This window comes from Vigna unguiculata, chromosome 7 (genome assembly GCF_004118075.2).
Source record: "Vigna unguiculata cultivar IT97K-499-35 chromosome 7, ASM411807v1, whole genome shotgun sequence".
NCBI lineage: Eukaryota > Viridiplantae > Streptophyta > Magnoliopsida > Fabales > Fabaceae > Vigna > Vigna unguiculata.
Genome location: NC_040285.1, coordinates 21,614,827 through 21,665,380, shown reverse-complemented (window position 1 = coordinate 21,665,380; position 50,554 = coordinate 21,614,827). Strand labels below are relative to the sequence as shown.

Below are 50,554 nucleotides of genomic sequence, written 5' to 3'. Positions count from 1 at the left end.
GTTATAAAATAAAACTGATAATAAAGAGAAAAAAAAGAAGAAGGATACATACGAAAGAACGAAGACTAATTTTTCATGTGTATTATTACTAATAGAAAAAGTCCTTTCATAAGTAATGGTCTTATAACCAATTTTAGACATTTTATTAATATTCTACAAGTTCATTTTAAGAATGAACATGTGCTACTAGATCTTCAACTTCAATTCCAGTTGATATACAATACTTATGAAAAACATGAGATGTATATTCACCAGTATTATCAAGGTTGTTTTTCTTAATCGGATAATCTAGAAAGTGAGTTTTTTCACTACAAGAAAATGTTTCATTAACAACCAATTTTAGTGACCAAAAGTTGTTAGTCACTATAGTAACCAATCTAGATACTGAATTTACAAAATAAAAAATTATTGGTTATTAAAATAGTCACTATTATGAATAAAAAATTATATATATACTGAGAGGAGTATTATCTAACCTAATCTACTAACTGAAATTAATTTGAACGAGTTCACATCTTAAACATAGAATAATATATTTTGTAGGATGAATCTTGCATGACTACACAAAAATGCATAACCCATTGCGGAATGTTAACGAGAATTATGTTAAATCTCAAATTATTTTATTAAAATGGATAGATAGATGAAAACTATCATAAAAAATGGATATATCGTGTGGGAGAAACGATTTTAATATGAAGTTATACACAATCTTAATTTTATAAATAATTGGATCGACCGAAATTGGGTTGAGTCGATCCTTGCCAAAATTTGGTTGAGGAGACCCCAATCATATTCAACTAAGTCAGCCACAATAAAAAGCCAAATTTGATCAAGTCGACACCGACCTCATAACTTTTAAAAAATTCAATTTAAATTTATTTTATAAAATATGAATTCTGGATTTTGAACTTGATATAAATATTTGAATATAGATTAAAAAAATAAATTCAAACTAGTTCTGCAACAAAAATGGATTTGAATAAAATGTTTGATCCAATTATTTGGATTTGAAATAGATCTGAATTAAATCCTTAAAAATTCAATCCATGATCACCCATAATTTTTAGCATCTTCATCCATTAGTTTCTCACTTTGTAGTTCCTCACTAACATAAGCATTACTTATGTCACACATTTTATCATCAATTTAAATGACTACATTTTTTTCCCTTTCTTTCAACCCATTATCCATAAACCCATCATCTTCTTCACTATCTTGAAATAAATTTTTTCTTAGTTTTTCATAAAGAAAATCTTTGTGTTTTTTTTACCTCCTCATGATTCACAATAGCATTCACAATAAACACTTTGACTTCATAGTTATGACTTTGAGCAAAATTAGCTAGCTCACTAAACGTCTCATTTAATAGCTTCTTCAATGTAATTTCTTTCGACAACCACTTCACTTTTACATTTTAAGTATTCTTTGAATATACGCATTAACTAGAAGTAACACCACTTGCACAGGTCTATACATTGACGGTGTCTTTCTCCCATATATTTTACAACTTCACATACTAGTATTCCCTCATGCTAAAGTTGTAGTGTGACATTCATTTATGAAAAATCCTAGAAAGAAATTGGAAAGTATAAAATTTCATGACACATTTGTTATTTTAATCTCTTTACAATGATATACATAATACCCACCGGAAGAAGATAAACAATAAAGACAATACAAATAAATACCACAACAAAAAGTGAAAACATTTGATAACTTTACCTTGTTGGTTCACTATCTCCACAATACAAGGTTGTTCATGTGATTTCAAATCTCGAGTCCCGTTATTAGATGTCCTCAAAACTCCAACCCTACCATTGTTATGCAATCTCCCAACACTTCAGTTTTTGTTTTGTTTTTCTCTCCATTTTTATTTAACCAGAAAACTATGTTGCTTAATATTAACATAAATTAACATGTCACAACAATTAAACAAGGTGATAAAAACCACGTCATGCAGTTATAAAAATAAATCAAACAACAAAGTTAATTAAACAATATAATTTTTTTTGTACTCGGTCGATCATAAAAATTTAATAAAACAATTGAAAGTATTTAAATGTATTATGGACTTAAAATTTAATTAGACCTTATATTTATTTAATAATTTAACAATCACTCCTTTGAATATTATGTTAAAAGTATTACTAATTTTTATTTTAATAAACAAATTAATAGCTACTCAGAATGCCTTATGTAATTGATATTCTTGGAAGTTTATATAATATTTTTTTATTCAGTGCAGAATTATTTTAACATCGTTATCAAACAAGCTAAAATCACTATTAAATGAATGTTTTTTATGACCTTATAACTAACTCACCATCGTAATCGATAACATAAGACCATCAATGCAACAATCACCTAAAGACACACTTATGCTATGCTATGATCTCATCGGGTCATTTACTGTTGAAATAGAAAAAGAAAGATATAATTGAGCTGATTTGGGAGGAAAAGTGAGAGGGGATTTCTTAGATTACTTCCTCCAGCAAACTCACTTAATGTGAGGAGATTTGTGATTGATGAATGACGATTTACTTAAATACCTTCGATTTAATATCACTTTAAATTCACATGCAACACGATTTGGCATGACTTTTCATTTTATTTATAGGAGTTTAGGGTTTAGGTTTAGGGTTTAGGGTTTAGAGACGGGTAGGGATCACAATATGACGCGATCAGTACGAATTTCGCTATTTTATACCTATCTTTAAAGAAAAAAATGTATTTTCATTTTGATATCAAAATTTAATGATTATTAAATTTTTTTTTCTCATTTTCGTTCCCAACGAATAACGAGTATACAATGTATATGTGCTTGTATCTATATCTATTTGTTTAATGTTTCAATATCAATTAATTAATTTTTATAAAATAATTAAAATTTTTTATGTAGGAAACATAATATTATCAAATATTTAAAATGATCTATATTTCTTTCTTCAATATCAAATATTTATATAAAAATTATAATTTAAATTGTATATATTTCAAATAAAAGACCAAATAAAATTTCATGAGACCTAAACATTTATTAAAGTTTCTAAGTTAATGAAAAAAAAGTTGATAAAATTTAAAAATATTTTTAAAAATTACAAAAAAAAAATTAAACATATTTTAAATGTCTCTTTACTTTCATTCTTTAAATTCTAATTAATCTCTTTTTTCAAACACTAATAAAAATTATAATACATCACTTGAATGAAATCACACAAAGAACAAATATTAGACAAATAATAATTGAAATTTAGCATAGATATTTCATATTTTGAATTTTGATATATGTTAGATGATGATAAACAAGATTCATGACAATAACATTAAATTATTATATTATAGTAAATAATTTTTTTTTATAATTGTAAGTTATATAATTACACGTATCAAAAAAAAAAATATACCACTACAAATTAAATTTCATTTTTAAAACTTTAAATATAAATTACCAAAACTCTTAAAACCAAATTTCCATTAAAAATTAAAAGCAAAACTTTTTATAACAAACATAAAACGAAAAAGTGCCATGAGGTAAGATTTTAAAGAAAAAAACATATTAATCATGTGTTTGGAATAGGGATTTCAACAATTTCAAGAAATTGAAATACTTAGTAAATGAATTATTTGTAATTAAATTCTTTTCATTTCTTAAATAATTAGTTTGGATGAAGTAATTAAAATATCTTACATTTCAATTTCATTTTTTTGATTAATTTCTATTTTACGGCGAATTTAACTCTAATTTAACTTAGCTCGATCTCAGCTGGTTGATCTGATTGATTCAAATTGATTTGACATCGACACAATTTGAATTAATTTGACCTTAGTCAATTTGGTCCGAGTTGACTCAACTCAACTTTCAACTAAGGTAGACTGGTTTAAACCTTATGTGGAGGCCAACTTAACTCAATCGTTAGTCCTGACCGACCTGGTTCGAACTTCGTCCAGAGCTGACTCAATTAGAACCATCTCATTTAGAATGAGATTTTCTCCATTTTCCTAAATGAGGGTCATTGGTTAGCATGTTGTTATGAAATTAGATAGTAATTCAATAATTAACTCATTGGTTTAACATGAAATTAGATAAAATGTTAGTATTAGTGAGTGGAGAGGGTGGTGGGTGAAGACAAGACAGGTTCCTGATACCATGATTGCTCTTGCTGTGGTGGAGACAGTGAAGCCGATGCATGCATGATTTCAGGAAACTTGTGGTTCAGGATTTTAGGACTCACTCAAATACATAACTCATATATTCAAATAATATAAAAGCAATTACAAGACAACACCAATATTTGGTTGAAGACAAAATAAGTATTTATATCTTCCACAGCTTTTGAATCAATGTATGTGGAAATCAAATCATAATAATGTTAGAACTATAGCTTTTATAAAAAGGTTCTGGTGTGAAAAAAATAATTATCAGCTTTTAATGAATCAATCAAAACACTTGTAATATTTTCAAGGAAAAGTTTAACTCAAGTACTTTTTTAGTCCAAAGACAAGTAAACATAATTAATTGTTAAAAGCATTTAATTAATAAAATCAACTATGATGGTTTGGGTAATACACAAAAACAACATAATTGATTACATTTGCTTTTTTTTTTTTTATCTATTAGACCTTCTTAAATCTCACTAATTATGTACGATAACCTGTAATTTAACGAAATAGATTCTTTTATACTATCAGTTTTCTTATTTTAAATTTTTATTTCAAGTTGAGAACAAAGTTATTTTATATCCAAATAGGAAATATCCAAAAACTTGGAATTATCTTAAAATTGTTGTACATTTTTTTTTCGTTTATCTATTCGAACCCGTTGCATAATTACGTTTAAATTGTAAAAATCTTATTCAAAAGGGAAATTATAAATAATTTTATTCGAACACGAACCCAATGTTCTGCGAAAAATATAAACCTTACATATTGATATTTGGACAGATGCGAAAAATACAATAAAGTAAGAGCACTAAACATTCAGCATAACTAACTTCATTAATGTTACTTGACGAACTTTGAGGTTTTTATTGGTGTCGCAACAAGTAATAACTTTTAAACACATTTTTAAATAAATTTTTATTGGTTAAAACCTATGATACATGAATATAGACAGATTTATTTATTTTAAAAATAATATGATATAATATGTAATATATGTATATTGAAAATTGTAAAATAATTTTTAAAAACATGATAACTATATAGTTATTATGTATTAAATTTTGTCAGCATAAAAATTATAAATTATTGTCATCATAAAAGTACTATTATTGCTTTATAAATTATATATTTATTAATAAATATCCATAAAGTATCCTAAAGTATCATACACAAATATATATCAGACACAGAACACAAATTAAAACGTCAGTGCATTATATGTTAAAACATATATAATAATATAGTAATAGCAATATTTGAATTAACTAATAATATTTTGATAAATAATTAAATAGTGATTTGTGAATTCATGATGGAACTATATTAATGATTAATATATAAACTTTATTTTAAATGTTAAATTTAATTCTCTCTTTTTTATGTTTCAAAAGTGAATGAACATGAAATAAGTTTGTTATTAAAAAGGTAAATTAACGTCTTTCCATCGTCGTTAATGTTCAAAACAAAAAAAAAAAAACTAAAACATGAGTTACATAGTATATTGAAAGGAGAGACCGTGTAAGAGACGATGTATATTAACAGAATCAAATAAACTATCTTTACTTTCAATTAAGATTTTATTATTAGTGTAAAATCCCCTTCTTTCTTCTTTGAAAACCAAGGTAGGTTCTTTAACAAAACAAAAACACAACTTTCACCCTTTTATATAGTTTTCTCTTTAAAAGTTCCCATCTCTTCCCATTGTGAGCTCACCCAAATCTTCTCATTTTCTTGAATATAGGACGTCTTCTCAATCGTCGTAAAGTCTCCTTCGAGTTTGACTAAACAAAATCCTCATTCGAGTAAGTCAAAAATTCCACCTTCTTCAATACTCACTATTTTTGGAGCAGTACATGTGATTCTTCTTGGGTTGCATGTGCTCTTAGCGTTTTTCTTTTTGTTTTCTCTCCTTGTTAATAAATGATTTGGTTCAATCTGATTGTTTCTTATCGTTGTCTCTAGGTTGAGGTAGAACTTTTTGCAGACTCGAAGGTGTTTTGGGGTTCTTAGAGTTGTGAGTGGTCCTTTGAAGATAAGAGAAGCTGATGATTGTGCCTTAGTGTTGATTTTTGATTGAAGTATTGTACTCATGATTGTTCTTGTTATAGATTTGGGGATTTTTGTCAAATTTGTGAATTCAGTTAAATGGTAGTTTAGTACTATGTTTATATGAGAAAAGCTAAGTCTTAAATGTTAATTTACTACTATAAAATGGAAGAATATTTCAAAAGATTGTGTGGTTATTCTTATAATGTAAAAGAGATTGATTTTGGTGGGCTACAAAGTCATGTGGAGAGTGGGATTGGAATTATACTGATTTATCATAATTTTCAAGGTAAAATATGAAATAAGGTTGGGATTTTAGAGTTATAATCATGTTTGAATTGCGAGTTAATGTTGCATAGATAAGGTTGTGTTTTTACTCACATATGGATTGGTAAATGCGAGGATTTATGTGGTTTAGAATGCAATTGGAATGAGGGATCTTGATTGTTGTAATTGCTCAGTTTGATATCAATTAGAAAACATTCTTAAACAAGTTTTAGGAGCGAAAAGTGTAAGATACCAAATTGTGTAGTGGAACAAGCCAAAATCTCACATCCAAGAAGCTTCTGTCATGGTGTTGGGCAACAACAGGTGGCGTGGGTGCCAACTTCATTTTTTCTAAGTCAAATAGCACTTTAGCCTTAGGTCGTTGAGTGCTAGAAACTGTCGCTAGGCGCCACTTGAACAGAAAGACCATGGAAGCCTAGCGTTGAGTGGCATTACTTATCGTTGAGCATTGGCGCAATCCAAAGCCCCCGATGTTGTAGCTCTAAGTGCGATTTCTATCGCTGAGCAATGCCTTTAGGAATGCTTTCTCGTTATGAATGACTTGTTGAAATGTTTGGGTTCTTTCTACTTTCTAATTTTCTAAGGGATCTAGGTTCATGGATGTTTGAGGGTTCATGTTTGTATAAGTTACTAACACCCCATATTATGATGAATTGTGGTTATTTTCAAAGAATGATGATACGTGTGTGATTGTCATTAGTGTTATCGATATTGGATAACAGAAAATATCGGCGACCCGAAAAATCTTTATGAAGTTATCACGGAGACCATAACGAGTTATAGCCAAAATATTGCGGTAAAAAAAATATAATACTACCACATAATTTTAATGTAAAAGAATTGATATTATGTCTAAAAATTCAATTAATAATATCATAATATCATAATATCAAAACACCACAATTTAAAGTTCAATTTAAAGGTCATGGTGACAACAACGACGATTGGCGATTGCAGACGACGGTGGTGACTGATAGCGACGGTGGTTGGCAATGGTAGTGGCTAACACTTGCAGTGGCTGTCAGTGGTTGGCAGGCATTGGCAACAGTTAATGTAGTAATGTAGGGAAAGAATAATGTTGGTGATTGTTTTATGTTAAAGGAAATTTTACTGCTGGTGGTTGATGCAATAACGTAAGGTAAAAGAAGGTCAACGAATAAAAATGGAGGAGTTTAGCACATTAGGTTATATTAAATAAATAGTTTTAGTGGGTCAGGCTCAATTTTTAAAGACTCAGAAAACTAAGGATGCAATTAGGGTTTGTTGGTTATCTCTTCTTTCTCGCACGCCGTCATTGCCATGCCTATTTTATATGCCCATTTCTTCTCTTCTCTTTTGTTCAAGTTCTTGTCTTCTTTTTCCAGCTCGATTTTTTCGTCATGACCATTTCGACATCGCCACCGCCATGCCGAAAGTGGCCACAATGGAAAACCTTATTTGCCTTTGCCTTGTTGTGGCTACAGATTGGGAAATCGCTATCGATTTAAGTTATGGTGTTGCCATGACGAAATTCGATAACACTAATTATCATTAAGTATTCTTTAAATGTGTGTGTGTGTGTATATATATATATATATATATATATATGAAGTTTACATGAGTGCTTACGAAAAGTTAATGGCCTAGAAACTGTATAATTATTCATGTACCTTGTAATTAAAGGTGTGTTTTGAACTAATAAAGTATGATATTTGTGTTGAGAATCATGAATGATTGAGGATCCAAGAATAATGTGATTATATGTTAAGGGTGATGAGTTTAGCTATACAAGAAATGTGATGAAATCATTTGGGTGATTATGTTATAGAGAATGGAAGTGAAAGTTAAGCTTTTGAAAGGGATGTCAATGTGATAAATGTATGCTTTTGTTTCTATAAAATATTGATAGGTAAGGTTATATTCTCTCCAAGGAAGAAGAGTACAATGGAATAAGATTAATGTGATGCAATTGCTAGGGACACTTCTTGAAGTTATCCTTAAACTCTACTTGACTCTCAAATGCATATAGAGAATGGGGTTTTAGTTATGAAAAGTGTAGGAGGTTCCTATAACTGATTTAGGAATTGTGGGTTCCTTCTCTATTAAGTTATAATGAATTAACCTCATAGAATGGTTGTGAACTAGTAAATTAAATTTTGGGCCAGTTTGAGATTATCATATTATGAAACATGAAAAATTGTAATGGGAAGTTATCACGGGTGCCCAACTTCTAGTGTCTGAACAATTGCATCAATCCGGATATTGAGTTTAGAGATGTCTTAATCTTGTTGTATGTGAATGTGTGACTATATGATTATTATATGATGTGATGAATCAATTGAATGCTTAATTTTAGAAATATAAAGTTTGGTATTATTGAGATTAATAACATTAGCTTACCTTTCTTTGATTTGTGCTATGTATTTTCTTTTCTTCTGTAATGATCGCTACTTTTACGTGAACGAAAGATTTTGGAGGTTCTAATAGAGGAAATTAGTAGATGTATAAAATCTATGAAACTGGATATGTTCTTATTATTTTGGGTTGAATATGTAATTAGTATGAAATAGTAGTGTTATAGCCTCAACTTAATATATATATATATATATATATATATATATATGTGGATAACTATAAAATGTAAATTTTAAATGCTCAATTGATAAAAACTATTATATTCTTATTGGTAAATTATCGTGTACATTTTATTCTTTTCCATAGGCTAGGTTAATCTCTTTATCAAGTAAGTATTAGAGAAGGTAGATATGTCTATTTTCTAACGTTGTTATAGCTTGGTAGGGAAAAAGCAAAGTGTTCTAAATACTCAACCAGACTCCCTCACAAATAGGGGAACACTATTTATGTTACTTAATCAAAGCACGTTTTGCACCTTCTTTTTATTTAAAAAAGAAATTTACTCATTAACCTATGCAATAAAATTTAACGTTAATTAACTATCCTGATAAATCTCTCATTTTAATTAAAAAAAATAGTACTGTGAAAGTTATCTAAATACTGTACTAGTTCTTTCTTATAATAAGTTGATACAGTTGTGGATTTAGTTCGCAAAATTTTACTTTTATTCTTTATCTCTCCACCTCAAACTTAATTTCTAATTTCAGTATTTTCTTTCTTCTCAATGCTGTTCACCTTTAACCAAATCATGCGACATTAATTAACTGAGCATTGCAAAGTGGTGTCATTTTGAGCAACAGAAGACACTATTATAAATTAAAGATTAAAATCAACTTAAAATGCTGCGGCTTTATCTTCTTCTTCCACTTGTGGTATTTTTATAATATATTTATATAAATGTATTTTGAAGATTTAACTGAATACAATAACAAATAAATAAAGTAATGTCAAAGATGTTTTGGTAGAAAGAAACACTGGGGAGACAAGGAAGTGACTGGGTTTCATTTGGGACATCTTTCTATAGGTTTCACTTGGAGTGAATAGGTATATATCAGGAAAAGAAGAAATTTTAGGTAAACTATCCTTCATTCTTTAGGAACAAATACTGAAATCTTTAGAGGTATGAGTTTTGATAGTGGTCAATTTTTTGAAGTAAAAAAAAAAATTTAACCCTTTAAAATAACATAAAATTACAATCATTTTTCTCTTGATTTCTCTTGTAATATGATCCTCGAATGCTACTACTTAAAATTATACTCTTCAAATTTTATTTGGTCTAATATGGCTTAAAACCAATAAAAAATATATATGAAATATTCTTAGTTCTATTTTTACTTAGTGTATAAAGATGATAATAGTCCAGTTAGAAATAAACAATATCTATTCATAATTCGATAAGTAATAAAAGAATTTATCTGTTACTCGTTCTGGTATCTGTGTGAGTACCTGTTTAAAAGATACTCACGAGTATTTTAAAACTCGCAACTATCTATGAATACTCACAACTATTAAAAAAATATATTTTATAAATTTTTAAAATTAAATAAAATTTAAAAAAAACGTAAACTAAAATATAAATTAAAATCAATTTAAATTTAAATTAAATTTAATAAAATATACATTTATTTTTAATTTTAATATATATATATATATATATAAATATATAAATAAAGGGAAAATAAAAATGATAAATTTATAGATGATATGATGTGATAAGTGAAAAGAGGGATAAAAAAAATGAGGATATATATATATCATTGCTCTAAAACTATTTTACATAGGTATGCATCCATTCCCCCACAAGTTTTGAACAGGTGGGGTCACATGTTTTCTGCATTGATGATTGTGGCCACCATCCATCCACACCTCCACTAATCATATTAAGTCTCTTTCACACCTCTTTCTCTCTCTCTCTGAAAAAGATAGAAACCTCTTTTCATGTGGCTGTCCCATTTGTCCTCTTCCCATTATATGGCACCCATACTCAAACAATGCTCTTCACTACAGTAATTTAGCTAACCATTTATTATGCATTTTTATATCAAACAAGCTCCATAATTCATTCTTCACACAACCCTTTCATAATTCACACCTAAAACTTTATTATATTTCTTTATCAACAGAGCTTGCAACAAGCTACTACTACCCTATTATTTTCATCTACTTTAGCTTTTGCAACAAAAGCTACTTTTAAAAATTTAAATAAAGTAAAAATATTAGCTTGGTCATTCATTATGTGTTGCCATGGAAAGTTATCATTAATGGAACCCAAAGTGAAAGGAAATGGCTGTATCTTCAATATCATTAATGCAAATTGATTCCCATGTCTCCATACTAGATACAAGAATCTGCTCTGCCGTAACCTGCAAAAAAATTTAGAGTAACAAATATGCCATAAAACAAAGAAACACTTTAGTAGAACACCCTAAAGAAAAGGTTTGGCCTAACTAAATCATGGTTGTGCTATGGGATCTCACTCTTTTGGTTTTGACACACTGGTCCACATTGAAGTCAGAGTGCTCATAACAAGGGAGCAGAAAATGGCATGCCATGAAGGAGAAAAGAATAAAAAGTTATGCACATTTAAGATTCTTTTACTATTTGATTTTAAGTTTCTTGGTGCTTTCACTTCTCTCAGAAAGGAATATATTGCAGAGTTACATAGGACCACATGTCAACTGTACTTATTTTTTTTGGAATGAGAAGCTGTAAAGCCTGTAACTTTGGTTCAGATAAAATTATCAGAGGCAAAGTGATTGAAATTGAATGAAATGAAGGCCACACCCACTTAATCACAAAATGTATGAAATTGTAGATTACCTACCAGACTACTCTACCATACAATAAAAATTGATGGCCTCATAATGAATACCAGATCGATGCAATCTAAGACCATGATTGTTCCAACAGTTGTCACATTGAGTCTGTATCATGATCTAATGCCAAATATTCATATAATACCCACACTATTGGAGTTATTACATTCACCTGTCTCTTAATCCATGTCCTTTTCCTGTTCTCCAGTTAAAAATTACGCATGGTTAAGATGTAACATTCTTTCCGGTTGTTAGTTTTATTTTTTTCGAGTGTCATTTGTTAATTGAAAAGACACTGGGATAGCAAATTCTGATAATTTGGTTCCTGAGATGACACAACAACACAGGCTCATTTGTTCTTCTTTTATGACTTAGACAATGCACTCAACTTCAATAGTCATAGTTTAGGTATGCAAGAAGAAAAAAAAAAAAACAGTTGCAGGACTTACAAAACAAAAACACTTTAAAGCAATGGAATTGGTCATTTGCATCAGGTAAAATATCCATTACTTTAGTCAATGACATAACACGTACGTATGTGAACTAATGATATCCAACATAGCACGGTTCTCATAGTATCATGTTATCCAAGTCATCATTTTAATTTCCACTTTTGTGGTCTTTACACATAATAGGGGTTAATTTATGCTAAATTTATGTGTGTAGCTTTGGCTAGCCATAATTACAACTCCCAAAAGCAGTGCAACACATCCGGATTCCTGCAATTTCTTAAGTCAAAAACCGTGTAAAATAAAAGAAAACTCCACTTGCTCAATACCTTTCACCGAAAAGTGCAAGCACACCTACGTTTTCCTTGACTTTAGATTATATTCATTATAAACAGTCATAAAGTACGTTTCAAAATCACCTTCATCCCTTAGCACTGTATGAGTTCATCTCATCTGACTTGAGTTCTCCAGAAGAATCTCCCAAGAGAATGGTGCACACAGTTTTGTAGTGGCTTTGTTTTAGTTAACTGGCATGGAATAGAATGCTAGCATATCACAGTCACTTCACTCATAGTGACAATTCTTAGTGGGGTACAGTGGGATCATAATTGCCAGGTTTTTGTTGAAATGGGAGTTGTCACTATTGGAGAATTAAAGCCTAGCATCTCTGGGAAGAGGACCTTTCGTCCCAGTTCGAGCATAAGGCATGCCACTGAATGGTAAAATATTCTCCATCTTCTTTTCTTTATTATTTTGGGTATAATTTAGTTTTGTTTCTCAATAATATTTGCTGCTAAATTAGCCTACAAGAAAAGGAAAATTTTTGAAAGTAGTATTAGACCCATAATTATTATGGGTGATTTTTCCTTTGCTGAGGCAAAGATAATGAATGTGATGAGGATTTGAATGGGCAGAATGGCAGACATTCACTTCCAGAAATTGATCTAACGACCCACCCGAAACATAAAAACAAATCCTTTTCTTTTCCATCGTATAGTCGTTTTCAAATATCTATAATTAGATCTTGATCACATAATTGGAATCAAGAGCTCCACGTTAGAAAAATATAAAACCATTCATGTGGGTTAGCTATCAGTTTAAGCTTTTGGGATTAATGATTCATGACATGGTATTGCACTGTCCACACTTGAAGCGCAAATGGCTCCTGATGTTCACGACACTCCAAGGTTTATTTTATTTCTCAGCGCTTTCATTTTGGTGGGTCTAACTGTCCTTTTCCTATAGGATTGTGAAAGTTCAGTTTCTGCATAGGAGCATCATCTGGGAAGCTTTCATTTTGTCGTGTCGTATTGCTCGTGTGTGTGCGCGTCTCTTTTGTATTCATTCAAAATCCAGTTTCTCACAACTTCTGATCTGACACGGTCCTTACTCACCACAACCTGTGCATTTTTATGGTAGAAACACCCTTAGCATCGATGGTATAATTTAGGCACTGTGATAGGTAGAAAAAGGTGTTACGTGTAACCTTGACTTTGATGTATAGTCCTGTATTAAGCAAACAACAGTATGGTGCTCCGTGGTGAATGTCCAATCTTGATCTGTCTACAATGAAAATGCCAATTCATGTTTGTCTGTCAATTATTCTTCTGCTTTTGTTATCTTTAGCTCCTATGGATATGTTTGGATCGGAAGAGTTTTGAATGAGTACGGAACTGCTGTAATAATAAGGCCTCACCGACTATGGGAAAGTAATATGACATGAACATAGTTCCCATTTAAGAGCTAACTTTTGAAATTATTTTTAGGTGTATGGAGTCACCCGTTATTAGATTATTTACACATGTCTAATATTGTAACTTTCAAGTTTGGACACCATAATAGGCTTAGACATTAACAGGACATTGCATGTGTGGCTTAAATGGTTTTCCTTTCTTACATGTGGTGGTCACTGGTCAATGATTTGGAATGATGGGTTCCACAACATAAACAATCGTGCAATATTGAATTGGACTTAAAGGTCGTGTAATCGTATTGTCTGAGGTACTGCTAAAGTAGTCCCACTCATTCTGTATTTATTGAGTTGGGGGCCATTCACACCTACTTACTTGATCTTGGAAGATTACATTGTCTTCGGGTGTGTGGTGTACAATTCAATTCCATCTTCTACATTTGATTGCATATACATGCTGCACCAAAACACTCTTTCTAGTTCTCTCATAATTTCATTTTGGTAGTAATATGCTTAGCAGCAGCAGTTGTTGCTTTACATTCAAATTTCCATGTCTACGCCATGCAATAATTCAGCCAGGTTTGTAAATTACAGGCCCATATCTGATGTCTCCAGTGATCTCACCATTGAAGTAGGAACTTCAACCTTTGCACTTCACAAGGTAAACAAACTATAGGTTGCCTTTCTCACAGGTTATTTGATATTCTGCTTAGTGATCTTTCACTCTCACGGGTATTTATTTGTACATAAATGACATTTTCCTGTGCAGAATATATCAACCATGTGTATGAATATAAATGCTTTTCTTTTTCTGCACCAGTAACCCCTCTGAACAGAATTTCAAGTTCAACCATAGTACAGTAGAGTAGACATTAATAGCAAGAAAGGGAGGGGGATTATTATACAGCAAATTCTAAGCTGTTTGATTTTTTTTTTTTTTTCTACAGTTTCCTCTTGTTTCTAGGAGTGGAAGGATTCGGAAAATGCTATTAGAAGCAAAAGATTCAAAAGTTTCACGGATAAGTCTCCCAAACGTGCCAGGTGGTGCAGAGGCGTTTGAGCTGGCTGCCAAATTCTGCTATGGAATCAATGTTGAGTTCACCCTCTCCAATGTTGCCATGCTAAAATGTGTTGCTCATTTTCTAGAAATGACAGAAGAGTTCTCAGAGAAAAACCTGGAGACACGAGCCGAAGCATACCTAAAGGAAACGGTGCTACCAAATATATCAAACACAATATCTGTTCTTCACCGTTGTGAAACTCTTGTCCCCACTTCAGAAGAGATTAGTCTTGTCAGCAGACTAATCAATGCAATTGCAAATAATGCATGTAAAGAACAGCTCACCACTGGTTTACAAAAGCTGGACCACAATTTCCCTTCTAAAACCATCACAAACATGGAACCCGAAACACCCTCAGAATGGTGGGGGAAATCTCTCAATGTTCTTAGTCTTGATTTCTTCCAAAGAGTTTTATCCGCAGTGAAGTCAAAGGGACTAAAACAAGACATGATCAGCAAAATTTTGATAAACTATGCACATAATTCTCTTCAAGGGATTGTTAGGGACCACCATGCAGTGAAAGGATGTTTTCCCGACTTAGAATTGCAGAAGAAACAAAGAGTCATTGTTGAAGCCATTTCTGGCTTACTACCAACCCAATCAAGGAAAAGCCCGGTTCCGATGGCATTTCTCTCAAGCTTGTTGAAAGCTGCAATTGCTGCATCAGCATCCACATCTTGCAGATCGGACTTGGAGAGAAGAATTGGTCTACAACTTGACCAGGCAATTCTCGAAGACATCCTAATCCCAACAAATTCACATCAAAATACCCATGGCACCATTTATGACACGGATTCAATTTTGAGAATCTTTTCCAATTTTCTTAACTTGGATGAGGAGGACGAAGAGGATAATAATAATAATCACTTGAGAGATGAAAGTGAAATGGTTTATGACTATGACAGCCCCGGATCTCCAAAACAAAGCTCAATTCTGAAGGTATCCAAATTGATGGACAACTATCTCGCTGAAGTCGCACTAGACCCAAACTTGTTGCCATCAAAGTTCATTTCCCTTGCTGAACTACTTCCAGATCACGCACGTATTGTGAGTGATGGACTCTATAGAGCTGTTGATATCTTCCTTAAGGTGAAAATTTGCTTCTCCCTTAAACTACCGTTCCATTGCAAATTATACTTTTACATTTTACATTACTGTTCAATTACAAACTGTTACAAATAATGTAAAACTGTTTTAAACTCACAGAACTGAACTGTTGTTGTTATGATATAGGTTCATCCAAACATAAAGGATTCAGAGAGATACCGGCTGTGCAAAACCATTGATTGTCAGAAACTGTCTCAAGAAGCGTGCAGCCATGCAGCGCAAAATGAAAGGCTACCGGTGCAGATGGCAGTGCAGGTTCTATACTTTGAGCAAATAAGACTTCGCAATGCCATGAACGGAGGGCACAGCCAATTTTTCTTTGGAGGAATGAACGGTCAATTCCCTCAACGTTCAGGAAGTGGTGCCGGAAGCGGAGCCATTTCCCCAAGAGACAACTATGCATCAGTGAGAAGGGAGAACCGAGAGCTGAAGCTAGAAGTTGCAAGAATGAGAATGAGGCTCACTGACTTGGAGAAAGACCACGTTAACATGAAGCAGGAGCTAGTGAGGTCTCACCCTGCCAACAAGCTATTCAAATCACTCACCAAAAAACTAAGCAAGCTCAATGCTCTATTTCGGATCAACAGTATCAAGCCAAATGGCTCTGAGAGTCGCTTCCCTTTCCCCAAGAGAAGGCGTCACTCAGTTTCGTGACTAAAAATATGTACATATATTCATGTATAGTACGCAAGAAGATGCATGGCTTGATTGTCACTACTTATTTTCTAGTGGATAGTATTTTTTCTCCTTGGTTTGAGGGTGGGATGATGCTGAATTAAACTACTATCCTCTGGTTGGAAATTTTTTACGATACTGATAAGTGTAATATCCATAGAGTAAGCATCTGGGGAGCAGAGAATAGTTCAAAGACATCAGACTTTTGGGTTGTGTTCTCAAACACCATATCCTGAACTGCTGCAATTTCCTTTCTCTTTCGTCATTCAGAATGTTTCTGCTGCAAGCAAACACGCTTAAGAGTTAACCAGACACTACTTCTTTAGTAACACACCAATGAATAATACGTTTCGAGTATTAAAAACAATTCAGTAGAGTAATCGTTTTTGTGGCAAACCTTGGAAGGGAGCAACGGAGGTAATTCGGATTCAATAATTAATGAAAGAAGTACATTAGTTTTTTTTATATATCTTAGTTCAACTTTTTAGTTTTTAGTCAATGCGAATATTTAACCGGTACAAACAAAAAATTGGTGTGTTGTACAAACAATAAAAGATTAATGTGTACTATAACAGTCAAAATATCTTACACACAGGGAATTTGAGCTTTGATTCTTAGACGAAGTACGTTAGTGTTGGTACATCACACCAATCACCACCATAACCAACCGTCTGAACACTCCAGCCGAGCGCTATCAAGTAATCCGTCACAATGTTGACATGAGGATGCAAACACATGTGCCCGCCCAACCGAAGACATTATCGGCACCCAACATAATTATCGACAAGTCAACAAGACAGCAGCATTAAGGACATAATTCATGAATTATCCCCATAAGCAAGATTATGGTTTCATTGACCCACAATTAGGTCTATAAAAAGTAAAAGTACATCAAGGACACTATAAATTAAGATGTAGGTATAAGGTGGTTGGTGTTTTTATTATCTGCACTTATTAGATCATATAAAACTCAACATTGCCTTGGAGTATCTTTTGCAAATGTTAGAATATCTTTTGCAAGTGTCTTGACAGTCTGATAATTCTACGGAAATCAAACGATAATAGACGAGTGACAAGAAACAAGAAGTAAGGAGGATTTAGGAAACTCAATTCGATTTGTTTTTTGGAGAATCAAAAATTTTGTAACCTAGTTCGATCCACCATGGTTGATGGATTGATTTCCTTAAGTATATTTTACTCTTTCAACTTATTTTATGTATTAGCAAAATAAATTGACTCGACTAACTTATTTATAGTAATACGATGATGTTCATTTATTTCATCAAATATTATAATAAAAATAATAAGTAAAAATTAAAGTGTTACCATAACATAATACAAACAAATCAATCAAACATCCAAAATGTTTAATTATTATTGAACAACGTTTTAATTTTTAAGAAGATAAAATTGTCAACCTAGACATTAGAAGCACTAAACAAATATAATAAAAAAAAGAAAATAAAAACAATAACAAAATATAAAGGTTATTGTTAGTAAGTTAGTCAACTCGCCTCAAACTTATTTAACCCTTATATTAAGTGAGTCAAGTTTAATTTAATTCACATTTAAAAAAATCAAAGTTCTGTTTTAATCTAACTTAACTCAAGTTAAACTTGTGATGAATTGACTTAGCTCACAAATTTGAACTTATATTATTTTCCTATTTGATGGAAAGCGAGGGGAAGGAGATGAAACCTCCTCATTTTTAGGAGAAATTAAAAGTGTAGAACTCTTTGATTTTATTATAAATATGTTACTCATTCCCATTTCTAAGTTGTTTATTTAGAGATAGAGATGTCAAAATAAGTTGAAACTCATAAGGTAGTCTAACCTATTAAAAATTCAAGTCAGATTAGGTTGAAAATGTTTAATTTTTCAAATGTAGATTAAATTAAACCTGACTTAACTTGTAGATTAAACGGGTTCTAATCGATTGAAAATATGTTGACCCATAACTCACCAACAACAACTCTTTATTATTTTTTACTATTTTTTCATAATTTTTGTAATAATTATTTAATACTTCTAGTTATGTTGTTCGACAATTTGATATTTTTAAAGGACTAAAATGTTGTTAAAAAAAGTGTTTGAATAATTAAGATATTTAATATATTTGTTTGCCAAATTACCGGGTTAACTTGACACTTTAATTTTTAGTTACTATTTTTGTAATAATATTTGGTGAAATAAGATAATACTATAATTGTATTACTATAAAAAGAATAAATTGAGTCAATGTACTTTGATTTCACTAAAATAAATATGTAAAAGAAATTGGACAAAAAAAATATCTTTAAGTCAAATATCTAACTACCAACTTATGATAAATTAAATCAAGTTACAAAATTTCTGATTTATTAAAAAATAACTGAGTTGAATTGACTTACTTTTAACTCAACACATGATAAGCCAACTCCAATAACTCAGATTGACTCTATTTTTTTATCTTATAATCAAATAGTATTTGTATTTATTTATTTTTTACTAAATCTGCCACCTATTATGATCTCTACTCATCTTCACAAATACACGTCACAACAAACATAATACCTACTTATAAATGAAGGCGTGCATGCGCAAAGTGTGAAACCTTTTTAAGAGTGTAGAGCAAGTGAGCAACATGATTTTGAAAATTCTTATTATAAACTCCACCGACACATTATTTTAACTTTATATACACTGGATTCAGCTGTAGGAAGATATTATAATGCAACAAGTTGTTTTAATTACATCACGTTTTTTATTCCTTGGTTTCAATTATCAAAAGCCTTTGAAGGGTGACCTAATTCTTTCGCTTTCATTCTTGATAAAAATGAAACAATTTTTGTACATGATGGTGGGACAGACATACCAAACCCCTTATTGAATTGAAGCAAACGTGGATTTAAAGGATTCCGTTTCGTAAATTCTAAACATTAAAATATTTTATCCTCCCAATCAAAATATTCATCGAATTAGAAAATGTAAGATAACAAAGCCTATCAATCGATTTTTAGATTGATGGAATCGTATGAAGATAACATAACTCCTAACATTTTTCACGAAAAAGATTTTTAACTTTTATATGATTTAGATATTTTTGTATAGTTAAAACATTTAATTATACAAAGTATAAAATACCCATATATGTGAGGATTGTTTTATGTTATTTTTAGTTGTTATTATGTGAAATTTATTGATATCACCGTTTTTAAAATGATCGTTACAAGACAAATGTTAAATTATTGATAAATTTTTACTTACATTTGTTTTTGATACACAGAATTTATTAACAGATTTTATCAACAACTAAAATTTATCAGTAGAAAAAAAAATTATTAACAGACTTTATCAATGAATTCTATAATTTTAATTACCAGTATAAATATTTATCAACAATAAATATGTTAGTAAATTAAATTCTGTTGTTAATTATACAAAGTATAAAAATACCCGACATGTGAGGCTTGCTTTATGTCATTTTCAGTTGTTACTATGTGAAATTTATTGATATCAGTGTTTTTAAAGCGATTGTTACAAGAAAAAAAAAATGCTAAATTATTAATCAATTTTTATGACAAAAATATTTGTTGATAAACGGAATTTGCCCATGGATTTTATTAACAGATAAAATTAATCAGTGGGATAAAATTTATCAACACACTTTATCAATGAATTTTATAATTTTAATTACTGGTGTAAATATTATGAATAATGGATCCATTGCAAATTAGAACTTGTATTGTTACAAAAATATTCATTGGTAATTTATAAAATTTATTATCAATAAATATTTTTGTTAATAAATTTTGTTAGTAAAATAGACATAAAAGTTTTTGCTTTGAACTTTAATCATATCATGATAAAAAAATTAATAATTGATTTTTTTTAAATTCGTTAATAATGAATTTTTCTAAAATCTATTTGTAAATATGATGATAACTGATTATTTTGAAAATTCGTCGGAGAATCTGTTAATAAAATGGATGTTAATTTTTTCGTCATCTTTGACAAAATATTTGTTGTAAATTAATTGGAGATGAGTGAGAAGAAGTGAAAGAGAAAATGAGGAGGATAAGAAGGAGAATGAGGAGGAGAATGGAAAGGAGACAATGGTGATCACAAAAGCGATGGTGACAATAATGACGACAACAATGAAGGAGGAGACCACAAAATATGGTTGCAGCAATGACAACAAGCGGGGTAACAACAATGTCAATGATAACAAAAGAGGAGAGGAAGAAGAAGATGAAGAAAAAAAAAAGAAAAAAAAAAGAAGACCAATCACAATATTTATTGATAATAATTACCAATAATCAAAATTTATCAATAACATCAATAATATTTACGTATATTACCGGTAATTAATAGATTTTGTTAGTAATTATTGATGGAGTTTCATTGTTAATAATTACCAATGAGTTTTTTATGAATATTTTTCTAATAAATTTTTGATTGTTAATAAATCATTGTAATTTTGATTTATCAACATATTTTAATTATTACCAATAGATTTTATTTATTAATAAATTATTTTTTTGTTGGATGAAATTTCTAAGTCGCATAAAAAAATAAAAATTGAAGTTGAATATAAAAAAATAAAGGATTAAAATATAATTTAGTCAAAGTCTTATTATATAGCATAATTTCCTATGGGGAATTGGACATAAGCCATCAAAACAAACTTACCATAGATCTTGAAGAAGCCATGACATCCAAACAAATAGTTCATTTCTTAATCTCATATCTGTTTTAAATTAATTTCATTTTAAGAATGAAATTTTAAAAAATAATTTAAATTAAATTGATATTTGATTATCATTACATTAATGTTTGCTGAAGTTCACGAAGAAAATTATTAAAATAATAGAATTATAAAATAACTTTTATTCTTGTAACACGACATGTTGACCTTTTTTATTGACAAAATTAAAATTAAATAAGTAAAAATAAATGTTACTTTTATGTGAATGAAAAAAAAAATATGGAGTGTTAAAATTACCGATGGAGTTATATTTTGATCGAAAGAAATATATTTTATCAATTTTGTGCAATCGGAGTTTAATTTTACAATAATTTATCAAAAGATATGTAAATGTATATCAAAATATTCAAAACCAATATCAAATGACTCCATGGCCCAATGGATAAGGCGCTGGTCTACGGAACCAGAGATTCTGGGTTCGATCCCCAGTGGAGTCGTTTTTAAAAACACCATTGATTTTTGTAGATTCAATTTATAGGATTGATCTAGGGTTGGGAGCATACCACAGAGATGGCGTGGTAATGAAGAGAAAGTTGAAGTTCATCCACTACCTCCTGTGTTTAAAGATTCATTCTTGCCACTTGGGTATCTTTAGTCTGAATTTTATTTTTATATGCTTCCCTCTCCCAATCTCCAATGGCATGTGTTTGGTTATGTTATCAAGTGCTGGACCATGTGTAGAACTAATTGCAGCATGCATTCTAATATATTTGTAAGTCATACACTCATTTTAAGCCAATCAATCTATTTCAACCGTCGCACCAATTTTTGACATTCTTATTCATTCAATGTAGTATTATTTCTATATTGTGAAGTACTCAACCTATGTAATACCACTCATTAGCTTTTAATCTTTACCTCATATATGTGTGTTTTATGTATGGCTTTGATTTAATAAGGTGGTTCTTCTTGTTGGGTAAACTTAAATGTGGGTAGTTGGAATATGTTATATTAATTGTCTATGAGATTGCAAAAGGTTGAGAATGAGTCTAGCATTGATTAAGCATGCAATAGAGTTCATTAATTGTGAGTTAGGTAGTGGTTATATTTAATAAATGTAGTTGAAGGGTCATGTCCAAAGGCCTATAAAAAGACCATGTAGTGTTTCATTTCAAAATACAACAAATCTGAATATAGAGAGTATTTATCCAGAGAGACTTGTTTGTCAACAAATTGGCATCAGAGCTTGAGAGCCTAAGTGGTTGAGTGAGTTAGAGAGTTTAATCGAGATGATCAACTTAGCTAACAGAATGCCCTTGTCGAAGTTATCAAAAGGCGTCAGCTATGATAACTGGAGCCTGCAGATGAAGGCTCTCATTGGTTCCCAAGAAGTATGGGAGGTGGTTGAAAATGGGCACCAAGAACCAGAGGACGTTGGAGAAATGACGATAGCCCAACTTGCTACATTAAAAGCAACACGGACAAAGGACAAAACGGCTCTGTACGTGTTGTACCGAGCTGTTGATGAGTATGGCTTTGAGAAGATAGCAAATGTTATGTCTTCAAAAGAAGCATGGGATATTCTGGAGAAGACATACAAAGGGGATAACCGTGTGAAGCAAGTTCGACATCAAACTCTCAGAGGCGAGCTTGAAAGGATTAGGATGAAGGAAGCTGAAGGGGTTGCCGAGTATGTCTCCCGAGTTGAGACCGTAGTGAATCGACTTGATAGAAATGGAGAGACGCTGCTCGCTTGTCGAGTGGTGGAGAAAATCTTGAAGTCGTTAACCGACGACTTCGAGAATATAGTTTGCGCAATAGAGGAATCCAAAGACTTGACAACACTCTCGATGGAAGAGCTTGTTGGGCCGCTTGAAGCGCATGAGCAACGAAGAAGGAAGAAGAAAAAGGAGTCCCTTGATCAAGCACTCAAAGCAAAGGCAATCATTAGGGAGACTCAGGTTCCTTATACTCATAACACTAGAGGTCGAGGTGGTAAAGGCAGAGGAGGATATGAAAGAGGTCAAGAACAAGTCGACCAACAAAACTGGCCGAGGACAAGGTGGAGGTCGTGGTGGTAGAGGTCGAGGAGGTCAGTCAAACAACTCAGGAGTTGAGTGCTTCAAATGTGGTAAGTACGGTCATTTTGCCAAACACTACTACTAAGGAGTTAAATGTTACAATTGTGGGAAGGTTGGACAATTCGCGAATGATTGTCGATCTGAAAGCAAGAAGGAAACGAACGTCCTTTCTGAGGATGCTGAGGAAGAAGAAGTATTAATGATGTCTAAGAGATCAGGTGTCGAGCTAAGTCCAAGCTATTCTGACAACTCAGTTTGGTACCTTGATACATGAGCAAGCAACCACATGTGTGGGGACGAGAATCTTTTTAAGAAGCTCACCAAAGTTGAGGTTGGACATGTTTCATTTGGAGATGCATCAAAGGTGGCATTAAAAGGCTGGGGTACAATCTGGTACCTATAGAAGAACAACTGAGTTGGAGAAATCAGAGATGTGTATTATGTACCCGATCTCAAGAGCAACATATTGAGCATGGGCCAGTTGATGGAGAAAGGCTACTCGGTTCTGATGAAAGACCGAGTACTATACTTAAAAGACAAGTCGGATCGATTGATTGTCCAAGTAGAGATGAAGAAGAACAGGATGTACAAGCTGGACTTGAAAATAGTCCAAGTGAGGTGCTTAAAACTCGACATGAAGGATGAAGATATGATGTGGCACTTCCGGTTTGGCCACTTACATTTTGGTGGGCTGGCTGAGTTGGTGAAAAGGAGATGGTGCGAGGACTCTCGAATGTGGAGTTTGAAAAGAAATTTTGTGAAGAGTGCGTGCTCGGGAAGCATCCAAGGACCTTATTTCTGAGGACTGTCGAGTACCGAGCAAATGAATTCACACAGACATTTGTGGACCAATTATCCCTGAATCTTTCAGTAGGAAAAGGTATTTCATTTCTTTCATAGATGATTTTTCAAGAAAAACATGGGTATATTTTTTGAAGGAGAAATTCGAGGTGTTCTAAGTATTTAAAAGGTTCAAAGCAATGGTTGAAAAGGAGACCGACATGCCTATCAAATCTGTTAGGTCTGACCGAGGAGGCGAGTTCATCTCATCCGAGCTTATGAAGTATTGTGAGGAGCAAGGAATAAGGAGATTTCTAATAATACCATACTCACTCCAACATAATGGAGTAGCTAAGAGGAAAAATCAAACCATTCTTGACATGGTTCGAACTATGTTGAAAAGCAAGAACGTGCCTAAGGAGTTATTGGCGGAAGCAATGCAATGTGTCATCCATGTGCAAAATAGATGTCCACATGCTATGCTGAATGAGAAGACACCACAAGAAGTCTGGAGTGGAAGAAAGTCAAGTGTGTCTCACCTTAAAGTGTTTGGTAGCATTGTTTATGGGCATGTTCCAGCTCAACAAAGGACCAAACTTGAAGATCAGAGCAAGAAATATGTGTTTATTAGGTACGATGAAAATACCAAGGCGTATAGGTTGTTCAACCCAATAACAAAGAAGGTGATTATGAGCCGAGATGTTCAAGTTGATGAAGAGAGCGAGTGGAAGTGGAACAACTCGGAGAAGGAGTCTAGAAGCTTGGAAATAGATACACCACCGACTGTGAGAGATAATGAGACTTCTGATGAAGAAGATGAACCTCTACAGCGTAGAGCGCGAAGCTTGTAAGACATATACAACTCGACTGACAAAGTACAAGTTATATGTTTCTTGACAGATTCAGAAGACTTGAGCTTTAAAGAGGCTGTGTATGAGGAGAAGTGGCAAAAGATGATGAATGAGGAGATCGAAGCAATCAAACGCAACAACACGTGGGACCTAACCGATCTGCCCAAAGGAGCTCAGCCTATTGGTGTAAAGTGGGTGTACATGAAGAAAACAAATGCTGATGGTGAAGTCGATCGATATAAAGCTCGACTCACAATGAAAGGGTACAAGTAGAAGGAAGGAATATACTATGACGAAGTATTCGCTCCAGTGACGAGGATGGAAACAATCAGGTTACTGATTTCCTTAGCAGCTCAACACAAATGAACAATGTTGCAGATGGATGTGAAGTCAGCATTTCTGAATGGAGTCTTGGAGGAGGAAGTATATGTTGAACATCCACTTGGATACATGCGAAGAGGCGAAGAAAAGACAGTGCTGAGATTGAAGAAGGCATTTTATGACCTGAAGCAAGCTCCACGAGCATGGAATGAAAGAACCAACACTTACTTCGAGAAGAATGGGTATGAGCAGTGCCCTTATGAACATGCTCTTTACATAAAGAAGAAAGGAGAATATGTGATATTCATTGCCCTCTATGTCGATGACCTTATCTTCATGGGAAATAATGCCGAGCTAATTGAAGCATTTAAAGAAGTGATGAATAAGGAGTTCGAGATTATCTTCTTATGTCTTATGAAGTATTTCCTTGGTTTAGAAGTCGTTCAAGGGAAGGACGACATCTTTGTGTCGTAGGAAAGGTATGCTGAGGAGGTCTCGAAGAAGTTTAAGATGATGAGTTGTAACCTAGTTTCCACCCTCATGGAACTAGGCACAAAACTTTCTAAATATGCAGATGGAGACCGAGTTGATGCAAGCAAATACCGAAGTCTGATTGGAAGTCTCAAGTATCTTACAAATACCAGACAAGATTTAATGCTGAGTGTTGGAATAGCAAGTCGGTATATGGAGGAACCGAGGTATACTCATTGGAAGGCCCTAAAGAGAATTGTAAGGTATGTGAAAGGAACAGTGTCACTTGGCCTGATGTATATTAGGACGAATGACTACCGACTAGTCGGCTACTCATATAGTGATTGGTGTGGAGATGTTGATGACCGGAAAAACACGTCTGGATATGTATTCTTCATGGGGAGCATGACATTCACTTAGCTTTCAAAGAAACAACCCATTGTAACACTGTCAACATGTGAAGTAGAGTATGTTGCAGCATCTTGGAGTGTCTGCCACGCAGTTTGACTTAGAAACCTTCTAAGTAAACTGCAATTAAAGCAAGAAAAGGGAATTGTGATCCGAGTTGATAACAAGTCGGTCATTGAATTGGCAAAGAACCTGGTCAATCATGAGAGAAGCAAGCACATTGATGTTTGATTTCACTTCATCCGAGAACAAATGAAAGAAGGAAATGTAGAGTTGGAGCACGTCGAAAATCGAGCAGAAGCTGTAGATATGTTTACAAAGTCGTTGCCATCCTCTCTGTTCGAGAACAATAAGATGATACTCGGAATGAAGGATAAGAAGAACATTTAAGTTTATGGGGGGATTTTGTTGGGTAAACTTAAATGTGGGTAGATGAAAGTTGCTATATTAATTGTCTAGGAGATTGTAAAAGGTTGAGAGTGGATCTAGAATTAATTAAGCATGCAATAAAATTCATTAATTGTGAGTTAGGTAGTGGTTATATTTAATGAATATAATTGAAGGGTCATGTCCAAAGGCCTATAAAAAGACTATGTAGTGTTTCATTGCAAAATACAACAAATCTGAATATAAAGAGTATTTATCCAGAAAGACTTCTTTGTGAACACTTCTTAGCACTCTGGAAAAATTGTCGTTGAAAGGTAACTAAAGGTGGTAGGTTAAGTTCCTATCCAAAAACTAGGTAACATTGCTGAATACGTGTGTGTGTGTATTTGTGCATATGTATAGTGTATATGCTGAAGCTCAATTATTGTTGGCCCTTCCAACAAAACTGAAAGGTACTCTAGCATATGCGTTTGTTTTAGTGCAGATCAAAAGTAACTGGTGGTAGTGCGAGGTCAGTTCTTGGCATCACAGTGGGGACTAGGGATTCCTCGACATCTGGTTCTGCTGTGAACATCATGTTTGTATACTATTAAGATCTCCCACTTATACACCCAGGAATATGTATGAGAAAGCTATACTATGCTATCCTCCTCTTTGACAGATATATCAGTGTTTTGGTGTCCTGCAACCTCTTTGACAGATAGATCAGGAAACTTTTCTGTAGAACATGTTGATTCTCTTCGTTGCCAGACTAATTGGGTGTACAAATTATTTCATGCATTGCTCATAAATAACAGTCTTGCACAATGGCAGGGATTTACAGTCTAAGAATTAAATCTTCAGGGAGTAAACGTACACAAATCATTAACATACATATTTCAAATTCAAATTCCCTGCCCAGTTTTTCTTACCCTAATTATTTTTTCTTTCTTAGATTATGATTTGAAGAAAAATAAGTTGTTTCTCATAAACGAAAATACATCATTAATCTTGTACTTGAATTGAGATACCTAGTAGAACTCAAATAGAAACACTTTTATGATATATATCTATATGTGTGTATCATCTTTTTATATTAGTCTGAACTATATCCAACTTAATGTTATTTAGAAAATTACGCCATCATTTTTATAACCTTTTTTGTTTCTATCCAAACAGCAGCTTTTATGAAAATCACAATATATTTCCTTTTATAAATGAGCCTTTGATTTGATAACATGTGCATGCCTTGGCCCATTGTCATGTGAGGCATATACTCCACTTACATTACACAAAAATTGAGAATGAAGTTGTGCAGCAGAACAAGAAGCGAAGAAAAAAGAGCAGAAACATTATTAGGTTTAAGAAGAAAGAGTAGAGGGTCCCTTGTTTGATCCTCTGAGGTTATGGGCTCCAAATAAATATAGCTCCAGCGCTTAAAAGCAACTGGGCAAGCTGGTTTTGGACGTTGAGCCTTATGAGTTCATCAGCACCACCTATAAATCGTTGTCCAATGAACACTGCTGGTACAGTTGGGCGACAACCCAGCTGAATCAGTGCCCTTTCTATTTGCTCCCCATTTGCCATTTTGTCAACCTCTATATCTGTACGGTTGGCACCGAAGCTGCGTATCAGAGCCTTCACAGAATGGCAAATGCTGCAAGTGCTCTTGCTGAAGATCACCACCGGCTTCTCAGCATAAAAAGATGCCAGCAACTCCATTGCTGCAAAATCTTCAAGAATTTTTGTTTTTCTCTGTTGAAATTGAGCTCCAGAGAAGGTCTATTTATATTAGTTTCACCTGGTTTATTCTGGTAGCTGTGCATGTAGAATAACATCTAAAAAAAGGTTCTGAAAGTTTTGTGGTTAGTGGATTCCTAATATTCCTTCTTTGAGTTTGCCAAAATGAATGAGGAGTAACATATGGTCACCTCATTGTATCCAACCCATGATCGTGGCTATGTTAAGCTTATAGCTCTATGCATATTGTTAAAAACAAATGCAGGGATTTGAGAATGTAGCAACATCTATACCATGTTTTGCCTTTGTCTTTTACTAAAGAGAGTATGAAATACTGTAGGGAGAAGATACCGATTAAAGATAATGTATGTATGATATCGTAGGCATATTTTTGTTTTGTTAATCTAGCCCAAACATGTCACTAAAATATCCAAAAGGATCGCATAGAAAATGGGAACAGAAAACGCTACTCTGGCGTGTCCACAAATTTTTCCAATTTTCTCACGTTTTAGAGCATATGAATTTTACCCAACAGTGGCAAACTTAGCAGAAGCCTGTGGCATATTCCTACCAATCACTCCTCCAATGAGTAGTGGTGGTATATTATTGAGTTATTTAACCAAATCAATATTATTTACTTACCAAGTTATTTTAGGTAACTTTATAAGGTGAATAAAGATATCAAATTATGAAGCTCAAACTGCAATTAATTTTGGTAAAATACTTCACACTAAAATAGACGCATGTTTTGTCTTCTCCTGCACTCATTTTGATTGTCTTTGAAAATATTTAATTATTAATTTAGTTCTTATTAGTGTTTAAGTTTTATTTTCCGATCGTATTTTAAATCCTATAAATTGTATTTTAATCTTTGTATACTATTTTAGATACTTTTTTGTCTCTATACTCTAGAATCATATATAACGACTAAAAGAAATTTGCAATAATGTAGAGATTAAAAGAAATGAATTTTAAACTTAAAAGACTAAAAACTAAAATTTGTTCACTTCTAAAGATAAAACAATTCTTTTACATTTTTAAAGAAAACAAAATTCAATCTTTGATTTTTTTTTTTCTCTTTTGAAAAATGATCGAATTTTCCTTCACTTGTCTCCGTACTATTAGAATATTTGTAATCTTATAAACTAATATTCATTTATCAAAATAATCTTTGGTATTTTATAACCGCATGAAAAAAATATTTATAATATTCTTTTAATATTTATTAAAAAAATATATATTGTAGATAAAATTAAACTTGTAGTTTTATTATTTGCATTTTTTTATACTAAAAGTAAAATTATTATTTAATTACTACGATACATCTTAATATATATATATATATATATATATATATATATATATATATATATATATATATATATATATATATATATATATATATATATAAAAGGAGATCTCATTTCACCATAATTGTTAGTCACATGACCAATTTAGATAATAATTTATAAAATAAATAATTATTAGTTACAAAATAATCAGTATTATAAATAAAAAATCATAATTGGTCATTAATTAATTAATTAAAGACTAATTTAAAAATTAATATTGTAAAAAAAGCGATGACTAGTGACCACTGACTAGTTTTATTTGGTAACTAAAACTTTGGTAGCTAAATTTTAAAAATTAATTTAAAAATTAATTATAATTTTTAATTTATAATAGTGACTATTTTAATAACAACTTTTTATCATTAAAATTGGTTGTTAAGGAGGGATTTTCTTGTATCTAAAGCTAAATGTTCTCAATTAAATATTTTTCATAACTAATGAAGTAAATATTTTAATTATTTATGAAGCAAAATTTATGATTGTTATGTTAGCTTAAACTATATTTACTAATATTTTTCAATATTTTATTTGTATAGATAATTAATAATATTTTTTTCTAATATATTTTGTGAATTTTTAATTTTGTTTTTGTAGAAATGCTTAGCAATTATCGTATTCAACGAGCCATTTTTTTTTATTTGGGTTACAAGTAGCTTAATGTGAACTCATATATAATATAACCCGTTGAAGTTTGATCATATAGTTTAAATATACATTGATTTTTATTAGCATAATTGGGCATCGAAAAAATAATGTTAAAACTATAACAATTTTAGTTGACATGACTAACCATAAAGAAAATGATGTTAAAGTTACAAGGATTTTAATTTGCAAAGTTGGTCAATAAGAAAATAATGTTAAGACCATGGACGTGAACGAGGCGGGTAGAGTACTAATAGTAGCTCACGTACCTTATCTGTTGGATAAATACTTGTATCGTACTCGTATCCATATTCATTGAATATCCGTTATGCAGGTATCCGCATAAATTTCTAATTATCCACGGGTATCCGCAGGTATTTACAAAAAAACTAAAAATAAATATTTAACAACATATTTTAATCGTAAATTCAAATAAAATACAATACATAACATTCATAAATTTTAAACAAAGCCCAAATAACGCATTTAAATAGTGTTGAATGACAGTTTACAAAGAAATGATTTTTTTTAAAACTAATTGATAAAAAAATAACTCATTCAAAATCAATATGTTAATATTTTAATCATATTTTTTTTAATTTAAATTAGAGTATAGCAGATACGGATATCCACGGGTACGGATATTATGATACTCATACCTTCCCCGTTAACATGCAAGTATTAAAAATATCCGTACTCGTTACCCGCGGGTATCCATTTCTTACCCGTTGTGAATTTTATCCGCGAATACTCACAAGTACAAATTTTTTTGACATCCCTAGTTAAAACTAACAGTTTTATTTAGTACAACTGACCAATTACAAAACAATGTTAAAACTATAATAAAATAAGGGTTGAATATGTTTTTGTCCCTCAACTCTTAGTCAAAATTGGAATTAGTCTCTTTTTGAAACTTTGATTCAATTTAGTCTCCAACTTTAGAAATCTAGTCTTTTCAACCAAATTTTGTTAGATTTATTTAACGTTTCAAATATATTTCATGATAGCATTTAAGTTGTTTATACCGTTTGACACATTTTTGTTTCAATGTTAACTAATAAATTATCATGAAACGCATATGAAACATCAAATAAACTTAACAAAAATTTGGTTAAAAGGATTGAATCCGCTCAATTATAAAGTTATAATAGTTTTATAACTAACACAATTGATTCATGAGAAAGTAATATTAAAATCAGAACAATATACTCTAAAGCTCAAGTGAAGAATTCCCAATTACTTTTAAGTAGAATATCAAAGTCTTTTTGATAAAATATAAATAGATAAATAACCTCTTCATGATTTTTTTTCAATAAACATTCTTTGTTTCAAGACTTAATTCTTATATCGACTCTTCGGCATTTGATTTTTCTATGAAAATTTCCAGTACTACTGTTTTATTATTGTTCAAAATTTTAATATGGCAAATGTGAATATAATATTTTCCACTTTAAAAATAGCATGAGAGAATTAACATTCACGTAGATGGAATAGTAAGAAAATAAGGTCACGTTCACAATGTCAATAACTGTGTTGTCATATTTCAGTATATTTGTGAATGGGAATGCAGAAAACTAGAGGTGATTCCTTTGGTATTTGATCGCACTTGGAAAATGAAAAACAGAGAGAGAAAAAAAAAGAAGTTTATCATTTCAATGCAGATTTTCATCCAATGATATGTTTCCTTTTTTTCTGGGGCGTTCCATTCCAAGATAACATTAAAATTACATTGTCATGTTGACATTATTCATATTCTTTTAGCAACAGAATTTTACACGTGGCTACTGCTGGGAAAAATAACCCAGTCACTCCTTGTCCCAAATTCTATCTCTGAGAATGTTCCATAATTAGGATAAACGTTTCAAAATAAAGCCAAAGATCTCTCCATCCACAATGTTGTCATTTGAACTATCCAAATGTGATGATTACTTTAACAACATTTATCTAAGGAGATAGAATGCTAAAATATTAGTTAACATGAATCCAAATGTGATGGAGAGACAATATTAATGTAATATGAATCTAATTCAAATAAACACTCCTTTAATAACTCTTGTCTTACTTTCTGTAAGAAAAAATAAATAAATAAACTTTCAATATAAAATTTGTTTGAGTCCGTTATCAAAACTAGTCATGAATTATAATAGAGTTAATAAGTATTTCAAATGATTTACTAGGGAGACATGACATCAATAAAAAATGAATTCAACTCACATAAAAATTTGATATCACTCTTGTTAGAAAAAACTTCAAGAAAGATAACTATATAATAACGTGAAAATTTGTATAGCACATAACCCTCCCAAGTAGACACTCTTCAAAGTAAATATTTAACACAAGTTTAAAGTATTTTTGACTTAGGCAAGAAATATTATGGACTTAGAGTTACTTATAACTCATTATATTGTCGCTAACACTCATTCCTTAACTTATCCTACCTGATATGAGATTTTTCAAGATGTATTATTTTCATTAGCCCAACACAATGAATTTATAAATCTTATTTCTTATATAATATTCATATTTCTCATCTTATTAAATATTTATCTTTATCGCCTTACTCGTAAGACTTAAACTAATAATAATTAAATTTTCCAACAAAATATTTTGATTACACAGACTAAAATACACATAAACATCATGACATTGTTTTCTCTTTATTAGAAGTAATATTTTAAAATATTATATTTCGATTCTCATAATAATGATGTATAAATTAGTGATTTTACCAATGTTATTGTGTAATGTTAGTGTGTCATGCATGCAATTTCATCCTATGCTTATTTGAAAAAGAGAAAAAATTCGAAAGAGTATTTCTATTACGAAGTATAGTTTATGCAAGAGTGTAATCCTCCATTTATAGAGTTAGGATAAGCGTTTTAGGTCAACTACTCAATTCACAATGCCATGCTTTCAATAACTAAAAAATGCTAAGCACCTCAATACAAGCATAACTTATCATATAACTTTTCCAGATTTTACTTTATTTTTTAAATATATTTCATGATTTATTTAATGCTAAATTATTTAATATTTTATATTAAACTAATATCACTTAGATGCTTATTTGATACAAATTGTAAGAACCCAATTTCTTTGCTTTCCTTAATCTTTCTTCTCTCTGCCACTCACACAACAGAAAACCACACCACGATTCACTGCATCTTTCTCCCTCTCCTCTTCCTCTGCCCTCTCTGCCTGATCATCTGAATTTCTCTCCCTCTGCTACAGAAATCCAGACCTGAGGCTAATTCAGGACTCCTCCCCTCAGCTACGATCCCTTTTCCTCCATGTAAGTGACTCCAAACCTCTACACTCCTCTCTAATTCGAAATCTGTAGAACCCATTCCTGTTGAGTTAATTTGGAAACCCTTCTCATACTTGGAATCTGCACTTTCAGCTTACTAAGTGGTACAACTGAAGTGCTCTTGGGTGGGAGGATCCTAGCTAGTTAGGAAGATATATAGAGGTAAGGGAAGCTAACTCCTCTTCTCAAATTTGAATATAAAATCCATGGATGAGCTTGAATTATGTAATTGAGTGATGAATTTGTGTTTGTATTGCGTGAATTGGTGAAAAATTACTTGATGATTGATAGAAACTGGTATGTTGCATGTGGGAATAGGTTTGTGACCTGGTATTTTCGCCTAGGCGAGTTACTCTCGCCTGAGCGAAAGCATCAGGACACGCACCTCTGTTCCTGCGCGAAGTCTCGCCTAGGCGAGCTGGAGTCGCCTGAGCGAGATACGATCGCGTCTAGGCAAACCAGTCTAGCCTGAGCGAGAGTTCGCCCAGGTTTTTCTCTTTTTGCACTATTAGTGTCTCGCCTAGGCGAGACTGGCTCGCCTGAGCGAGATAACCTCTCGCCTAGGCTAGACTTTTTAGATGAATATAAGTTATGAGAAGATGAGGTTAAAATGAAATTTCAAGGGAAATCCAAGTGGAATTGTAGTGTGTGTAAGGATGTAAGGAATCTATAATGGTTGGTATCCTGAAACTCCAATAATCATTCAAGCTCAGATAGAGTAGAATAGATTATGTCGTGAGGAGTAGCAGGAGGTCTTCGTCGTCGGACTTGATCAAGTCTTAGACGTGGAGGGGACTTACCCTGGGAACGATCGGGTGAATACTCCATGTGTCCAGAGTCTGCAGAGTTTGGGAACCGTTACAAGTGCAAGCCACCAAGAGCTCCAACGTCACTTACACAATCCGGATATCGAGTCTATAAATTATGATTGAATTATATGCTATGAATGATATCTCTAATTGCGAAGTGTATTGATGTTGTTTCTTTCAGTTAGCTTACCCTTCTTGTTTGTGTTGTCTGCTTTTGCATATTATCTTTTTGCAATGATCACCTATGTTTGGTGGGAGTAGAGCAGAAATCAGATGGAGATACCCCTCCTGAGTAGGAGTTGGAGCCTGGCAAGGAGTGTCCGCTGTAGTTATAGATTTTTTTGGCTGTACGTTTTGGAGTTTATGTAGATTTGCATCCTTTCCACCTACCCTTACCTGGTGTGTGTGTGTGTGTGTGTATATATATATATATATATATATATATATATATATATATATATATATATATATATATATATATATATATATATATATATATATATATATATATATATATATATATATGTATATATTCGTAGATGTAACAGTTTGGAGGATTGTACTAGATTCCTATACTTTGTGTGTATGACTGTTATCCCTACTATCTGCTATGTTCGATCATGATATAATGTTTTGTTTGATAGTGTGAAAAACTATTAAATGGGATGTTACACAAATTACCTAACTTAAATAAATTACTTTATGGAGTTAATCACGTCTATAACCATAAAAAAGAAATAGTTGATATCGGTTTGTGAAAATGCTTATTTTTTATTTTAAATATAAACTTGTTATCATCGATGCATCTTGATTTATGTTGTTAAAACTTTTAATTAAGTATTATAATAATTTGATTTAAATTTTAAATGTTACAAATATATTAAATTGTGCTTTATATTTAGCTTTTTTAATCATAAGTTATAATATCGTGTTCTTTTAATATTATCTTGATTTTTTTAAATAAAACAGATAAATAGATGATTTTCTTTATAATCTAATATTAATTTATGAACAAATTAAAAAGAAAAATTTAGAAAAAGTATAGGAGAGAATAAAATAATCTTCACTTTATAAATTTTAATTTTGATTCCTTTATAAAACATATCTTATGTATTATTTAATAATTATAATTCTCTAGTTAAGTGAAGAGGTGAAACAATTAAAATTTATCAATGTTTTCTTCTTAAATTTAATTTTTGTATTTTTCCTTAGGGATTAAAAGAAAATAGACCCAATGTTATTAAGCATTGTCACGTGCCTGACGCACGATTTCATGCTTCCACATTACAATGGCGTTCCCAATTTGAAAGTTGCACGAGCATGACGCGAGTACTCTTCATTTTATCGAGATTTTGCACTTTTTGTAAATAGAAAAGATATATTATATAAGTTTTTTTTTTTGTAGTTTATTGATGTATTTTGTATATATAGTTAAATTTGACAAAATATGAAGTATTTATATAATATTTTTTAAATTTAAATAATACATAAATATATTTTTATATTTATGTAAAAGATAGTATACAAAAATTGAAAAGCTTTCCAAAAAATAATTTAAATAAAAAGATATTGAGTGTTTAAAATTCTTCTTTACTTAATATAAATTTATTGAATTTGAAGTTTGAAATTTTGATTATCACTTTAATGTTTGGTTTTCTCTCTCTTTTATATATATATATATATATGTCTTAATTTTCTTTTTTTCTTTTTTATGAAATTACACCTTCATTCAATCTGACATATTTTATTATATTTCTTCTCTTATCAATTTCATTTTCTTTATATATTATAGATTTCACGGTAATAATATTAGACATTCTATAGATGTTAGATTGTAGTTCTTTTTTCACTTGATTCTATTGGACATCAAACTTGGTTAAGAGATATCCATCACTTTTAGTTCTAATACTTCTTTTATTTCTTCTCCATTTGTAGTCAACTCCTCTTACATCAAATTCAAAGTAAATATTTGGTTTTTCATAATAAACTTTGAATATTTTTAGGTTGTTTGCATATTTAATAAAAAAAATCATTTTAAAAGGATACCTTATAACCTTTATGTAACATATGAAAAATACTTAACAAATTTTAAGACATCAAAAGTTAATTCGATACCTAAATAAATTTTAGTTCCATTTTTTCTTGTCCCTTTCACAACAATTTGTTCTCCATTCTAATTCTTTAGAAATATCAAATTTGTTGAACTCGTTAAAACGTTCTTGATCGTAAGTCATATGATTTCTACTATAAGAACCAAACTTAAATTAAGCCTTTGATGGAAAGGCTATCATATATATAAATCTGAATCTATCATATTAATAATCACAACTAAAAGTAAAAGGATACCTAACTTCATAATGATAATAGAGAGGAGAGGTTTAACCTTCTAGATCAACACATCTTTTTTTGAGAGAACTCTTTAATTATCTTCTTCTTTCTTAATAATAATGGGGTGCCACAAAATAGAAAAAGAAGAAATATGATATGGTAACCTGACCTATTTATTAAAAAATGATATTATCCTTTGGTATTTCTATTTACCCATTACAAAATAGAATTACTCTTTAATTTATTATACATTAAAGATTCCATAACATTTTGAGATACATAATTGCCAACCTACTTTAATATCATTTGATCACTTTTAATTTGCCACAACAGAAGTAAATGTCCTTAATATCTTTAATATATAATTATTCATATATAAGACTAATATTAAATTAAGTATCCAACAATATACCACTTGGATTATATATGTAACTTTTAAATTATATATTTTATCCAATGTATCATTCATCAATTCAATCCAATCATCATATCAACATAGGATCAAAGTAGTCTTTGTCCCCATTTCCAAGATTTTATCCTATGTTGTTTAACAAGAACGACAACTACTAGGAAACAATGTATTCCCAATTATTCCTTCAAATACCAAGAAAACCGTGACTAATATTAAGGTAAAGATTTAGTGCACAACAAATTTTGCTTCAAAAGATTGTTGTGAAATTTCTAGTTATGCATCGATGAATTTCTCTTTTACAAGCCATATGTACAATTCGATAGAACATACTTATATGACAAAGTGTAGAAAAATTCTTTTTCTTTTTGTCAAAGGCACAAAAAGAAATTTATAAATAGTCATTCAAACTTTTATAAAATAAAGAGACATTATTTATTTTAGTGTAAATATATTTTTGGTCTCTTAACTTTTAGTTAAATTTGAAATTAGTTCATTTTTGAAACTTTGTTCCAATTTAGTCTTTCAACTTTAGAAATGCGTAAATTTTTTTAACTAAATTTTGCTAAGTTTATTTGATGTTTTTAATGCGTTTCTTAGTTAATATTGTACCAAAATTGTATCAAATGTTGTAAATAACTCAAATGATATCATAAAACGTGTTTGAAACATCAAATAAACTTGAAAAATTTTGGTTAAAAGGACCATGTCCACACAGGTCTAAAGTTAAGGAACTAAATTGAGTCAAAGTTTCGAGAGGAGACTAATTCTGATATTCACTGAAGGTTAAGGACCAAAAACATATTTAAATAAAATTATCTAACTTTTTTCTCAAAATTTTATTATCAATAGATTTTAATATTACACAAGTAATTAGATTAAAATACAACATATAACAATTCATTTCAAATTTTAATTTTAAAAAAAATCATCCTAATTAAATAAGTTGGTAAATTAGTTGCATTTAGTAAATTTGTATATTAATTATATTAAAGAAAAACAACATTTAAGTTATAATTATTATAGGAATATATTTTAACACTTTTTCCAATCATTAATTTTAATTTAACTATTAAATTCAAAAACTTTATTAAAACTAAGACAATTATACATCGTCCATTAATTAATTAGTGACATAAATTTTGAAAAATAATATTTTAATTTTTTTTCTTCAATTTCTGATTTAAAAAAATAGAAAACAAGCCAAAATTTGATTTCTCATAACTGAATTTCGAGTAACTATAAATTTGGAAACCAAAATTCCACTTTTCATATAAAATTTTCACTGTACAAAAGTACACGGTAGGAAATTCTTTTCGATGGCATGTGTGCTAATTGGGAAAGAAATCTTCTCTGACACACAAGACTACCTATAGGCTGGTACTTCCTACAGTCCAATTTTTTCTTCTTCACCCCTCTAATTTATAAAATATCCGTCTTATCCTTCAGTGTACACCTAATTTGTTTTCTCTCCCTTGTGCAGCAAATCCTCCTTACCTTCTGCATTCTCCCTGTACCTACTCTCCTTGCAGCAAATCCCCCTTATTTTTTAAGATTTATTTCAATTTGATCTATTAGAGCATTAACACTATGTGTCACATATTAGTTTGTGAACTTTTATATTTTTTTTTTCTTAATTTTTTTTTTGAAAAAAAATAACTAACACATGTCAAATTAAATTTATGTCACGTAATTTTTTTTGATTTTTTTAATTAAAAAAAAAAACAATTGACACATTCCATACTCGAAAATACATTCTAAAATAGGAAAAATATTTGCAGAACAAATGTTCTAAATTTATTTCTAAATCTGAAAATACATTCCAAAATACTCGTTCTGGAATTTTTTTAATATTCTAAAATTAATATTGTGTAAAGTATTTCTAGATACAAAAATAACTTCCAAAACATCTTTTTTGAGATATAAAAATATTCTTGAACATTCATTAATGTATTCTCAGGTCTAGAAATATCTTCTGAAACATCTATTCTATAATATTTTTTTCATATTTCGGATTGGATGTTGTGGAATATTAAAAAAATGAGAATAAGTTCTCCAAAAAGTAAATTCAAATCCTTCCGAAATACTCATTTGGTAAATTTCTTTCTTTTATTCTAAATTGGATATTCTAGAAGGAATTTTTTAATTCAGAAATACATTCTGAAACATTTAATTCAAAAAAATATTAAAAATAAAGAGGTGCATGGATTTTTGTTATATTTTTTATGACGGGAAGTTTAAGGAGTACCACTTTTATGGGAGTGCAGGAAGAAAAACAGAGAGGTGCAGAAAGAAACACACTATATAGACTATTTAATCTTCCGGCATAAAACTTGGGCCTTCAACACTTCATGGGGGAGCCTTCTCCCTGCACCTCCAAGAAATCTTCTGTACCCCCAAAATTTACATTTCTGTCCTTATTTAATATCCTGTGAGAATGGTTGAAAGTGGGTATGGACGCAGTAAATTTCATTTACTGCGTCAACCTCCCTGCACCCCCAAAACGTTACTATACGTTACTAATGTACTCCCTCTATTCTCCATCATCCATTCATTCGTGCTTCTTCAGTCCTTCATTCTGTGCAATGGTCCCTCTCACTCGTGCTTCAGCCCTTCATTCTCTGCAGTCATTCTATCTGTGGTGGTCCCTAGAAGAGGTTTGTATCCTCATTTGTTTATTCATGCATTTGATTATTGTTTTGTTTATTCTGTCACACTGAGTATGCATTATTGTGATTATTATTGTGATTGAAGGTTGATTCTTTGAAGGAAGTTCTTCTGAGTAACTGCGTTAGCTCCTCCAAGTGGTATTTCCGTCAGGTTAGCCTTCATACCACCATAAGTTTGTAAATTGAATTTGTTTGAAGGGATTGTTTGGAATTCAAAATGTATGGGAAACGGAATACAGAATCCGTTTCAAAACTGTATGAAACGGATTCTGTATTCCGTTTCTAAAAAAATTTGCAAACTTTTTTATGAAACGGAATACAGAATCCGTTTCATACAGTTTTGAAACGGATTCTGTATTCCGTTTCATAAAAAAATTTGCAAATTTTTTTAGAAACGGAGTACAGAATCCGTTTCATACAGTTTTGAAACGGATTCTGTATTCTGTTTCGTATAAATTATGATTTTCGTATCATTGCATATGTATCAGAATTGAATAACTTATTTCGTTGAAATTTCCGCTCCTTATTTGTATGGATGTTTTGTCCAACACATCAAACACTTGAAGTCCAAACACTTGAACATGAAATAGAAACCAAAATTTTGTTTTTCTAAACGGATTACATAATCCGTGTGTTAAAGATGTGAAACGGAATAGCTATTCCGTTTCATAATTTGATTTTGTGTGTTGGTGTGTATATTGTGTTATTGGTGAATTTTTAATGTGAGTCTGTGTGATTGGTGAATTTTCTAACTTAAATTATGCAATGAATATGAACATGCAATTAGTTTTCAATTTTTGAATATGAACATGCAATTAGTTTTCAATTTTTGATACGTGTTGCATTCACTCGTTTTCTGTGATACATGTTGCATTCTTTATGCATTTAGATGAGTTATTTACTTATTAAAATTTCTTTTTTTATTATAGTTCATTATGGAAGAGCATCATTTTAGTTATTTGAGTTTCTTGGATTCTCAAGCGGATTCTCAACAAAATTGTAGTCTCATGTCAGAGTTTTCTGATTTTGTTCATGATATCTGCGAACAAGATTATACATCTCATTTTACAACCGATGATATTTTCTCAACACGTGAAGATTTAATTAAATGGGTTAGAGGGGTTGCTTATAATCTTGGGTTTGTCGTTATTATTCTAAGATCGGATAAATACAATGGACAACCAGGAAGAAAGACCCATGTATTATTAGGTTGTGAAAGAGGTGGAAAATATAGAAAATACAAGTGTGATGCAGAACCCAGTTTATCTGGGACAAGAAAATGTGATTGTCCCTTTAGATTGAGAGGGAGACCCATCTCTCAAGGGGAGGGATGGGTGTTGAACGTAAAATGTGGTTACCATAATCACGATGTCTCTTCTACTCTAGTTGGTCACCCCTATGCGGGTAGGTTGAAGTCTACTGAACAGTCGTTGTTTGTTGATATGACCAAAAGTCAAGTCAAACTTGCAAATATACTTCTCACTTTGAAAGAAAAAGATGATTGTAATGTTACAACTCTGAAGCAAGTGTATAATGCGAGATATAGGTACAAACGTTCAATAAGAGGTTCAAGAACTGAGTTACAACAGTTAATGTTGATGTTGGAACGTGATCACTACATCCATTTTAGTAGATGTCTTGATGAATCTGATGTGGTAAGCGATTTAATAACAAGTTAATGTCAAATATTAATAGTTACTAATAATATGAACAACTAAATGTGTGACATACCAATAAACCACTGGAAGATGATGACGGTGACGTCCTCTGAACTGTTATGTCATCTGGCAAATTCTGACGAAGTCGGGGCACAAACACAAGGCTAGGTCGGTCTGCCTCAGCTCCACGTAAAATGTATGGATGGGAGACTCTCCTAAACCACTGCAAATATCCATCCGAACATGAAAAGGGAGCTGGTGCTTGGACCACTTGATGTACAACAAACTGCTCGTGCTTTTTCCACCGATCATCAATAGCCTCAAAGTCCATCATGGGAACCGAACTAGGCGGTCGTGGAATAGGCTGGATGAAGCCAAATTGTCGCAACACACGCTCCGGCAAATGACGTTGTACGACGGTCCCAACCCTCAGGAAGCCAGAAAACATGCTATGTGTTACCAGTTGTCGTGCAGCTCTGTGTGCTACATATGGGTTCCAAATCATCCCATCATATGTCAAGCCATACAACTGGACTCTAACATCAGCTATAGCGGAAATGGCGCGTCCAGTGACATAACGTAGAGCACGGGGTTCGGTCTCCACATATGTATCCCGTACTTGCTTCCTTCCCAATGTAGGGAAGTGCTCGTAAATCCAAGCCTGTATCAAATAATATTTCATTTAACCATTGTCATATAAAACTAAAAACAAGTGAAATAAAGAATAAAATGTTATATAAATGGGTACCTGCAGAAGAGGTAGATATCCAGCTAATTGCTTTGTATTTGCAAAGCTGGCATCTCCTAGCTGCTCATATAAGTGGACAAGAGCAGCAACTCCCCAACCATATGTACGACATGTGGAGAGATCTCTAAATAGCTCGAGATAATGTGTACGAACATAGGTGGCGCTTTTGTTAGCAAATATCGTGCACCCTACAAGGTGCAAAAGATATGCATGTGCAGCAAACTCCCATAGCTCGTTTTCACAACAGCTGTGATACAAGTCTCTCAACCAGCTCAGTCGGACCTGTGCACCCTGACTTTGATTCAGCTCCACACATGCCATGGCCCAGTCAACACCAAGAAGTGTCGTCAAAATCTGAACAGAATCTTCATATTCCAGATTTTCAGTGGAGCAAAAGTTTCCATTGATGGAAAGATGGAGAAGTGACCATACGTCATCCAAAGTGATGGTCATCTCCCCAATGGGTAAATGAAAAGTATTAGTCTCGGGATGCCATCTCTCCACGAAACCCAATACTAACCCAAGATCGATATATTCATATAAAATATCGCACAAAGGCGATAATCCAGAAGCTAACACAAAAGGTGCAACCGCAGGGTGAGGACGTCCTAATTTCTTAACTTTTTTAATATGGGAGACCACTTTCACAGCTCGATCCTACCAGAAGAAACAAACAACAATAAAAATACTTAACAACAACAAAATTAAACCTATATAAAAACTTCTTACTGACCTGACCATCCCATATCATGCGTGCAACATGATCCTGGTACTGCGTCAATAAAGATGTATCATACGGCCCACCAGGAAATCCTCCACCATCGTTATCAATGACCTGTTCGTCCTCCCGATGAACGTCAGGAACCTCATTCTCAACAATGTCATCCTCAACGACATTAGCCTCATGCTGACCCCTTCTACGAGCCGATGCTGTCGGTCTCTTTCGTGCAGCACCCTGTCTGGAACTCTCGGGTGCATCATTTGAACCACGTCTAGATATATTTCCTCGTGTCCTAACCATATCTATAATTAAATAAAAGACAAATTAATACATAATAAATAATAAATAAAAAGGGGAAACGGATCCCACATTCCGTTGTGAAAAAAAAATTTAAACGTCAAACGGATTACACAATCCGTTTGAAAAAAAAATACAGAAACGGATTACACAATCCGTTTCAAAAAAAAATAATTAAAATAAAGAAACGGATTACACAATCCGTTTCAAAAAAAAAATTACAGAAACGGATTACACAATCCGTTTCAAAAAAAAAATTAAAATAAAGAAACGGATTACACAATCCGTTTCAAAAAAAAAAAATTCAGAAACGGATTACACAATCCGTTTCAAAAAAAATAAAAATTACAGAAACGGATTACACAATCCGTTTCAGAAAAAAAAAAAAAAGGAAACGGATTCCACAATCCGTTTTCTAAAAAAAAAAAATTATACGGGAAACGGATTTCACAATCCGTTTCCTTAAAAAAAATAAAAACACCACAACCCTTCCTCTCAAACGCACACCACTCATCAACACAACCCACCTTTCCAGGTTTAACAAAAACCTACATATAAAATCAATTAAAATAAAAATATACACATGCTTAACTGTCTAATATTAAAAAACCAGTATTCCTTACCTGCAAAAATTGAGAAGCCGCGGAAAAGGATAAAAGTGGTTGCCGACGGTGGGGAGAAGAGTGCGGAGAAGAATGGTGTGTGGAGGTGGGGAGAAGAATGGTGTGTCGAGGACAAAAGGAGAAACGGATGGCGTGGGGAGAATGGTTTGTGGGAGAACAGGGAGAAGAGGAAGAAGAGGGAGAATGAGTGCGGTGCAGTGGGGGAGAAGAATGATTTGTGGGGAGGCTAGGTCAAAGATTCCAAGGGTGGTGCAGTGAGTGCGTGCAGAGTGCAGAGAGGGAATCTGCTTTTTATTGGGGTGCGGGTGGAGGGGTTTTGGGGGTGCAGTGCTGAGGGGTATGAGGGGTGCAGGGGTTGGGGGTGCAATGCAGTGAAATTGATAAAAGACGCAGTAATTTTTTTTTTTAACCAGGGACAACGTTGGAAATAAAGTAGGTTTTGGGGGTACAGGAGATATTGTTGGAGGTGCATGGAGAAGCCCCCCTTCATGGGATTTTATAATTGGGCTTTTATTGCTTCCAATTTAAAGTCGCGTTTTGCACCCTCAATATTTATTTATGCACCTTCCCTTTACAGTGTAGTTACAGAAAGGACTTTTTAAAATTTTGACACCTTTTAGAAAATGTTTTGTGGAATGTATGATTTTAAATATCATCTTAATGTATGATTCAGAATTAAAGTTTTCGAAACATATTAATTCTGGAAACCCCACTGTATAATTTTTTGTTACATAATGTTTTCATATCCTACGAAGGCCTATACAAATAAAAAACAAATTATTAACTTGTGTAAAAAGAACTTGACTGTTAGAATCTATGATTTTAGAACTTCCTCATCTGTTCAAATAGTCCTATAAAGTTTGTATTTCTTTATATTTTAAGCATGAACAAAAGTAGCTTTTGTGTAAGATATACTTGTTCGTTAATGATATTTACATTTAACTATATTTTTTACCCTGCATTGCACATGTTTGTTACATGCTTTTAACATTTGCGGTTTTAAATGTATATCCCCTAATAAATGTATTTTTTCAATACATAGTGGTATATAAAATGTAATTACATTAGGGATGCTATGAATATTAAAATAAAAATTATTATGAAGCATTTTTCCCCTTAACAACAGAGCGGGATAATTGTTTCTGTGTGTAAGTGCATATGAAATTAAATCGACTCTGGCTTTTATACAAACATGTATTTTTCATTTTCTCATAATTAACATTTTTTTACTATATTTCTAGTAAAAATAAAATGTAACATTAAAAAATATTAAATCAGTAATCGAATTTTTAAAAGAGTTAGATTAACTTATTACCGATTTGTAAATAGGATGATGAATTATTTTAATGAATTGAGTAACCAAATATTCTAATTTTATATTATTCAATACCACTTCTTGACAATGAGTAACTATACATTAGAAATATTTCTTATCCCAAATGGCTAAGGAAGGTTAAATTAAAGAAAATCCTAAAAATATTTTAAAATTTTGCACAAACAAAAAAATATATAATCAACTTTTTTTTATTCTATTCTTCACGTCATGAATTATTAGATTCCAATCCAAAAATAAAAAGTGAAACAAAAAAGTTACTACCATATAAACAAAAAGTGTTAGAGTAACAATATAAGAAGGAAAGTTTCGAGAAATACCTATCTAAGCTGAGCTAACAACAAAGTATAATCTTATATTGTCAAATTCTAGTCAATTTAGATATGTAAATAATATGACACCAACGATCATTTCAAAGATTAATACTAGTGTCCAAAAAGTATTTTCAAGAACAATATCATGTGTATCTTTAATACCATGTCAAATTAATAATGAGGTAAAGAACATATTTCTCATATTCTTAGAGTTAAGAAACTAAAAATACCTGAGTTCAACTCAAGCTATTTTGTTATAAACAAACTTTTAAGTTTATGCTTTATCTTTTAGTTAAATGTTAATAATTTGCAAACCACCATTTGCCTTATAACCACACAAGATATACTTTATTTTTTTATCATAATTTTCTTTCATTAATTAGATAACAATATACGATAACTTTGTATTTATTTTATTATTTTTCTATATTTTTGTCCCATTAGATTTATTATCCTAAACTTTTAACTAGACAAATTAAAAAAAAAGTGTTATGAATATTTAATAATTATAAGTCTCGATGTTTATGACTAGTTATTTTTTTTGGCTTTCGTACGTTAACCCAAATTGAAAAGTTTCCTTATATTATAGTAAGAGGTTATGACTAATTTTCCACCTTCGTAAGTTAACAAAATGCTACCTTTTGGAAGTTATACCTATAAATAGACTATCTCATTGTACACTGATAATAAGAAATATTTGATTCTATGTGTTCTTCACCTCTTCTCTATTATCTCATTCTTTCTTCTTGTCTACCTCCTGTCTAAACACTTAAAACTTTATATTAGTTTTCATAACACTATCATTACACTTATATTTTTAAGTACATACGAGAAAGATAAAATAAAACATTTTATGAATATTTTATTAAAATCAATAAAGTTGATTATATATGCATCATGTGTATTTTTTTGGAGAAAAAAAGGGAAAAGAACGAGTTTATCAAATAGACTCAACAATTATTACTAAAAAAAATCATTAAATTTAGAGACCAAAATAATTATTTATTATATAGATTAAGTTATACACCATTTTATAAACTAAAAAAATATTGATATCTAAAATAATTTTTATTATTAATAAAATTTATAACTGATTTGAGAATTAGAATCTAAATTAGTTTTTAACATTAGTTACATTCTATTATTGATACTAAATTAGTCTCTATTTTTATATTAGAAGTCAATTTATAATCAATAATACTAAGTAGTTAAATTCTGATAATTAATATTAGATACTAATTTAGATTTTATTTCACAAATCAATTATAATTTTTTATTAATAATTGAGAATATTTTATATACAATTAATATTTAATTTATAAAATAATGTTTGATTTAGTAAATATAATAAGTAATTATTTTTGTTATTTAATGATTTTCTTGTAATACACTAATAAAAAAACTTACTTATTTGAGTACTACTAAATAGTCTTAATTTATTTGAGTTGAATAATCATCCTTTATTAAGATTATGTAGATAGAGTATTTTTGCTTAATTTACCAACTCATTCAAATGTGTTTTTTTTTTCTAAGAGTCAAATCTAATTTGTAATGGAGGGTCATTGTCTTGCATGGTTATTTTTTTAGTTACATGTATTTTTTTTTGTTTTTCATGTCGTATGGAAATTGTTGTAAGGCTTTCTCATACGCTTTCAATTTATCCCAAAAGCAACCATATAAGAATGGAGATGCACTTGAGGAGTTTAACAAGTGTTATTAGGTTAGATGTGAGACTAAACAAAAGATTTATAACTTATCATTTGACATTTTTGTATATATACACAAAGGAACTAAAAATTAAAACTCAAAATAAACAATCATTGAAGGAGTTAGTAGAAAAATATTTATCATTAAGCTTTGTTTAATCAAATGATAATTTTTAAGAAGCCTAAATGGCAAGTTCAATAAGAGTAAGATCTGTTGTAATCAATAATGGTGGCTGAAAATATGCAAGGGTAGCCTTTGTACCTTAATCTCGTATTCTATTTTCTAGGTTTTTTAGAGCACAATCAATGATCAATGTCTTGGTGAAAAAGGAGGGTACAACTATCTCACACCATTTCATCTTATTGGTGATAAAGGAAGGTACAATTATTCTATATCATTTCATTTGTAAAGTAAAGATGTTTTTGTTGGAAATTTCACATCGACTAGTGATAAGATGATTTCATAGTATATAAGTGAGTACAAATCTCACCTTACTAGCCGATTTTGTGGAGTTGAGTTAGATTTAAAATCTACTTCTTAATCGGTGTAGTAAGAAAAGATTATCCATACTTAGGTTCATTATTTTGTCTTCTTCAACATTATTAGTCAATATTTGTCATTGGTTATTAAAATATAAAGATAACTATATTAAATAAGCTAGATTTTTATTTACCGGTATTAGGATAATCATTAGTTAGCCAAAAAAAAAATGAATGTATTGTTAATTTTTGTCTCCTTTATTTCCTTTGTTTATATACGTTTTTTCATGCTTGTATATGAATTAGATCACTTCCACTATTTTATTTATATAGTGTTTTTTTTCCTGATAAAAAGAATATAATTTTTGAAAGAACTTTAACCTGTGCTTAAAAGTAAAATGGAGGGAGTATAATGTAAAGATGCAAGAATAGCTTAGATTTTAAGGTATAGACGTTTAAATTGATGGCAATCATACAATGTGCAAATCAATGTCAATGGATTCTATTAGAGGAATCAGAGTAGTTGGTGTTCACTTCACTTCACGTGAAAACTCTAGGGTTGTATGATGGTGAATCTGCATATGTCATCTTTCTCTTCAACTTCATGCTTTTCATTGGGCCTTTCCCTATCATTATTGCTTGCACTTGCATATTATCTTATCACACTTTTTCAGTTACATACACTTCACCTCATTCCAATAAATAAGATTTTGTGTTAATTAAATTACTGCACTTCAACTTCCAACTTAACCAAATCATCTTGCCACTTAATGTCCTAATGACACTGATTACGAAAGTAAAAGGAGGTTTTTATTTATTTATTATTATTGAAAATAGTAACAAGACAGATTTTTCTGCGTTTTAATATTTTTAAATGTTTTAACTAATATTTTTAAGACACTTTTCAACGTTTGTCGTTATTAAAATATAGGATAGTCTGACATATGTTAAATTTTTTAAACTAGCAAAATTGAATAACTTCGAAGCTTCCGTAAAAAGCTTAGATGCTAAGAAACACTATTTAGTAACAAAACAGCAATAAAGCCGTCCATAATAAATAAATTTATATAAAAATGCTACTACTAGTTGATGAGACATGAATAGTTTTGTCTATTATGTTTCTTATATATTTAAAGTTTATATTACAAAAATTGCATACATTAACTTGATATTTTATCCGAGTTTTTTTATGTCTATGGATTTCACCAAAAAATTGTATCGGTTTAATTAAAGTATTGTGGTGTTGAGAAAAAAAAAAAGGATGTCATGTGTGTCCATCATGTTCATTCACTCATTTAGAATTGCATTAGAAATTTTCATTTACCCAAAAATTTGAATTATTTAACTAACTATATTTTAACTTGTTTAACCAATCAGATTTAGTCCACATACACAAATATAATAATAACTGACTATTCATGTTATCACAAAAATTGATGATGATTATGGGAATTTTATAAGGTATTTTAATGATTATGTAATATTTGGATATATTACAATTACTTTCCGGACATGAAATTATACTAATTTAATCAAATTAACATTAGTTTAAGGATTAAATATACTTTTAGACACCAAAATTTGGTGTGAAATTGTAAATTGTCATTATTTTAAATTATCATATAATTTGGTTCTCTAACTTTAAAGATGAATAGATGGTCTTTCTAATCTAATTGTGGTAAAAAGAAATTTTGTGTCCAATAATGTTTCAGCTTGACATTTGAATTGTTTACATTGTTTGATATTTTTTAGTTCAAATATTAATCTGAAACATTCATTTACGTTAAACTTTATAACAAAAATGTCTCAAAACTTGAATAGAGATATACTTTAATTTCGCATCCTGGAAATTATAAACATATTTAATGTTTAGTTTAACCCATGTGCACCAGTGCAGGAAGGGCCTTTGGTAGCGGTTGTTTATCATATTCTGCACCGGTTCGGGAACCGAAGCATATTGGGGCGAGGCCAAAAGAGCACAACTTTTGGCCTCGGTTAAGAACCGAAGCCATAGAGTGCCCTTCTGCCTCGGTTCAGACAAACCCGAGGCCATAGAGCCCACCTTTTGGCCTCGGTTTTCTGTGCCACCCGAGGCCATATGACCTTTTTTTTTTTTTTTTTAAATTCGATACCCTTTTGGCCTCAGTTTATGTTGCACCCGAGGCCATATGGGCTTCTTTTTTTTTTTTTTAATTCGATACCCTTTTTGGCCTCGGTTTTGGTTGCACCCGAGGCCAAAAGCTTGCTTTTTGCTTCGGTTCTGGTGTGAACCGAGGCCATATGGGCTTCTTTTTTTTTTTTAAATTTGATACCCTTTTTGGCCTCGGTTTTGGTATGAACTGAGGCCTAATACGCTGTTTTTTTTAATGCAGTTTTTGATTTGGTGTTATTCCCACATTTGAACCTGCAAATTTTATTCAGCACCCAGCACAGACCAGAATAGAGCAGAACAGAATATTTTAAAACACATCTACAATTCAAATTCATTTAAAAGACAATTACAAATCTTTTGTAATCAACATACATGTTCTAATCAATACTATGGTACATTTCAATTATATATTTGGCACATGCTATCCTACCAAACTTGATGGACTTTGCGGGAATTGCTGCAGGACTCTTGAATGTCTACAAAATAATAGATTAAGTTAAGTTAGTATATAAAAAGGAAATATTGCAAAGTATTCATTTTAATTCAAATATATATTACCGTTTCCCAATTTGTTGTAATACGAGCACGCACAGTGGTTGTCATCCATTGCA

General features: G+C 31.2%; 3 protein-coding genes and 1 non-coding gene across 4 annotated transcripts; 2 read left to right on the top strand and 2 right to left on the bottom strand.

Annotated features, from left to right (window-relative positions):
* Positions 1 to 12,495: 12,495 nt before the first annotated feature.
* Positions 12,496 to 16,913, top strand: LOC114192419 (BTB/POZ domain-containing protein At1g03010-like). Its single transcript, XM_028082134.1, has 4 exons — positions 12,496 to 12,876; positions 14,442 to 14,508; positions 14,795 to 15,997; positions 16,142 to 16,913. The coding sequence occupies exons 1-4, from the start codon at positions 12,785 to 12,787 to the stop codon at positions 16,667 to 16,669; spliced, it is 1,890 nt and encodes a 629-aa protein (XP_027937935.1). The 5' UTR covers positions 12,496 to 12,784; the 3' UTR covers positions 16,670 to 16,913.
* A 4,888-nt stretch (positions 16,914 to 21,801) lies between these two features.
* Positions 21,802 to 21,874, top strand: TRNAR-ACG. Its single transcript has one exon. It is a non-coding gene; the product is annotated as a tRNA-Arg (tRNA).
* Positions 21,875 to 27,884: 6,010 nt separating this feature from the next.
* Positions 27,885 to 28,395, bottom strand: LOC114189701 (monothiol glutaredoxin-S1-like). Its single transcript, XM_028078351.1, has one exon. It carries the CDS (start codon positions 28,375 to 28,377, stop codon positions 28,060 to 28,062), a length of 318 nt encoding a protein of 105 aa, XP_027934152.1. The 5' UTR covers positions 28,378 to 28,395; the 3' UTR covers positions 27,885 to 28,059.
* Positions 28,396 to 33,494: 5,099 nt separating this feature from the next.
* LOC114191288 (protein MAIN-LIKE 1-like) lies at positions 33,495 to 43,338 on the bottom strand. Its single transcript, XM_028080460.1, has 4 exons — positions 43,051 to 43,338; positions 42,318 to 42,974; positions 41,643 to 42,230; positions 33,495 to 33,611 (listed from the first exon to the last, which is right to left on the bottom strand). The coding sequence occupies exons 1-4, from the start codon at positions 43,336 to 43,338 to the stop codon at positions 33,495 to 33,497; spliced, it is 1,650 nt and encodes a 549-aa protein (XP_027936261.1).
* Positions 43,339 to 50,554: the final 7,216 nt, after the last annotated feature.

Coding starts and splice junctions, on each gene's coding strand:
- LOC114192419 (XM_028082134.1), top strand. CDS start 12,785: ATGGGAGTTGTCACTATTGGAGAATTAAAGCCTAGCATCTCTGGGAAG. Junction 14,509..14,794: donor CAACCTTTGCACTTCACAAG/GTAAACAAACTA, acceptor TTTTTTCTACAG/TTTCCTCTTGTTTCTAGGAG. Junction 15,998..16,141: donor CTGTTGATATCTTCCTTAAG/GTGAAAATTTGC, acceptor GTTATGATATAG/GTTCATCCAAACATAAAGGA.
- LOC114191288 (XM_028080460.1), bottom strand. CDS start 43,338: ATGGTTAGGACACGAGGAAATATATCTAGACGTGGTTCAAATGATGCA. Junction 42,975..43,050: donor GCATGATATGGGATGGTCAG/GTCAGTAAGAAG, acceptor TTCTTCTGGTAG/GATCGAGCTGTGAAAGTGGT. Junction 42,231..42,317: donor GATATCTACCTCTTCTGCAG/GTACCCATTTAT, acceptor TATTTGATACAG/GCTTGGATTTACGAGCACTT.
- LOC114189701 (XM_028078351.1), bottom strand. CDS start 28,377: ATGGAGTTGCTGGCATCTTTTTATGCTGAGAAGCCGGTGGTGATCTTC.